General features: G+C 43.3%; 1 protein-coding gene across 1 annotated transcript; it reads right to left on the reverse strand.

Moving 5' to 3' along the window:
* Positions 1-11912: 11912 nt before the first annotated feature.
* Positions 11913-43411, reverse strand: MMRN2 (multimerin 2). The gene is made up of 7 exons (XM_044298725.1): positions 42855-43411; positions 33508-33630; positions 32486-32592; positions 24750-24824; positions 21933-22088; positions 18379-20274; positions 11913-15150 (listed from the first exon to the last, which is right to left on the reverse strand). The coding sequence occupies exons 1-7, from the start codon at positions 43136-43138 to the stop codon at positions 14771-14773; spliced, it is 3021 nt and encodes a 1006-aa protein (XP_044154660.1). The 5' UTR covers positions 43139-43411; the 3' UTR covers positions 11913-14770.
* Between the last annotated feature and the right edge of the window lie 28678 nt (positions 43412-72089).

Raw genomic sequence — 72089 nt, forward strand, 5'->3', positions numbered from 1 at the left:
TAAATACTTACTAGAAGGGCACAAATAGACTGTTATGAGGTAGTCACAACAGCTATACAGGCTCCTGCTGGTATATATCCTGACCAACAAACAGGCGCTTGGCTGCAGCCTGGGTTCCTGCCTGCGCCCAAAAATACAGGTGCTGGAGCTGAAGTCAGACATAGGTTGAGAAAAGTCGAACTTATAAATCCACTGACTTCATTGTCTCCGCATTTCAGGGGTGAATAACCCCCTTAATCAGGACAGTTGCCACGCAGTTCTGGTCCTTTCTCTTTATGCTTTTTATACTGGGGTCCCTCCTCAAACACTGGAGCATAAAGGCCCCCATTTGCACGAAAATTGGAAGCGGTGGAGCGCCCTGGCTCCTGCTCATCGCCCAGGAGAATGTCGTCCTCGGTCTCCTCCCCCCATCCACGGACAACACCAGGGGTCCCCGAAAAGTTTAAAGCCTACTCTTCTTGCTCCTCCTCCTCCCCCCAGGCACCATCCTCCTCTGACTCCTCTTTAGACTCCTGGTGTCTTGTCTCAGATGGAGTAGCCCCCCCCTGGGAATTCATTCAGCATTGCGACTTCCTCATCTTCCAGCTCCGGCTCCTTTATGGCTTGCTCAATGACACAACGCAATGCACGCTCCAGAAAGAAGGCATAAGGTACAATTTCGCTGATGGCGCCCTGGCTACGACTGACCAGTTTGGTGATTTCAGATGTCTGCATGCCTCGCGCATGAGCAGCCACTGGCGTGGTGAAAAGAAACCAAGCTCCCCAGAACCTGTCCTGCTGCAGAGTTCGTACAGGTAGTTGTTAATGACACGTTGCTGCTGGAGCAGCCTATCAAGCATATACAAGATGGAGTTCCAGCGCGTCGGGCTGTCACAAATCAGACGTCTGACGGGCAGGTGTTGTCACCGCTGAACGTCATCAAGGCGAGCCATGGCCGTGTAATATCTTCTAAAATGGCCAAAGATTTTCCTGGCCTGCCACAAGACGTCCTGGACCCCAGGGCAGGGCTGGCCTTAGGTGTTCAGGCGCCCTGTGCGAGCTTATCTTGTGCCCCCCCCCCCCCCGTTCACGTAAACATACACAAAGAGGAAAACAATCTTTGTAACAAACAGTTTTTTTTTTTATTACAGATAATTTAAGTGCAAAAGCAAACTAGTCTCCTGCCCCCCTTAACCATACTCTGTCACCTTTGCCCAGTCCCCTGCCCCCTTAATCATACCCAGTGTCACCCAGAGCCAGTCCCCTGCCCCCCTTAATTATACCCAGTGTTACCCTTACCCAGTCCCCTGCCCCCTCAATTAATATATACCCTGTCCCCCTTAAATTAAGGGTGACCGACACTGGGTATGATTAAGGGGGCAGGGGACTGGATAAGGGTGACACTGGGTATGATTAAGGGGCAGGGGACTGGCTTTGGTTGACACTGGGTATGATTAAGGGGGGCAGGGGACTGGGTAAAGGTGACAGGGTATGGTTAAGGGGGGCAGGGGACTGGCTATGGGTGACACTGGGTATTATTAAAGGGGCAGGGTCTAATTGAGGGGGCAGTGGACTGGGTAAGGGTGACACTGGGTATGATTAAGGGGGCAGGGGACTCGGTAAATGTGACAGGGTATGATTAAGGGAGCAGGGGACTGGCTCTGGGTGACACTGGGTATGATTAAGGGGGGCAGGGGACTGGGCAAAGTTGACAGGGTATGATTAAGGGGGGCAGGGGACTGGCTATGGGTGACACTGGGTATGATTAAGGGCCAGTTCCCTGCCCCCTTTAATCATACCCTGTCACCTTTACCCAGTCCCCTGCCCTTCTTAATCATACCCAGTGTCACCCTTACTCAGTCCGCTGCACACTCAATTAGACCCTGCCCCCCTTAATCATACCCAGTGTCACCCATAGCCAGTCCCCTGCCCCCCTAATCATACCCTGTCACCTCTACCCAGTCCCCTGCCCCCCTTAATCATACCCAGTGTCACCCTTATCCAGTCCCCTGCCCCCTTAATCATACCCAGTGTCTGTCACCCTTATCTAGTCCCCTGCCCCCTTAATCATATCCAGTGTCTGTCACCCTTATCCAGTCCACTGCCCCCCTTAATTAGACCCTGCCCCCATTTAATGAAAGATATTTGGTAAATAAGAAAATAAAAAACAATAAGAACAGGTACTCACTATTTGAAGTCTTCTGCTCCCTTCCTGTCTGCAGAGCACCGGCCGCCGCCCTCACACATTGAGCGGATTCTTTCATGGCTCTCTGTGAAGGCACAGCACTTGGATGCTGTGCCTGCGCCCCTAAGCTCCTCCTCCACGTTCTGGCACCTGACCTGGCAGCTGCAGCTGCTCAGCTCGCTAGGCTCGCCTCAAACAATCTCGAGGCGGCCTGCTGTAAGAGACCGACTGCGAGCTGTGTCGGCCGCCGGGCGCCCCTGTTGCCATGGTGCCCTGTGCGGCCGCACAGCTTGCACACTCCAAAGGCTGGCCCTGCCCCAGGGTATTTGTCAACGAATCGCTGCACAACTAAGTTCAGGACGTGTGTCATGCACGGCCCGTTTGTCATTTTGCCCTGTTTCAGCACGCTCAGCAGATTGACACTGTTGTCGCACACCACTTTACCAACTGTCAAATTGAGCGGGGTTAGCCACTGATCGGCCTGTGACCACAGAGCTAAAAGCAGTGCAGGACCAGTGTGGCTCTTGGCTTCAATGCACAACAGCCGCAGCACAGCATGGCAACTTATCACCTGGCAAGTCGAATAGGTTCTGGGGAGCTTGGTGGATGCAGCGGAAGAGTCGGTAGCAGTGGAAAAGGAGTAGTCAGCCGAGGAGGAGACGGAGGATGGAGCAGGAGGAGGAGAAGAAGAGGCAGGCCTGCATGCAATCTGTGGCGGTAATACCAAATTCACATAGGTGCCACGGGTTGCATGCTTGACCACCATCAGAAGGCTCACCCAGTGGGCAGTAAAAGTTATGTACCACATGTCTGTGGTCAGATGTATTTTGGGACCGACACTGTGTGCCAGAGATACATTCACTCGCCGCTGAATGTCGCCATATAGCTCCGGGATGCCCTTCTGGGAGAAATATTTCCTTCCGAGGACCTTCCATTGCAGTGTGCCAATGGCCACAAATTTTCTTAAGGCCTCCGAGTCCACCAGTTTATATGGCAGTAGTTGGCGAACTAGCAGTTCTGACAAGCCAGCAGTCAGCCGTTGGGCAAGAGGGTTATCGGGCATCATCAACTTTTTACGTTTGAACATTTGGGCCATGGAAGTCTGCCTTTTGCCAGATGAACGAGACAACGGCATGGTGGAAGGTGGAGTGGAGGACAAATAGGAGCAGAGAGGAGAAGGAGAATAGGCAGGACATTAAGCGCCGGGAGTGTGGCTTTGTGGGTTCTGACGGTGTTGCTCCCACTAGGCTCGGTGATGGGGGCCAGGTGCCTTCTTAAGGTGGTCATCCCTAGGTGAGTGTTGGTCTTACCGCGGCTTATGCATTGACAGCACAGGCTGCATATGGCAACACTACTGTCAGCAGCTGACATGTTAAAAAAAGCCCACACTGCGGAGCCATGTGCCAACATCCTGGGAGCGCTAGATGTGACCGTGCACAGCTCTTTCCAGATACATTTGCAGTCTGCTTTTTGCCTCCTGTGCACTGCGAGTTCTGCCTGCTTCTCCTCCTTCTACCCCATATCTGCTGCTCTGTCTGTGGACTCTGTTCTTTGGTCTCGCCTCTGTCTGGTTCCTCCTTGTCCTGGCTAAAGCGTCCACTTTCTGCCAACGTGCCTGCAAACCAGAATTGACTGGCAGGCAGCGGTGGGCGAACAGGACTGGTGCAAGGATTTTTATCACCCTAAGAGAACATTAATTTTGCCACCCCCCTTGACTCAGCCCATTGACCACGCCCTTTGACCCGCCCCTTTTTTGTCGGCCTATTTAATGACTGTTGCATGCAACATTTTACTTGACCAGCTAATTTTAGATATTCTTGGTGGTCATCTGTGCCATTTTGGCCTTAAAACATTACATGACTACCTACACTACATTACATTATTGACAAATGCCATTTACTGAAGTGAGACAACCCCTTTAACCCCTTTAAGCATAAATGTCTGGTATGAAATGTATCAAATCTTACAGGATAGGTGATAAATATCAGATTGCTGGGGTCTGACTGCTGGAACACCCACTGATCATGAAAAAAGAGACATTCAATTACATTACCGCCAATCTATGTACACAAGGGTCTTAAAAGGGTTGTCTCACTTCAGTAAGTGGCATTTATCATACAAAGTTAAAACGAGCAACTTACTAATATACTGTTATTATCCATATTGCTTTCTTTGCTGGCTGGGTTCATTTTTTCATCACATTATACACTGCTTGTTTCCACGGTTACAGACCACCATGCAATCAAGCAGTGGTGGTCATGCTTGCACGCTATAGGCAAAAGTGTCAGCCTCTCTGGTGGCCGGGACCATGGGAGCACACATAGGCTAGGGCTTTATCCTATAGTGTGCAAGCAAAACCACCACTGATGGATTACAGGGTGGTCTGTAACCATGGAAATGAGCAGTGTATAATATGATGGAAAAATGAATCCAGCCAGCAAAGGAAGCAATATGGATAATAACAATATATTAGTAAGTGGCTTGTATTAACTGTCTCTACATGATAAATCTGACTTAATCAAGTGAGACAAGCCCTTTAAGATCACGTTCCCTTGATCATAGGGGTCCCAACAGTCAGACCCCCACCAATCAGACACTTATCGCCTGTCGTGTCATTTAGCTGTTTCACCTTTTCACATTCCCTATCCTTAAAGGTTTTCTTTGGGTGTAAAAAAAATAAATAAATAATAGTCTGGCCCAAAATATGTGTCAAACTATAATAGAGATTCTCGTCTGTTAAAGGACCTGTGTCCACTTTTCTAGTTATCCTCTATCCACAGGATCGGGCATAACTAAGTGATCCATGGGGTTTGACCGCTGGAGCCCCCACTGATCCCCCTTCTTGATTAAGTGGCAGGTTGAGCATATGCCCTGCTTCTCTATCCATTCTCTATAGGGTCGCTGTAGATGGCAGATTACAGCCTGGCTATTTCGAGTAGTCCCAAAGAGAATAAATGGAGCAGCAGGGCGTATGTGTGGCCTGCCACACCATCAAAAAGGGGGAACTGGACCGTTCCTGGGATCAGTGGGGGTCGCAGAATCGGACCCCACTAATAATATAGTTATGCCCTATGGTGTGGAGAGGATAACATGAAAACCTGCACAACCCCTTTAAATCCTCCACCACCAGTATCTCTTTACATGGCAGCAGTGATGCCTGTAAATACGGAATATCATCACTACCGCCATGTAAACCATACGTGTCAATACTGGAGAATATCATGCACTGTGCAGAATTTTTCGGGGCATAAGTCCAACCCCCTTTGCAAGGCCCGCAGCCTATCAGAGGCCGGTCTAGGCGCAACGTCATCGCGCTGCCTGAGCCGTACAACGCGGGACACAGGCCGGAAGAGGCCTGCATCGCATCGCTGTGTGATGGAGGTGATTATAAGTGTTTTTTTGTTTTTTTTTTATACCGGACTATCTGTTACTGCCACATGGGGGGTTTAGGAGGCACTTGATACTGGCACATGGGGGTGGGGGGGTTTGGCACTTGACACTGGCACATGGGGGTGGGGGGGTTTGGCACTTGATACTGGCACATGGGGGGTTTTGGCACTTGATACTGGCACATGGGGGGTTGGCACTTAATACTGGCACATGGGAGGGTTTGGCACTTGATATTGGCACTGGGGGGGTTTGGCACTTGATACTGGCACATGGTGTGGTTGGCACTTGATACTGGCACATGAGGGGGCATGGAGAGGCACTTGTTACTGGCACATTGAGGGGGAAGAGAGGCACTTGTTACTGGCACATGGGGGGGGGGTGGAAGAGAGGCACTTCTTACTGGCACATTGGGGGGGGTGGAAGAGAGACACTTGTTACTGGCACATGGGGGGTGGAAGAGAAGCACTTGATACTCGCACATTATTATGGGACACTATGGGGCTTCTACTGAGGCCACAAAGAAGGGGAATTTTATATTGGGGGGGGGGGGGGCTCTGTGTGGTACTAGTATTATCTGTTTCTGCAGTATAGTATTGGGGAGCACAGTGGCACAGTATTGGGGGTAGTAGGATGATTTGTCCAGAAGATGGGAGGATGATGGAAAAGTAGTCAACTAAGATTTTTGTTGTTGTTGTCAAACTGCAGAGATGGAATATGGCTACAAAATGGTGCTCTGGTCTGAAGGTCTGAAAGGAGAAGACGAGGACAGAGAACATCTACATCAAAGGAGACGTCACTGGATGTAAGAGGTATGGGGCGCTGTATTTCTGTAGTGATGGGGGGGACATTAAAGTCAGCAAGTGTCACGTGGGGGGGGGGGGGGGGCCTTATTGTTTTTCGCCCCAGGGCCCCATTTCACCTAGAACCGGCCCTATCCAGGTCTTTGTCTTCTGTTTTAACTTATTCAAAAGGGGCATTATATTCAACATAATATAATCATCAGGATTCTTATAGCAGGTTTGCATGGGCCAAATGTCGGGCAAATTATTGAGGATGAATGTTCAAACGAACTCTGGTTCCTAACAATCTGCTCATCTAAAGGTGCAGCTAGGGCGGCCAGATGTCCAGTTTTAGGCCAGACAGCCTGGTTTTCAGGCTCCTTGTCCTCCAGCACTGTGCTGTCTGAGCGTGAGCTGCAGCGACTGACTGAGGCTTCTCTCACCCCCAGTCACTAGAGCTGCAGACATGGTTTCCTGTGGCTGACTGAGAGGGAGAGAAGCGCCCCCGGCTTCCCTCAGCTCACCTTCCCCTCAGAAATTTCTTCCCTTTCCTCCCCCGTTTTTCCACGGGCGGTGATGGGGTGTGACTTCATGGGGACGTAGCTTCATGGAGGTGGGGTGTTTCAGGGTGTGGCCAGTGAAGTTTGGCTTTCTTGGGTGAAGCCAGTGGCCACCCTAGCTGCAGCCGATCACTGTCATTCATGCAGGCGAGTAAATTATCGTTTCTGGGCAGCAGATCGTGTTGCCTAAACAGGGATCTGCTGCCAAGAAACAATGCAGCTGTAGGAGGATGAGTGATCCCAGTAGCGACCCCTTGTTCTCATACTCTTGAGGTGATCACTGGACGAGCAGTCAGTTGTCAGGAAGTGTTCGGCTGCTCCTCGGCAGTGTAAACCCACTATAACTGTGCTTTAGAATAAGTTACTGTATTATGGTGGGATTAGACGGGGCAAGAAGCAGCCAATTATCGTGAAAGAAGCGTTCCTTTCCGACAACTAGCTGCTTGTTCATTGGGGCTGAAGTGCTGCATTTACATACAGTGATCACCTCCACAGTATGAGAACATGCGATCGCACCATCGTCATACAGGTGCATTGTTTCTGGGCCCAGAAATGATAATTTACTTACCTGCCAAAACTTCTGTTTCACCAGATGAACAAGCGTTCCACATGGGGGTTTTACATGTGCCAATAGTTGGGCAGATTATCGGTAACAAACGTTACTCTGAATTCTCGTTCCCAACAATATAGAGGTGCAACTGATCACACAATGAACAAGCTTTTCTGGTCTTAATGACCAGAGAGGGTCAATGCTTTACATTACAAAAAACAGAGGCCAGATGGCATGAACAGGTTGAGTGCTTCCAGAGCACCTATATATGTATACTTTATTTCTAAATGATGCACAGCTCCAGATTCCAAATACATACGCTATTTCCAAAGCAGAACATACATTGTATACATCTATCTACAAGTACAGATTTTAAGGTCACATAATAATAGAGAGAACAATATGAAATAATTAAACTGTACTTTGTTCAACTGCTATCTACATGCAATAAATAAGTGGGGAGGAAGGGAAAACTAGACAATACAGAAACTGACATTAAAAAAATTATTGACATAAAAGGTACAGGATAGAGACATGTACAAACATCACCTAATATGCATGGTAACAGGGAAAATGTTGTTTGTAACAACTAGAATAGTTTGAGATATATATACCGGTATATATCTGTGATTGATATATATATATATATATATATATATATATATATCAATCAGTGCAACTGAATAGATTGTCATTTCGTTCAATAAACAGAGTTGGATATTTTATGTCATTCATATTCTGTGTGTAGATATGCTTGAGATCAGACTGGCACCAAAATAAAGATATCTGTTAGCATTTGTGTATGGTTTTACTTATCCTTTGATAGTCAATGCACTAATATGTGTGTACAGTATTATATATAAGATTAAACATTTTGTAATTAATATTATATAACAGAGGTACTCAACTTGCAGTTTCCAGCTGTCCGGACCCCTGCAGGACACTGTTACAGTTGATTACAACCGTGAAGCAGGGAGCTGTCAGCTCCCTGCTTCAGCATCCCACCATCATTGGAGGTTCATTGGTGGCAGGCCCCATGCAGTGATGTCATTGCACCAACCATGCCAAGCCACAGGCAACAAATCACAAAGGGGGCACTGAAGAGGGTATCACTGTGAGTGGCACACAAGGGGGCATCAGTGTGTGGGGTCACTTATAGGAACATTCTACTGTGTGGGGAGCACTTAGTGGACATCACTTTCTGTGGGAGGAACTGAAAGGGGTTCTCCGGGAATTAGGAAAATGAAAATATGTAAAAATTACTTTATTACAAATATATTCCTAAATACCTTTCATTAGTAATAATGGTTCATTTTTTCTAGGGAGCAATGATTAGGAGAAACAAAATGGCTTTCCTATTAGTGCACACAAAGCCTGTCCTAATCACCTAGGACACGTTACTTCACAGCACTGAGGTAAAGAGCTGCCTCTTATCCTCCTCTCCTACTTGTCAGGGATTATGATCTTGAATACAGATGAGAAGATCTTTAGCTGAATCTCTGTGGGAATCACTGGCGGATCAGGGGGGGGGGGGACAACGGGTCAATTGCTCCCCCTCGAGAATATTGTGAGAGAGTAGGCGCTGCTCCGTTCGCTCGCTGTGGCCCCGTTACCTTCTCTCGCGCTGTTTGGTAATTGCTACTATCGGAACACCAGGGAGGAGTCTGCCCTGTTTCTCCCTGGGGCAGAAAAAAACTCCCAGGCTGTAAGCTCTGTGCTGCGATTGGACAGCCCTACAGCCAGGGAGAAGGAACGCCCAGGGAGAAACAGGGCAGACTCCTCCCTAGTGTTCCGATACTAGCAATTACCATACAGCGCAGGAGAAGATAACGGGGCCACAGCGAGCGAACGGAGTGGCGCCCAGGGATAATAGTAAGTGCAGTGAGATTCCTGGGTGCCGCACTACATATACAGATAGTTATCTTACAATGTTTGGACCCATGAAAGGTCCTCTTTAATACATTTTTCAGGGTCCCTTCACATACACTGGCACATCGGCACCGGCGACATTGGTGGCCCGCTCTGTCCCTTCCCCCCCCTCCACGTGCATCTTACTGCCAGCCAACCAGAATCAACCCAGCACAAGCCGGCGCCGTTTTAATTAGGCCCGCCCACCAAGTTCCGGGCCCGGAAACTGGAAGTCCGGAACAGAGGAGCGCTGCATGGGAGTCGGGACAGGGACGGGACCTCACCTTGAGGGTTGCGGACAACTGTGGCAGTACCAGTGACAGTCTGACAGACTGTGCCCCTCCCAAGACCAGCCTCTGGATCCACCACTGGTGGGAATGGAGTTCATGAGGAGACATGAAGTAACATAGAAACATAGAATGTGTCGGCAGATAAGAACCATTTGGCCCATCTAGTCTGCCCAATATACTAAATACTATGGATAGCCCCTGGCCCTATCTTATATGAAGGATGGCCTTATGCCTATCCCATGCATGCTTAAACTCCTCCACTGTATTTGCAGCTGCCACTTCTGCAGAAAGGTTATTCCATGCATCCACTACTCTCTCAGTAAAGTAATACTTCCTGATATTACTTCAAACCTTTGTCCCTCTAATTTAAAACTATGTCCTCTTGTAGCAGTTTTTCTTCTTTTAAATATTCTCTCCTCTTTTACCTTGTTGATTCCCTTTAAGTACAGAGAGGAGGGACAGGAAAGACTGTGGTAATGGAGACTGCATATACAGTCATGTGAAAAAATTAGGACACCCTTTGAAAGCATGTGGTTTTTTGTAACATTTTTAATAAAAGGTTATTTCATCTCCGTTTCAACAATACAGAGAGATTAAAGTAATCCAACTAAACAAAGAAAACTGAAGAAAAGTCTTTTCAAGATCTTCTGTAAATGTCATTCTACAAAAATGCCTATTCTAACTGAGGAAAAAGATAGGACACCCTCACATGTATTCCCTCTTAAATTGGCTCAGATCTCACACAGGTATATCACACCAGGTGCACATAATTAGTAGATCGTTACTCTGCATGTTGAATGAGGCTTGCCCTATTTAAACCTCAGACATTTAGTTTGGTGTGCTCCTGACTGTTGAAGTGAGAGTGAGCACCATGGTGAGAGCAAAAGAGCTGTCAGAGGACTTCAGAAAAAAGATTGTAGCAGCCTATGAGTCTGGGAAGGGATTTAAAAAGATCTCAAAAGATTTTGAAATCAGCCATTCCACTGTCCGGAAGATAGTCTACAAGTGGAGGGCTTTCAAAACAACTGCCAACATGCCCAGGACTGGTCGCCCCAGCAAGTTCACCCCAAGAGCAGACCGCAAGATGCTAAAAGAGGTCTCCAAAAACCCTAAAGTGTCATCTCGAGAACTACAGCAGGCTCTGGCTACTGTTGATGTAGAAGTACATGCCTCTACAATCAGAAAGAGACTGTACAAGTTTAACTTGCATGGGAGGTGTGCAAGGAGGAAACCTTTGCTTTCCAAGAGAAACATCGAGGCCAGACTGACATTTGCCAGAGATAAAGTTGACAAAGACCAGGACTTCTGGAATAATGTTCTTTGGACAGATGAGTCCAAAATTGAATTATTTGGACACAACAGCAGAGGACATGTTTGGCGTAAACCAAACACAGCATTCCAAGAAAAGAACCTCATACCAACTGTGAAGCATGGAGGTGGAAGTGTCATGGTTTGGGGCTGCTTTGCTGCAGCAGGACCTGGTCAGCTCACCATCATAGAATCCACGATGAATTCTACTGTGTATCAGAAGGTGCTTGAAGAACATGTGAGACCATCAGTTAGAAAATTAAAGCTGAAGCGGAACTGGACCATGCAACATGACAATGACCCAAAACATACTAGTAAATCAACCAAAGATTGGCTGAAAAAGAAGAAATGGAGAGTCCTGGAATGGCCAAGTCAAAGTCCAGATTTGAATCCCATTGAGATGCTGTGGGGTGACTTGAAAAGGGCTGTACGTGCAAGAAACCCCTCAAACATCTCACAGCTGAAAAAGTTCTGCATTGAGGAGTGGGGTAAAATTTCCTCAGACCGATGTCGAAGACTGGTAGATGGCTACAAGAACCGTCTCACTGCAGTTATTTCAGCCAAAGGAGGTAACACTCGCTATTAGGGGCAAGGGTGTCCTATCTTTTTCCTCAGTTAGAATAAACATTTTTGTAGAATGACATTTACAGAAGATCTTGAAAAGACTTTTCTTCAGTTTTCTTTGTTTAGTTGGATTACTTTAATCTCTCTGTATTGTTGAAACGGAGATGAAATAACCTTTTATTAAAAATGTTACAAAAAAACACATGCTTTCAAAGGGTGTCCTAATTTTTTCACATGACTGTAAGTGCTGCTGCTCATCAGCCACATCCCCTCCTCCTCTCTGTACTTCATGTCTCCTCATTAACTTCATTCCTACAGAGATTCAGATAAAGATCTAATCAGTTGTATTCAGGATCATAATACCTGTCAAGCAGAGCAGAGAGGAGGATGAGGCAGCTCTTTACCTCAGTGCTATGAAGTAACTTGTCCTTCTGTGTAAGGTATTTGGGAATATATTTATAATGAAGTAATATTTAAATATTTTCATTTTCTCAATTCCCGGAGAACCCTTTTAAGGGCCTCAATCTGAGGCACTTAAGGGATCATAATCCTGCTGTGAGGAGGGGCACTTAGGAACATCCTGCTGTCAGGGTGCTGCTTAGTGGCATCATATTGCCATGGGGACCTAAAGTGACATCATACTGTGTGGGGAGGCACTAAGGGGCATTATATTCTGTTGGGGCATTAAAGGGGTTTCATACTGTCTGAGGGACACTAAGCCCATTATTACCATCTAGGGGGCACTAAGGCAACATTCTTATTGTGTTGGGGCATTAGGCGGATAGGATGGGATTAGAGGAATAGCTTATTGTTAGAAAAAAACTACTTGCTGTGGAGGGCTACACCCCACTGGTGTTGTCTCTTCTTAGGGCGCATGCACACAAACGTGGTATGGTTCCACATGTGGACCCATTCACTTCAATGGGGCCACAAAAGATCGTTACTCCATCGTTACTCCATTACATGGCCTTGCAAACATTATAGATCATGTCCTATGCTAGTTCATTTTGCAGACAAGATTAGGGATTTCTAAAATGGGCCGCCTGTTCCATTCGGCAAATTGCGGAAGGCACACGGGTGGCATCCATGTTCGTGCGCATGAGCCCTTACAGTTTTTTGCCACTCTGACCCTCACCCAATGGCACACCCAGGTATGTGGACTTTTATAAAAAGTACCCCAGGTATATAAAGTGCACAATTCACAAATAATAGCATTAGTGGCACATTAAAGACTATGTGCATGTTTACAGCCATGTTTTATTACTCAAATGCCTTTATAATCAGTCAACTTTGCATTTTGTCTTGATCAAAAATTAAGGGGCACATTTATTAAGACCGATATTTTAGATGCCGGTTTTAATAACCCCTATACCTGGTGGTGGATCTACTGCAGTTATAAAGAGGCGCCGGCCTCTTCATAACTTCGGTGGATCCACTGCCGGTCTAACTGTAAGCCAGCTTCCTAGCTGTCTTACATTTAGACCATTTTCTACTCCTAAAACAGGCATAGAAAATGGTAAATTAGACAGGCCTGCCTTCCACTTTTTTACCCTGCGTAGGCAGGGAGAAGCCTCAGATTGTGACACAAAGGATCTTTACACCGCAATATGTGCCAGAAATATGCCTAATTTAGCATTTCTATTTGATAAATGACCCCCTAACTTTCTATTTTGTGTCTGCAACTCCTATGCAGACCTATGTGTCACCATAGTTACATAATACAAACAGGAAATGTTTGATGACTCTTTTTAGAACCAATTGAAGTCAATGGGGCTATTCACATGGCTATTTTTAATGGCCGGCAAATAGCCTAAAAATATAGGACATGTTCTATTTATTTTCCGCTTTCACTGTTCAGCAGACCCCATTGAAATCAATGGTACCATTTTTAATGGACGTTTAGACAGGAGTGCACCCAAAATGGATACACTTGGTCTTTCAGGGATTAAATAAAAATAATAAAAAAATTATAATACCTCATCCACTTGGATGCAGAGACACTTGCTCTTCACTAGATGCAAAAGGACCTGACATCCCTTTCCTGCTGCATCCAGTGAAGAGAGAGTTTCCTTGCGCCTGAAAGTGGATGAGTTTTTTTGGGGGGTTTGAACACAAGCAGAATGGGGGTCGATGGGGTGAATACTGAGTAACACTAATGGGGGCATTCATAGCCAGAAAGTGGCTCCAAAAATGGTGACAAAATGACCATGAAAAACATGTGTCTGTTCTTCATGGTCATTTTTTTGTGTCATGTGTATGTAACCTTACTGTCTATAAATAAACACCATTAATAAGAAAGAGCATCGGGATTGGAAATATTTTCAAGCTTTAGGTGAAACGTGTGTGAGGGGGCTGGGTCTTCCTGGTTGGTAATCTATTATTTTATGTTTTTTGTCTGCACCTTTTACTTGTTTTAAGCACTATGGCAGGCTGCTTTACTAGCATTCCTATAGACATTGAAGGTACTTGCACTTATTGAGCTTCTAATGTGATTTCCTTGGGATTATGTGCAATTAATACAATTACTTACATTGAATTTGTGATTCCTACCAGGGTTGTTCCCTGAATTGTTTGTTACTTCCATTTATGCTCCTGTATCACGCTTATTATTTTATTGGATGTTACTTTATTTTAACTGCTAAATAAAGCTTTAAAATATTTGCAATCCCGATGGTCTTTGTTATTCTTGGCGTTCATAAATAATGGGCATTATTGCATGGGTGTTGACCGTATGTTATATTGCTCCAATATGTATATGTCTATACATAAGAAAGATAAAGAGGAAATATGACCTTTGCTGATATGTCTGTTTTAGTAACCAATGAGGTGTGTCCCCGCACACTCTAAAACTCCTTGATCAGTAGACAAGGGGAAGGGTAATACCTACATGTTCTTTTTTTTAAAAACTTTTCCAGTAGGAATAACAGAGAAATGGCATAACACAGAGTTCTAAGAAAAGATGCTCCAGCATCGGTATTTCATCAAGAATACAAATAATTTCTAAAAACATATCATGAATGTCCGGAGAACTGAAAGGTCTTAAGGAGGAAGAATGCTGAAAGATTTGGAAATCATATGAACTGGCATTAACATGGATAGTCGAACCTTGAAAATTGTTAGCGCTAACAAAGGAATGTTCAATCATTGCCAGTCATGGAAACAGGATCGCTAAAAGAAAGCAAACTGTATTCTGTTTTCAAATTCAGTGATTATATAGTGGACGTCAGAGATTTCTTGTAATGTCTACTGATATAAGCTCACGTTTTGAATACCAGATAACCAGACAGAGAAGTTTTCTTTGTGTTCTTTTTGATTGACCCCTGAAATAGTTCAAACCAAACCTTCTCATTTTTCTTAAGCTCTACAACTGCAAACTGGTGCTTAAGGCCTTCTGCTGGCTCAGTGTTGCTGTTTTCAAGGGAAATACTGTGTCGTCCGTTAAAAACCAAATATCCAAGTCCGTTACCAACGCCAAAATCCACACTTATTGAAAAGGCATAGACTCCAGTGTATGGAGCTGTGAAGTGGCCATCTGAGGAAAATGCATCTCCATAATTAAGATCAATATCATTAAATCGGATCATTTTTGCTCCTTCAGCACCAGTGGTAAAAATTGCACTGAATGCAACAAGAGGATCTAAAAGAAAACACAAACCATGGACAGTTAATTTACAGACAACATTGAAAATGAAATGGACAATATATTACGTTAGGAATTTAAATACACATGGTTTGTTTGAGGACATGGTGATTTTCAGTTTTTTACTTCTGGCTTTACTAGACTTTTTTATTTTTACATTCACATAGCCGTATGAGTTTTTTTTTTCCGGTACTATTTTAATTGTACATGTGTTTTGGTATGATGTTTATTTTTTTATTGTTTATTTTTCTTATGGTGATTTTTTTAATAACTTTCTTTTATACTTTTTAAAAGTTCCCTAGGGAACTTGAACTTGGCATCATCAGATGGCTTTGGGCATAGACTCTAGTGCAGTATGAGAAACTTGCTATGTCTATGACAAATTCACTATGTTCATTTGGAGCCTCTCACAGAACCTCTGTGGAGGGCTTCAGATCTGTCATAGGAGCCTACCACAGGGAAGCAACATCTCCCCCAATTGCTGTTAGGGAGAGTCATTCCAGTCCTGGACACACAGGTCTCCCACTTGTTTTTGGCAGATGCCGTGGTTACATTTGACCACGGCATCTGAAGGATAAAAATTCAGTGATTGGCATTATTGCTGATCGAAAACATTAACCCTGGCTGTCTGTTGTGTGAATCAGCAGGCACCCAGTGGCTATGATGCTCACTCCTGCTGGAGTCATCCTTAAAGAGATGACATCCACCATACATGTACGGTAAATGTCATCAAGGGGTTAAAGGAGAAATCAAACCAAAGAACAACTAAGTAGTAAAGAGGCAGTCCATATGGTCAATATAGAGCTCCTGGAGGTGGCCCATTCCAGGGTCATCAGATGTCCATTTAAATGTGATGTGAGAACTTGTACTGGTATGTGCTCTCCACTGCTGCTACCATGCAGTTCTGGATAATATACGCAATGGCATCTGTTATGGTCATCATACAGATTTTTTTTAAATCTTTCCCAATAACTGGGTTCAAGAAGACATTGCACTTTTCCAGGTGTAGTCTCAAAATAAAAAGTAAAGCTATTTTACTGTATATGGGCTCTTACTAATTGAACTCATTGCTTGCTGTAAAAACAGGATGTTGAAACAGGTCCAATGCTGATTGAATTCAGTAGATAGACATGCATAATTTACCTTGCAGGAGTAGTTATTGATATTCAGTATACACACTCCTACAGGAATCAGAGATTGACAATAAAGCTCCACAATTTAGAAAGAATTTATAAGAGGCCTGCCTAAATTAAAATTTATTCACATTATTGAAAATGTTCCTTATGGCTAAATTTGCAGGGCATTTTATTATGCTAATTCAACCAACTAGATCATCAGATTACAAAGTCCTTAAAGTTTATTTTTTGGGGAATATTAAGTTTTAAGTGACATGTCACTGCTGTATCTAGTCATCAGCTGCAGCAGCACACCTGGCCATGTACATGCCCTGGCCGGAAAAAAAACAAGTCAGGCACTGGAAGATGGAGGACCAGGAGCCAGCATGCAGGACTGGAGCAGTAGAGAGCAGATTAATTAACCTTTGGTGAGGCGAAACAGGACTGCGGCCGTCTCTGAAAATGTAATAATCCTGGAAAACCTCATTAAATGGCTTCACCCATTAATGTTGGCTAAACCGTCTGATTTTGGGTAGACCAGCCAACAATCTAATGTGTATGAGGGCCTCCCAATTTCTACTCTGACAAATCATGCTCGGGGAAAAAAAGGATTGGGTTTGTTGAATTTCAACAGTCAATCCTTTTGTTCTCAGGGGATATAAGCCACTGCCCTGTTGTTATACCAGGGGTGTCAATAAGCCAACAAGACTATACTTCCTTCCTACTTCCTATAAGTTGTAGGAAATGAAACATTAAATTGTCACATATGATCAATTGTTTTTAAAGTAATAACTCTGCAGGTAAAATTGGTGGTCCAGATATTGCCTAAAGAGAACCTGCTACCACAAAATGCAACAAAACCTGAAAGGACCATGTTGTAGAGCAGGAGAAGCTGAGCGGATATATATGTACAAATTGAGCGAGGATTGACTAATGGTTTGCATTGTGCCTCATTTCATGAAGAGTGCCAACTTTAAAATAATATATTTTTTACAGGCATTGTTTACTTCTGCTGGACACTATGAACAGCAGAAAAACAACACCTACTCTCTTTGGGTTGTCTGTGAAATTGCGGATGGTTGGTTAGCCTGGCCACAGAAATTAAAACTGCTGTGACTTTCAGACTACCCCTTTCTTCCAGTGTCAACATTGGAGAAAATGGTAATCTAAGGCCTCTTTTAGACGGGCATCCTGGATTTGCTCCGGATGCGTCCCGGGTGCATTGCGGGAAACCTGTGCGAGTGAGCATGCAATTTCAGTCAGTTTTGAATGTGATTGCGTTGTGTTGTTCTGTTTTTTCCACACGAGTGCAATGCATTTAGCACGTGAGTTGATAAAAAACTGAATGTGGTAGCTAGACCCAGAGTTCTTTACTGAAGTTCAGGTTTGGGTTTGGTGTTGTGTTGATGTTATTATTTATAAGGGAATAAGTGAAAATATTAACATTCTTAATACAGAATGCTTACTAAAATGTTGCTTGAGGCGTTTAAAAAAAACAACTCACCTCATCCACTTTAACGCGCAGCTGGCATTGTCTTCTTTCTTCTTCTTTGAGGACCTGCAAAATGACTTTTGACATAATCTTGCTATTTTCTATCTTCATTCAGCAGGACCTGCGCTGACATCGTGGTGAGCGCGAATACGTCATCATAGGTCCTTTTGCAGGTCCTCAAAGAAGAGGAAAGAAGACGATGCCGACTGCGCTATCAAGCACTTGCTTGCGGATGCTAAGCGATTTTCACAAAGCCCCATTCATTTCCATGGGGCCTGCATTGCGTGAAAAACGCACAATATAGAACATGCTGCGATTTTCACGTGACGCACGAGTGATGCGGGAAAATCACCGCTCATCTGCTCAGCCCCATTGAAGTAAATGGGTCCAGATTCAGTGCGGGTGCAATGCGTTCACATCACGCATTGCACCCGTGTGGAATTCCTGCCTGTGTGAATGGGGCCTAAGACTGTGCTAATACCTGTAATAGGAAGTCTTAGTGGATGGAGTAGGTGGCATTGAACTCACCAGTACCTGCTGCCCATTTCAGTCTGATACAACGGCCTGGAAGAATGTCCCTATAACAGTATAAAGAAAGTATTGGAAAGTGGAACGTACCTTGATGGGGTGATCCTGTTTCATCAGATTGCCAGTGTTCTTCACTGTGTTTTTTATTTTGTTTTTTATTTTGTGTTTCTAATCCTTTTTGTCTTTTTTTCATTTTTTTATCAATGAATGACTTGAGCTTTTCAATATCCAGAGGTACATCTGAAGAAATTAATGCTTCATAATTTCCAAATACCTTATGGAATAACTGGATGTGTTCATTATAAAGCTCTCTTAAATTTTCAATGTCCAACTTTATAGAAATAATTGAAGTGTTAAATGGTTTTAAAGCATCTCTAATTGTATCATTTTTAGAATGTGTTGAATTAGATAATGAAGACTGTAGCTCGTTAACTTTGGCATAGAGATACTGAAGATCCCTTTTCAAGATCATAATATCATTGTGTTCAAATTCATTAGCATCATGATCTCTAGATGCTTCATGATTTGGCTCCATGTGCTCTAAACTGCCACTCCGTAAGGATCTATCAAGTGTTCTTCCTTCATTATGTTGCTCAACATTGAAAATGGCAGGGGAATCAGGAGAATTTTGATTTCCATAATGCATCTCCAAGAATTGCAAACGTTCACTCAATGAATCAGTATTGAGCAGCTGCTTTTCCAGCACATGCAAAGTGTTGTTCAGCACTTCATGCATTTTTATGACTGTCATATACACAGCTTCTGGATTATCTTCAGACAGAAGTTCAAGAGCTTCTTCTCCAAGCAGAGCTTCCAACACTCTCTCATGTCTTGTTGCATCTTCAAGAAGAGAGCTGAAAGAACTGTCTAGATGTTTAATATGCTTGTGGATCTGACCATTGTCCATCCTAATATGTCTGACATCTTCTGTAAGGTTTTTTATTTGAATTTGCAACTGGGAAGTGATGAGCATTAACTTTCGTCCTTGTTCTTGTTGGGCAGCAAGAGATTGACGGTTAAACTGAAGGGCCTGTGCTAAATCTTCTACAGAATGCTGCAGATATGTCTTTGAACTTCCCTCCTTCTGTTTAACATCTTCTATTCCATATAAAACATCTCTAAATTGATTTGAGAAGTTCCGTTGTATTTCCTCAAGAGCAATTATGTCCAAATTCATTTTGTGGCAGTCACAATTATCAAATAACTCATCACTACTGTTTTGTATACTGTTAACAGTATAATTAAGTTCCATTATCTGCCTCTGAATTAGATCTTTGATTTCTTCCACGATGAGGCTTTTTTCCATGAACTGCATCTGGACTTTTTCTGAATTCTGTTTAAATTCGGTACGGAGTTCCTTTAACCATTTCTCCAGAATATTAATATTTTCAAAAGCTGCCTCTGATTCAGTCAATAAATCTTTAATCTGGGTCTCATGTTCTATAAGGGTTTCATTTACTTGGTAATTTGCAGTAGAAGATAGTTCTACATGTCTTGGGGAACAAAGTAGTGTGATATTTTGAGCCAAATCTAATAGATCATCTTGATGTTGTTCTTGCCCTCTGCGAAGTTCTCCAATGCTAAAGTTTAAGTAGGAATACTGTGACTGTTGAAACTTCAGATTCCGTTTCAACTTTACATCTGCATCAGCTTTTATCATGGTCAAATTATGATGGATCACAGTTTGTTGTGTATGGAAGTTGTTATCTATCTGCTGTTTCAGTTGTTCAAGTTTATCAAAATTTTCTTGAATTTTGGACTCAAATTTAGTCCCTAGCTCATAGAGGTCTTTCTTTGGTACAGAATTCTCCAAGAATATATCCAATGTTCTTCTGTTAATCTCAACACTTTCAGAAAGGTTCTTAACCATACCATTAAGATTTTGAAGACTTTTGTTAAAACTGTTCCATATGGGACTAAAATGAGCTTTGAGGAAATTTTCTATATGTGGTAATACTATTTCCCGGACGACACGGTCATCTATTTCTGCAACAAAAGTATGCACATTTTAAAAATATAATTAAGAGTTAACCCAGACTTTAAATCCAAACACATAGGGGTTCATTTATTAAGAAGCTCTTTAGCTGGTGGTGGATCGCTAAAGAGGTGCCGACCTCTTCATAACTTCGGTCGATCCTCTGCCTTTTCTAAATGTAAGACAGCTTCTAGAGATGAGAGAAGTTTTGGAAAATTTGATTCGGCTTCTTCGCCGAATTTTACAAAAAAATTTGCTTAGTGGCGAATTACTTCGTCTCGAAGGGTATTTTTTTTGTAAGTAGCGGGTGCAATGACAGAGAGCTGCGATAGCACAGCTCCCATCATTGTACCCCTCATATGCCGAGTTTATACATGATCATGGCATCTGAGAGTAATAATACAGTGTAAAATTAACAGAAAAAATATATGAAATCATACTTACTGCCTCCATTGGCTCACAATGGGCCGGCCGTCGCCGTCTTACTTGAAGTGGTCACCACACACAGGATTTCGGCTGAGATCTTCAATCAAGATAGTGGCGGACGGCCCGTCACGAGCAGATGGCGGAGGTAAGTATAATTATATATTTTTTTAATACTATTTCTGGTTAAATTGATTTGCTACCACGAAGCACGAGGAAATTTGGCTTTGCGGCAAATTGGATTAAATTTGCTCATCTCTAACAGCTTCCTAGCTGGCTTACATTTAGACCTGCTGGCCCATCCTCTTCCCTGCCCACACCACACCCACTTATCTAGACCTGGCATGAGCAGGGAGAAGTCGCAGACTGCGGCGCAACTAACCATAGTTCCGCAACTTGTGCCTAAAATACGCCTAATTTCAAGAGGGGCCTGGGTGGATTTCTGGAGTGTAATAATATTACATGTTGTAGTTACTAGAGATGGGTAGTTGATTGGAGTCAGGAATTTTTTCCCCCTAAAGTGAGGAAATTTGGCTTCTACCTCACATTTTTTTGCCTTTCTCTGGATCAGCTTGCAAGATAACAGGCTGAACTAGATGGACAAATGTCTTTTTCGCATACTTATAAACTATGTTACTATGTATAAATGATGACCATAGTATATACAATAATGATCAAGCTGTGCTTCACATACAATGTATAAAAACTGTTCTTAATTCATACTGATGGAAGTTTTTGATGGAGAATTACCCCAAACATGCATGCCCCCGATAGAGCGCAAATTTCCTAAAAAAAAATTCAGGTCCAATTAGGTAGAATCAGTCACCAGATTCCATTTGTTCTGAATACATTTGGTCCTAATCTAAAGTGCTCCAATTGTCTTTAGAAGTTGTATATAACACTTCTAGAGCATTATCTATAAGTCTTCTAGAGCATTATCTAACCCCTTTCAAGCTCTTAACACCATGGTGGCATCAAACAGACTATTTAATAACACACTGAATTGTCAGATTTTTTTTAAGCTAAAAAAACGGTCTAAAAATAATCCTTTTTGTGGTAGATGCCTTCGTATTTTAACTTTAAAATTGCAACTGCCACTTTTTGCGATTAATGTGGGACAAAAATGTATATTTGTTGGAAGATACTTTTTTTTGTAATTTAGTAACATATTCAGTTAGTTTTTAATAATTGTGCTCGTCTCTAGCCCCTACCCCAACATCTAAATAAATGTGCCACACCAGCATACCTGACTGATTCTGACTGATGCCAAGTGCAATAGTTGAATTATTCCCCAGTGCGTTTTCAAGATCCTGAAGATGACTTGCAGCCTCATGAATATCATTTTGAATATCTTCCAGTAGGTTTTCTTGGCTTTCAACAGCTTTAATTATTTCAGTCACCTCTGCAGAACAGCACAAGAAATTAAAATATAATTTTTAACGTTTTGAAATGTATAAATAAACTATAGATTATAGGGGTTGTCCACGTTTGACAATATCTTATATCTAGAAGTAGTCCCTGAACACAAAAAATCCAAATAATGGTGTCCTGCAGCTGGCTGGAATCCACATTGATCAGCTGTAATCTGCAAGGGAACAAGTAAATAAATGCACAACCACCACAGGAGATGTTAAAGGCTATATACACACCTTTGGAGGCAATTTTTGCTTATGATGGCATTTTACTCATTTTGCGCTAAAAATCTTATTTTCAATTGGCCTTAGGAAGAAACTGCAAAATTGGTATAATCAGATGATTATACCAATAAAGGAATTGACAAGAAGCACCTGTTGTGAAACTGCTGTTTCTTCCTAAGATTCTACAGTCGATCCAGGCGAGGGAGGTTACTTTTTGCGTGTGTCTTGAGCTTCATCCGGCAAAAAACCTCCCTGGTGAAGTGAGTCTTTATTTTGAGTCTTATGATTTATTCAATATATATCCAATTTATTCAATATATATCCAATTATGGTTCTGTATATCCCACTCCTCAGGGATGTTGATTTTATGTTTTATGACCCCATGATATATTCTCTTATACCATGCTGACAGCATTTGTTAGGTATATGGATAGACTAAAATAATTAACTGCTAGTCATTAGTTATACTCTACATCATTTCTATCATTACCTTTAACTGCTCTAAATCACTAATAGAGGTTTGGCATCGTTTCTGTGGTTATACTCCCGTTTTATATTCTTCTTACTTTCACTTTGTGCCGGTAATCTAATAAACTTTATCTCTAAACTACTAAGAGGACATAACCACTTATTTAAGTCACATTCTTATCAGTAAGATGAGAACTGAGCTCTAGTGAGTGTTTATAATGTCAGAGAGCAGAGATAAGGAGCTATTCAGATCCCCAACTGACAGAAAAGAGAGAAAATCTACAGGCTGCTTCTAGAGCATCTCAGGAATGTACAGAAAAAAGGTCTCCATATTTTTAATAATAAAGACTAATTGAAAAAAAAAAGTTTTTAGCTGAAAATGAGTACAATGCAATAATAAACAAAAAGGTGTACATAGCTTTTAACCATTGTATTATCCCCTGAAATGAATGGATACTATGTGTAATGTATCGACAAGCTGAGTCCTTCCAAACTCTTGTAAATGTTTTCTACTCCAGCTACTGTAATTGTCAGAGGTCCCAAAGGAGGGACTTTGCTCTATTATTCTAGAATGGCATGACAGCCAATTTTTTAAATAAGACCACCCTTTAAATATTATAATAGTATTTTAAACAGAAGTTGGATAATTGCATGTTGTACATTTCCAAAATAAAATTCTGAGCAACATATCTGAATGAACAATGGAAGCCTGGCTTTCACACAGTGGTAGGCTATGTCATCAACACTACACATTTGATGTGTACAACTGGCTTATGTGTATTGCTGTGGCTGTGGAACAGTTATTCACCAGGCATTCTTTTCTTCAGTCATCAACCTACAAATATAACTTGCTAAGATATAATCTATATGGCCACCTTTAGGGTAAACTGCAGAGATGCCATTTTACATTATCAGTAACATTTTAAAGGGGTTGTTCCTTTGAAAATTTGCAATTTTTCTAATCAGCATCTGGATCTGAATACTTTTATAATTGAATGTAATAAACAATTTAATATAATGCATATGTATGCACACTATTTTGACTTTGCATGTATTGTATACCTGCTTTGGATATGGTAAACTTTGTGGTTTAATTTAATAAGATGTAGTGTAGCCACTGAGTTATTCACTAAAATCTATCCGTGTAGCACCATCTGCTGTTTGTTCTTTTTCTTATTTCTCCATTCACCTCAGTAACATTGAGGTGGTCACACATGGTCAATTCAATCCTTCAACTGTCACTAGCCTTGTTAGAAGTGGGGACAGTTACAGGGAGAGAGCTGCAGTAGAAAGGACACACCTCCTGACCAGTGATAGGGAGAGAGCTGTAGCAGAAAAGACATGCCCCTTCAGCTCTTACCAGAATAGAGCTGCAGCAGAAAGAACATTCCTCCTGAGCTGTGACAGGGAGACAGCTTCAGCAGAAAAGACATACCCCCTGAGCTCTTACCAGAAGAGAGATGCAGCAGAAAAGACATGCCCCCTGAGCTCTTACCAAAAGAGAGCTGTAGTGGAATAGACAAACCCTCTGAGCTGCCAGTTTGAAGAAAATATCAATTGGAGCAATGAATTGGGAGAGCTCTAGATCCATATGAGGACTGGTTCTATCTTTGCTATAAAGAGATTCTTATGATCTATATGATGCCTGATTTTAATTTTTATGATGCTGATTTCCACAGTCGATTTCTTCTTTTGCAATACACAGGGTGAAATCTATGGCAAACTCTGACAAATTCACATGTATCTCATTGTGTGAATGTACCACTTGTGGTACAGACTAAATTACACTTTGTGGTTTTCAATGTGTTCTCATTTTTTCTTTTACATAAAATCAAAATATACATTTCCCAAATACATTATTTTAGTACATTCATATATAATGTTTTATTATCCTCATTTTACAATTGTACATTTACTTTAAAACCTGTATCTATTATATGAAGGAAAAACTCACTTACCTGCGCTCAGTAGAGATTCCTCAGTTTTCTCAGAACTGGATATATGATCCAAAGGAATGTGAATAGCATTGGGATCTGTAAATGTGAAGTACATTTTTTTTAATAAAGCTTAATTAATACTAGTATCTTTTTTATTAATCAAATTATATTACATTGGGTTGCTTGTAATATATTGTATAGGCACTGTATATATATATTATAAAATATTGGCATTCAGACATCAGTCTGATAGACCAGGGTATACTTATAGAAGGGACCCTATAGTAAATATTAATGTTACCACTTTGGGTAGGAACAATGGGTGCTTATTTGCCCCTACAGACCTTCCTACAGTTCTTGGGTTGATCCCACATTTGGAATTCTGTTTGTCTTATGAAGAGGATAGTTTTGCACATATTCTGATCCTCCATTAAAATGATGTGCCTATCCAGGGCTTTGACCAATGATGACCTATCATTTACACTTTTATAAATTTGTACAAAAAGGAATAGAAAAATAACAAAAAATTAATTCTCAAACCGCAATTCCTCCTGGAGCTCAGCAAGTCTATGGTGAGGTAGGTTCAGGTTCACACTTTGTCCCAAATGTTGTATAAAAGACCGCACAGCTCCTAAATCCTCAGTGGAAATGTCAGTATTCAAAGGCACACGGACAGCATCCTCCGATACAATCGATCACTAGATTGAAATCCGGACTTCAGCTCCAGTCGAAGCTTTTGCCTCCTAGATATTATGCAAGCCAACTCGACGTAGTGAAGTACCGCAGATGTTCTAATAATCAAGTTTTTTTTATTATACTCACAATGTTAAAACAGGTAAATTCATATAAAACCAATTCAAATTAATCTGGTTTCTCCGCCTACCCGACCCGGGTTTCGCTGTTCTAAAATTCATATTGTTAAAACAGGTAGCGAAGCGAAGAGCGAAACCTGGGTCGGGCAGGCGGAGAAACCAGATTCATTATAATTGGTTTTATATGAATTTACCTGTTTTAACATTGTGAGAATAATAAAAAAGCAATAAAAAAGCGTGATTATTAGAACATCTGCGGTACTTCACTACGTCGAGTTGGCTTGCATAATATCTAGGAGGCAAAAGCTTAGACTGGAGCTGAAGTCCGGATTTCAATCTAGTGATCGATTGTATCGGAGGATGCTGTCCGTGTGCCTTTGAATACTGACATTTCCACTGAGGATTTAGGAGCTGCGCGGTCTTTTAGATCATTTACACTGCACAATGTTGTGGAGCATTAGTGTCAACAGATCATATTCAATATGAGGTTTGGGACATTTAATTGAATCCCACCGATTTCAGTACCACTTCAGTCTGAAAACACTCAGATCTACTGTACCTCTTTGGCTTAGATGTTACCTCCTCCCAAGTCTCAACATGTACAAAACCAACTTCATCAACTTCTCCCCATGTTGCTCAGCGTCATGCCTATCAATCACAGTTAACAGCTTTATGTTTTCTCCAGTCTCACAAGCCTGCTCCGTCAATATAACACTTGATTCCGCAATAAATTGTAACCAGCTCATCACTATCGTATGCAGAGCGACCTCATGCGCGGCACCCTGGAGGTTGGGTCACACATAAAACAACTAGCAGAGATCCCAGTAAAATCTCTTTTTTCTTTATTTAGCCATGTGGGTGGTATCCCCCAGCAAACTGTTCAAAGACCATCCAATGGATTTAACCCCCCCACCCCAAGCTGCACTGACACACAACAAAATCACAACATGTGGCAAGTTGCATACAAATCATCATACTAAATGTATCGACTGTAGCCACATAAAATTATCCAATGGGTAAATAACAAAGTCTACAATTGTATATAAAGTAATCAGGGCCGGCCTTAGGTGTTCAGGCGCCCTGTGCGAGCTAACCTTGTGGCGCCCCCCCCCCCCAAAAAAAATAAAAATAAAAATGCTTGTTGCTGGCATCATGGCATAGGCTGGCTGACTATCCAACCAAGTAGTTACCAGCCCTCACACCCCAAAGGCCGGTGTAATGTTATACTTCCCTAGTTCGTGAGATTTCCCTACCCTCGTCACTTCCGGTCGCACCGGACATGACGTGAGGAGGTGTGCAGCATCGCGCAGGCGCACAACGACAGGTTAGGGAAATTTCACAGCAGCGCATGCGCCAGGAGCCTCGCCGGCGGTTAGGGTAGGGAAAAACTATGGGCCAATGCGCAGTGATCGGATGGATGTTTTCAGCTGAACACCGGCCGACACTGCGCATGCACCGGGAGCCTCACCAGCGGTTAGGGAAGGGAAAAATTTACGTACGGGCCAGTGCTTTTTCCCTACCCTAACCGCTGGTGAGGCCCCCAGCGCATGTCGGCCGGTGTCCAGCTGAGAAAATTAGTTTCCAATGTAGTATTAATAACTAAACAATTAAATAATAAACATATTGCATTGTCTACTTACCACCAGGACAATAAGATGATCTGGACTCTGGCTGCAGTCTGGCTCTGGGGACTCCATTGTCACTCTCATTATTTCCCCCCCCCCCGCCATCACTCTCATTATTCTCCCCCCCCATCACTCTCATTATTCTCCCCCCCATCACTCTCATTATTCTCCCCCCCATCACTCTCATTATCTCATTATTCTCCCCCCCATCACTCTCATTATTCTCCCCCCCATCACTCTCATTATTCTCCCCCCCATCACTCTCATTATTCTCCCCCCATCACTCTCATTATTCTCCCCCCCATCACTCTCATTATTCTCCCCCCCATCACTCTCATTATTCTCCCCCCCCCCATCACTCTCATTATTCTCCCCCCCATCACTCTCATTATTCTCCCCCCCATCACTCTCATTATTTCCCCCCCCGCCATCACTCTCATTATTTCCCCCATCACTCTCATTATTCTCCCCCCCATCACTCTCATTATTCTCTCTCCCCCATCACTCTCATTATTCTCTCCCCCCCATCACTCTCATTATTCTCTCCCCCCATCACTCTCATTATTCTCTCCCCCATCACTCTCATTATTCTCTCTCCCCCATCACTCTCATTATTCTCTCCCCCCATCACTCTCATTATTCTCTCCCCCCCATCACTCTCATTATTCTCTCCCCCCATCACTCTCATTATTCTCTCCCCCCATCACTCTCATTATTCTCTCCCCCCATCACTCTCATTATTCTCTCCCCCCATCACTCTCATTATTCTCTCCCCCCCATCACTCTCATTATTCTCTCCCCCCCATCACTCTCATTATTCTCCCCCCCCTCACTCTCATTATTCTCCCCCCCTCACTCTCATTATTCCCCCCCCATCACTCTCATTATTCTCCCCCCCCCTCACTCTCATTATTCTCCCCCCCCTCACTCTCATTATTCCCCCCCCCATCACTCTCATTATTTCTCCCCCCCCATCACTCTCATTATTTCTCCCCCCCCATCACTCTCATTATTTCTCCCCCCCCCCATCACTCTCATTATTTCTCCCCCCCCCCCCATCACTCTCATTATTTCTCCCCCCCCCCCATCACTCTCATTATTTCCTCCCCCCTCCCACTCTCTTTTCCACCTCTAGTGTAGCGTGGCCGAGCTCTGTTCGATCCGCAGTACAGGAGCATTTGTTTCCTGTACCCGGCCGGACTGACAGGAAGTGCACACTAAGTGAGCACTTCCTGTCAGTCCGGCCGGGTACAGGAAACAAAAGCTCCTGTACCGCGGATCGAACAGAGCTCGGCCACGCTACACTAACAGCACACAGCAGGCGCAGGCAGGCGCTCAGCCTCAGCCACTCAGGCGGCGCAGAATGAGGGGCGCCGCCAGCCGCCCGAAGTTTTTTTTTTTTAAACCGCAACGTGCGCCCCCTGCTGAATACAGGGGAGGGGGAGATGGAGGGGGCGGGGGCCCGCCCGCCCCGTGGGAAAACATAAGTGCCGCCTCGCCTGCCCATATTACATTGCGGGCTGTCGGCCGCCCGGCGCCCCTGTTGCTATGGCGCCCTGTGCGGCCGCACAGCCCGCACACCCCAAAGGCCGGCCCTGAAAGTAATCATGTTCACTAATAAGAATTAATATGATCACGATGAAGCTTTATACCCTGTGGTTGCCTAGTCTCTAGCATTAACATTCAGAAAGTCTACCTCCTGTTAAATGGTTGTCCTGGAAAAGATAATGATGGACCTTATCTTCAGGATAGGTCATCATTATTGCATCAGCGGAGATCCAAGTCCTGACACCCATGTGGATCAGCTGTTTCAGGGAGCCACTGTATTCACTCTGGTAAGCAAAACAAGGTCCCGGCAGCTTTCTAAGGACAGTGCTGTACATTGTATAGTGGCAGGGCTTGGTATTGCAGCTCAGCCCCATTGACTTGAATAGGGATAGGTACTAATGTACAGTGATATCCCTGGCCTAGGAAGAGGCTGCAGAGCACAAGGCCTCTTCTAAAAGCTGATTGGTGGGGGTCGTGGGTGTTGCATCCCCGTTAATCTGATACCGTTGGGCCTCTTTCACACGACCGTATTAGCTTTTTAATTTTTTTGCTGTTCGTTTTTCATGGATCCGTTGTTCCATTTTATGTTTCTATTGTGTTTTCGTTTCTGTTCTGTTTTTATGTTCCGTTTTTACGTATGGCATATACAGTATGCATGATTACATAGAAAAATTGGGCTGGGCATAACATTTTCAATAGATGGTTCCGCAAAAACGGAACGGATACGGAAGACATACGTGTGCATATTTTGGCGGACCCATTGACTTGAATGGAGCCACGGAACTTGATTTGCGGGCAATAATAGGATATGTTCTATCTTTCAACAGAACGGAAAAATTTAAATACGGAAAACGGAATGCATACGGAGTACATTGTGTTTTTTTGCAAAAAACGGCCCGTAAACGGAAAAAAAAAATGTCGTGTGAAAGAGGCCTAAGTCATAAATATTTTTTCCTGGATAACCCATTTCAATATCATCCTCCTGATATCTCCTCCTCTGACTAGTTTACACATTCTCTCAATTCTTATAAAAGAAAACCCCTAGACACCTCCTGCATGCAAATCCTTGAAATGCCATTATAGCAGTTAACACGGACGTGATCACTTTTTATGCATCGGTAGACTTTGTTATGCACACATTGTATAATGTTATGCTGCTACACTAGATACATTTACAGTGATATGATGATTTGCTTGTAAGTTACCATGTATCGTGATTTCCCTCATATTTTGAGCTTGTGGGTGTAGCCTGTGGATTTATTTAAATCCAGCAGATGGTGTTTGAACAGTCGCTGGGGGTTAAACACCCATTATTCAGTGTCTATATATATCCAATAATTGTATTTGTAAATGTCATGTGATTGTGTCATATGTGTTTTAAAGAGGACCTATAACCTTTGCCAACATGTCTGTTTTAGCAACTACTTGTATTCCTCATGTAATAACAGTTCTGGAACATCTATTAAGACTCTATGTTGGTATCATTCATTTATTATTCCATCTGGTAACTATGAATAAATTGCTAGCAGTTTGCAATGAAGGTCCAGATGGGTGTTACCAGCTAGGGGTGTGTCCCAGCCCAGCCTGCCACTAGAAGCACTGATTGTATAATGTCAGACTGTGCACGGACATACCCCCAACTAGTAACACCCATCTTTACCTTTATTGTGGAATGAATTATATAACATAGAGTCATACGAATAGATTCTCCAGAAGGATGTGTTGCAGGTCCACTTTAAAAAGGGCATGCTAACTCACTCACATGACTGTGAGTAAGCACTGATTTATATGCAGAAATGTTCAAATAAAGCTATGTATCAGGGGTTGTTTCAACAACAACTGAATAAAGAAGTCATACAGTGTTACTGAGATCTCCACTCACTGCTGGACTTGTCTGTTTGCTTTATGACATTGGATTCTGCATTGTCCTTCTAACATATCACATCCAAGCACATCTATGCTCTTACCACTTCCTGCAGCCTTCCACTCATAAACATTTCTCAAATCCGCTCATTCCTCAAGCTTGAGTCAACAACATGGCTTGTGCATTTCCTCAACATGTAGTCTACAGAAACATCCTCCTCTATGGCCTCCCATCCAACACTCTTGTGAGCCTCCAATCCATCCTCAGTGCACCCTCCAACTTTGCCCAGATACCCCCTCGTCTCTGGTTCCATCTCCCCATCTCCCCTCTGCCAACCCCTTCAGTGACTCCTCATTGCCCAGCAAATTCAGTTCAAAATATTAATGGCAACATACAAGGTCATCCACAACCTCTCTCCTCTATTCAGATGCACACTAATCTCCTGATATATTCCAACATCTGATCCCCAATCCTCACAAGTTAAATTTCTGCGTGGTCCTCTTTTCTGATTCTCACCTAATCTACTCCAAAACTTCTTCTTTGCATCCCTCATACTATGGAACTTGCGACCCAGCAATTCAAGCCTTCTCCCAGCATCCAAACTTTCAAAAACAAGCTGAAAAGTTACCTCTTCAGGAAAGTCTACAACATTCAATAACCTTGCTGCCACTACAATATATATATATATATATATATATATATATATGTATAGCTTGTATACTCCCTTACTGTCTCCTTCCACCATTCCACCATTCCTTGTGTAAGCCCTCTTCAGCAGGGTCTTCTCCCCCTTGTACAAGTTTGTTTTTTTACATCTACATCCCTTCCGTTTGTCCGCAAATTTTGTAGGTTGTGTTTCCGTTTGTCTTCAGTTTTTTTTTGCGGTCCGCAAAAAAAACCTGAAGGCTGTAATTCTTGAAATTTAATATATACAGGTTTCCCAGCAACCATCCTAAAAAAAAAAAAAAAAAAGGATGCGGATGACATATGGATGGCTTCCGTTGGTCATCCGCATTTTTTTGCGGACCCATTGACTTCAATCGGTCCGCAAAACATTTATTGCGGACAAGAATAGGACATGCAATACTTTTTGCGGACGGGAAACACGGACAGCGGACATGGACAAGAAATGGATGAGTCCACCGCATTTTTAACGGATCCATAGAAATGAATGGGAAACCATCCGATCCGCAAAAAAAAACAGAACGGAGGCCGCAAATAACCACTGCCGTGTGCATGTAGCCTAAAGGGGATTCTCTTACCAGTGACCTCCCTATCCAGCTGTTTGCACAGACACAAAGTTATGGTTCATCTGATTAAAACACTGTTTCTCTTTTGTTGATCCGAGGCTCCGCTCCTGAGTTATCATACCTTTTCTTAATATGCAAATTAGACCTTTGGTGCAATGCGGGTGTCACTATTGCTCTTGTTGCACCCAAGCTCCTTTCTGTTACCAGTCCCTCCCTTGTTGCTTTGATTTACAGGGCTTGGAAGTGACAAAGCAGAGAGGGAGAAGCTGGCCACAGAAAGGAGCGGAGCCTTGGTGCAACAAGAGAAAAAATGACACCCTCATTGCACCAAAGGCTTAATTTACATAATACCGTAATAAAATGTATCAGACCTCAGGAACGGAGTATTGGATCAACAAAAGAGAAATGTTTTAAACCACAGCTATGTGTCTATACAAACAGTTGGATAGGGAGGTCACTGGTGGTGAATTCCCTCTAAGTTAGTTTATGCTTATGGTACCTGTTTTTGTATTATATTATGCATGGATATCCCTTTTCATACATACAGCTCCCTGGAATCAATGGTGCTTTAAAATAGAAAGTAGTAATAATACTAATAAAGTCAGCTCGGATATAACTTATTCATAGGACCAGCACCTTCAGTCTGTTCTCCTCTTACCAGCATATTCACAAGTGGAACCAGTATATCCAGTACAACATTTCCATTCCAAACTGGTCACAAATTTCCTTTTAAGTTCATAAATTGGTTTTTGTGCTATCCGGTACCTGAAGGAAAAAAAGGGCACATAATACATTCATGGTCTGCAATATTTCTTTCATATCAAAACTGCATTTGAAAATGGTATAAATGCTAAAGATATGAATATCCCTTTAATAAACTGTCATATGGACGCATTTATGGTACAGCCGAGCAGGACGTAATGTGAAACAGCACAATCTGAGTGAAATACACGTGGTTTCCCTCAGATTTTGCTGGGAATTTGCCATGGATTTCACCCTGTGCAATGCAAAAGGTGAAGTCTATGATGGAAATCTCAGCATGTGAGAATCGTCAGCACACTGTATATTTAAAATGGACTGCAGGTTAATTTAAGATTCCTGCTGATTTACCACTCGGTATTTCACAATAGCAAATCCATGGACGTACCCTTAAAGGGGCTATCCGATTTCTGAAACATCCCCCATGTGCTGGGCCCCTCATAGGTAATATACATACCTGGTCCCCACACCATCACTGCTTCTTCTCCCTGTACATGGATAAAAACATCCGGTATCGGGGGTGAGCAGCCAATGGCAGGCGGGGACGGGAACGAGCCTCCCTAGCATCGCGGGTGACGTTGGGGAGGCTCCCCCCGTCTGCCATTGGCTGCTCCCCCCCAACACCGGATGTTTTCATCCGTGTACAGGGAGAAGCAGCAGTGACGGTGCGGCAACTAGGAGCGGCACGGGGTGCGGGGCAAGTATATTGCCTCTGAGGGGCCCAGCACATGGGGGAGCTGTTTCAGAAATCGGATAACCCCTTTAATCTGGAAGTGCCAAATTCAGTAACTGTACATAGTAAAGGTACATCATCCAACAGCCCCAGTAAAAGCGCTGCTAATGATCCCCATCAAATTCATATTAACAAAATGGACAATATAGAGTAACACAGAGCAACAAAATGATACTCTGCATACTTACATGGTTTTCTGACAGTCAGCTGTTCCATGGGGACACGGCTGCTGGGACCTTATAACGTACTTCTCAGTTTTACAGACATCCACATAGGTCACAATTCGTTTGCGCACAACAGGACACCATTTCCTAAAGATACAAACGTCATCAGCGGATGTGTAATATTTTGTGTTATCTTCATGCGACCTTGGTCATGTATGAGCATTTGGAGATTGACATTTTATCTGTGCCAGTTTATTTGATTATTCAGCAAATACGAACTATTTATGAAGAAGGCAGAGAACAGCTATATCCCGAATGACTGCTGCCCCAAACGAGCTGCTGACATGTTCCTTACACGCTTATTTTCTAATGAGATTGTCCCTACTCAGAAAACACGCATTGCAGGGGCATAACTAGAGTCCAGTGGGTCACCAGGCAAATTTTTGACTCCTACCCGACCTTTTGCCACATGCCCAAAGCAGCATATACCTTACAAGAGGGTTGCCCGCTACCATATGTCATGCATAGGGTCAAGGGAAGGGCACCCTTATATATGAGATGTACCATACAGAGGATGAGCAGGCTCAAACAAAGTAATCCTGCACCAGGACATCTTGATAAAAGATTATACTTTATTCCCAAGCCATAAAATGCAGCACATGGAGCAACACTGTTGTTCCAACACCTAGAAATAATCTAAGCAAAAAACTAAAAAAACTGCTACATTTATTAGGCCAATTTTACAAAGGGCATCTGGGTTTCATTTAGATGGCCATTTTAATATAAACCATAGTTATGTACAAATTGCCATTCACATTGCATTTTTCTATTGATGCCAACAGAAGGGGAAAGGCAAATACTCAATGCTAAAACATAGTTTTTTTTTTTAAAACTGCATTTTCTAATAGGAAACCGTTTTAGATGAAAATGGCAGGTTTGGCAGATAATTCTCTAATGTGTATGGGGGCCTTCAGGCGCTTTCAGCACAATCCCTGATTGGGTTCCAAGATCTAACTCTGAATTGCATAATCTTTCAACCTAGGTTATAGAAGGTGCAGATTTTTTTTTGGAAAAGGTAAAAACCGTAAAGCCTTGGATAGGAAAGCTCATTTCATAAATCCTTGTACTTCATCAAACGCCCACTCACAGTCAGGCAGGAATTGTAAATGCCTGGTCAAGGAACAATGTAAGGAAATGGGGACTTTTCAGAGGTCACTGTATGTTTATGATTACATCCATGTCTTCACTGTTCCCAGCAGCTCACCAGCATAAGACATGGATTCAGTGACACAAGAACTTGATTTAAACTGGGATCTCTGCCAATTCCCATACAAAAAAGCACGTCACAACCACATTTCTGCATTGAATTATTTTCTTTAGTAGAAAGTGTGATTTTAGGGGTTTTATGACACATTATAAACGGAAATATCACATGCTGTAAACACTAGGAATGTATGGTATAAAAGGTTTAATATGGACGCATTAAAAATATTTTCCCATAACAGTCTATGCTCAATAGTGGGGGAACTGCACTGAGTTAGGGCTCTTCTCTAGCACATGCACACAAAGTCATCATGCAGCTAAGTTGATGAGATTTTCCAAATCTTGTCTCCATGGTACAGACATTTTTAGTGTAGAAATTGACCAGCAGTGCGGATATTTAAATCCACAGGATGCCAATAGTTTGCTCAGATTTTCAGTACAGATTTCACCCTTTGCATTACAAAGGAAACACAATGAAATTGGCGTGGAAAATCCACATAGCCAACACTGCCCTGCGCATGTACCTTTGGTGCATTTAACAGTCTGGGATTAGAAATTAAGGGGAACATGTATTAAAGGGACACTGACAGGCCTTCTGAGCATAATTAGCTCTTTATATGCCCCCCTAGGTCTTATAATAAGTTTCCAATTCATATAAGTATTATCCCTGTGCGCATTGTAAAACGTTAAAAATAATCTTTATAATCACCTGTCCTTTCTGCCCAAGGGGCGTTCTTTGTGCCGCATTTGTGTCCAGCCGCGTCTCAACTGCCGGATCCTTAGACACGCCCATCTCATTAGTATTCACTTCGCTGGGCGGTATTTTCCTGTCCCCGACATTCGGAGATCCTGCTCATGCGCCCGGCACCCTCGCTCGCCGGGATCACATTGTGCCAAGTGAATACTAATGAGATGGGCGTGTCTAAGGATCCGGCAGTTGGGACGCGGCTGGGCACAAATGCGGCACAAAGAACGCCCCTTGGGCAGAAAGGACAGGTGATTATAAAGATTATTGTTAACGTTTTACAATGCACACAGGGATAATACTTATATAAATTGGAAACTTATTATAAGGCCTAGGGGGGCATGTAAAGAGCTAATTATGCTCAGAAGGCCTGTCAGTGTCACTTTAAGACCGTCATTTTCCATGCCAGTCTCAAGGCCCTCTGCACTGCTGGAGAAAGCTCCAAAGTTATATTTGTGGTCGGGGCTATGTGTGAAAGAACCTACCCCCTAATGTAGGCCCCAACAGAACTAGCGGCTTGAGTTGTGCCATAACCGCTTCCGTCGAGAGTACACCTGAAAGAGGGCATACCCTGCAGGAGAGTGAAAGGAAAAGGGCGGGCTGGGAGGGGAACACTGCTGCCGTCCGTCCCCTCTGGAGAAAGGTGCGTGCCAGATATAGGGCAGGGCGCCCCTCCCACAAATACAGGCCAATTAATCAGCCTTAATACAGAGACATAGGCCTCCACATAAGTTTGGTGCTTTGTCCTGCAGGCCATGCAACAGACTTAACTGTATGCCAACCCTCTTGCTGGTGTAGATTTAGGCCATTTCAACACCATAATCCATGGAAAATGATGAATGAACCAGGATTGCTGGCCCACCAACTTCCCCATCTGTGCCACGACCCCTTTTCTTGCCACATCGGAAAAGTGGCATGAAAAAGAAAAAAAAAATCTATTTTTTCTGCATAAATGGCCTGTAACCAAATTTAGGACTTGTTTACACCACAAAAATAATGTAAGTTTCCCCATAAGTGTTTGCTTGTTTGAGAAGAAACATCTCTGCTGCAAGTCAGCTCCAAAATGCACAATTGACAATTTCCCAAGTGTCATGATGTCTATAGTCAATGCTATTTCTCCTGATCCGCTAAATAATAAGATATATACTGGAATTTTCATATACACAACAAGTTAGAATGGCAGATTCCCACCATTTTAGACATCATAACTACCTATTGTTCCCTGTAGATGACATAAGGCCATTGTCATTAAGACTTTTATCTCACCGAAAATTATACTCATTTTCTATCAGTAACATGGCAACCACAAGTTGTGTTAGGGTCCTTTAGCATGGTTATGGGGGGCCAAACTGAGGGATGATGCCTGTCGATATAACAAGTCAATTAACACTAGTTTAAAGGGTATTTATACAGGTAAATGAAAATTACATGGGGTCCAAACATTTATTGTTGGTAGTGCTGTGATACTGACAAAACATCTGGGGTGTTTAGATGGACCAGAGATTGACCAAGAAAACATTTCTGTGAATGTTCATTCTCAAACCTCTGCCTGTGTAGAAGAACCTTTAGAATATTCAGATACACTAGATTGATTTGGGGTGGGGAGCAACTTTAGATTAAGGGGCACAGAGCTTTTACAGTAGCATTCGGAGATTCTTCCCTAAAATGGAGAGTCCATTGGATTGGAGGTAGAGTAGAAGCTCATAGTACCTCTGCTTGCTTTCTACAGGCAAAACAGAGGCCTAATAGAATATATATATATATAATCCTCTTTAGTGCTCGTACCCTACATTATTGTTAATGTAAGCCTTGAACTGACCGTTTTAGATAATTTTATCTCTTACAATGTCTGAGTAATTTAAATACATTTCAGATTAAATACAGCCCAATAGCGGCCATTTATGTTACCAGATTAGTATTTTTTTCCAGTGAGAGGATGAACACATACAGAGGACACAGTTGTTCTGGCTTACAAAGAATAGAAGAATTTTATTTTTGATTTTCTGCTTGGAAATGGCATCTGGAAAGATTCACTTGTAGATGATGGCAGCGGTGAGAGAAGGTTAGGGGATGGAGATTGCTTTGAGACAGTTTAGTCATGCATGGTTTTCAAGTCATAAGATGATAATATGATTCATAATAAAGTGCCTTCAGCAATTTCCATAACTTTAGAAACAAAATCTGTAAAGCAAATGAATCCATCTGAAAAATCAGCCTGTAATATCTGATTACTCAATGGTACACATTGCACAATATGTATGAATTGTTGGTTGACTGGAAGCTTGTGTATTTAAGTTATATTCTGTCAGAAAAAACCCTCCAGATACGTGTAAGACCTGTGATATGAAAACACGTACGTCCATTGTATGTGTCAGTAACTTGTTTTCTACTTAATGAGATTTTTCAACTCTATCTGCGTCTGACATTTTGTGCTCTTTCTACTGCATTCCATTCTCTTAATACAAATATCCAACATAGAGAGAAATGAACTTCTGTCTGCCTGTAGCCACCACTAGGGGGAGCTTAGTAGCTTGCGGCTTACTATTTTAATGTTAGGTCAATATATACACACACAATAATATACATTAGGCTCTAGAGATGAGCAGAGAAATTCTCAAAGAGAAAGAGAGTTAGACTCTCCTACAGTATACTGAATGGAGACATCTGAGATGCTAGTGGCCAGACCAGAGAAAAGAAGGCAGCAATGGAGAAAAGTAGAGTACTGGGTGTGTTGATTATACATGTGTTATGTATAGTCAAATTTCACATTTGAATTGGAGGGTTACTTTCAAGCTACTTTCTATGCAAGGGATATCTTTTCTTCATTAGAAAAACGGAGAGCTCAGATTACTATGTATTATAATATTAACCGGGATGGAATTGTCTTTCTATAGCATAGTGATATATGATATATGGCACCTGTTCACAGTGGGAAAATGTATCTGAAAACACTGCATATCATGGGATATACATGTGATGACTGCATCCTTTCCAAATCTAAAGGCCCAAATACAGAGTACTGTTAGCCTAACCAGCCATTTTTGGTGGGGCGGCTGACAATCTATTTTTCCTTGTGGGAGAGAGGGATAGGGCAAGCTGAATGCTTGATCCTTTAGTTCTCCTGAGAGTCTGGCAGCAGCTTTCTCCTCTCTCGGCAGATGAGTGTTCAGCCTATGATCTGCTGAAAGTATATAGGAACCTTAAAGGGAGTTTGTCGGCTGGATTAAGGATTATTATTTGCAGTATTACATGAGTAGTACTGCTGATAAGGAGTCTGGATTGTTACCTTCTATTTTCATACTGCCCTATGACTGTTGAGCTGTGTGCACATAACGGAGAGGACCTCCTGAGTGCAAGCTCAGTTGTCCGGACAATGGATTTCAGAGGAGCTTTACCAGCACATAGTGGGGAATAGGGGGACAGTAGAAAAGTAAATAGTAGCTGTCTGGTCTCCATATCTGCAGTATTACTCATGTAGCACTGTAGATGGTAGGTTCTACAACGAAATCATTATTATACGTATAGAAATGAAGTCCCGCATGAAGCTGTCACGGGCATTCATTACTGTTATATTAGCTAATATAGGCCACTTTCAGTTAAGCGTTGTTTGTGTTTCCATCATGGATCTGCAAAAAATGCTTCTGTTACCATAATATAACCACATGCATCCGTCATGAACGGATCCGGTTGTATTATGTCTTCTATAGCCATGACGGATCCGTCATGAATACCAGTGAAAGTCAATGGGGGACAGATCCGTTTTCAATTGTGAGCCAGGACGGATTACATTGTGAGCCAGGACGGATCCGTCTTGCTCAGCACTACATTGCGGACAGAAAAATGCTGCTTGCACCGTTATTCTGTCCACGATGGGAGTGGAACCAAACAGAACGGAATACATTTTGGTGCAGTTCAGTTTTGTCCCCATTGACAATAAATGGGGACAAAACTGAAGCGTTTTCTTCCACTATTGAGATCCTATGATGGATTTCAATAGCGGAATTGAGAACGCTAATGTGAAAGTAGAAGTCTGATGAACACAAATATGAGCTGTTCCAGATGTCAAGCACTTTCTTAAAATAACGGTCTTCTGATTTTCTTTCTCTTGTCGCAGATGGCACAAACATTTATTGCAAATAAGGGCAGCAGCATGGCATAACCTTCCGGATAGTAAAAAGTAATTAGCTGATGTCATGGAAGGTTAAACTAGGAACAAATGTATACTGCAGGAAAGTCTTCATCATATCTTCAAGCCTTTTCCTGCTAAAGCAATATATTGCAACCATGTAGAGAAGCCTGCATTGTTCTCACTTCCCGTAACTTTTTCTGACAAGGGCATGAACACCACATGGTTAGATCAGATTCCAGATTTAGCACAGAACATACCAAACCCAAAATAATAATATAAAATTCAATCAAATGAAACATACACATGTAACAACAGAAAAAACAGATGTGGTATAAAGAGGGCGTCCAACTGGGTGATGGCTTTTCTAATTATGGTCCAATATAGCTAATTACAATTTTTTTCCCTATACAGTGTAAGAGCTCTATCAGACTAGCGATATAAAACTCATCCGTTTTCTAGGGGGAAGACTTTTTTTTAAGCCCTAGTAGCTGCATGTAGTCTTTAAAAAGTTAAATGGCACATGGTTGAAAGTGGTGAAGGAGAGATTCCTGAAAGTTCAAGTTAAGCCTCGTTTACTCCGGCCAGAATAGTATTGGAACTTTTTTGACAACAGTGGGAACCCACCTTCATTGGATACAAGGTATTTTGTATCTTAGCTTGTGTTTTTTTTTTTTCTTTTAAAAATAAAGGGTGTACATGCTTCCATCCATTTCTCATTGTGTCCAACAATATATAAAGGGGTTTGTCATAAATAATATTCAACATTTTTCAAACCAGCACCTGGATCTGAATACTTTTATAATTACATGCAATAAAAAATGTTGTATAGCTGCTGAGTCATTTATTATAATGTATATGTATAGCGCCACCTGCTGGTTGGGTCTTTCCTTATTTCTCCATCCACCTCACTGAGGTGGTTGCACATGCTCAGTTTAAAACTTCAACTGCCACCAGCCATATCTTCTGTTAGAAGCTGTGGCAGTTACAGGGAAAGAACTGCAACGGAAAGGACATGTCCCATTGAATGCCAGCCTGAAATAAATCTAGCAGAACAATTGGAGAAATGAATGGGAAGATTTCTGGTTCCATATAATGTTAAGGTCTGGTTCTAGTTTTGCTAGAAAAAGATTGTCATGTATTCTATGATTTTCATTTTCATTTTTAAACTAATTATGGTATAACCCCTTTAAACAGCAGGGATAATGCCTTGTAGGGTTGACCCTGCTGATCAAAGTGATACCAGTCTTGTGAAAAACTCTTCCCAAACAAGAATTTTTTAATTTTTTTTATGCAAATAAAGGCCCCAGTGCCCCGAGGGATGGGGCTCCTTAATTTTACAGTGTTGGTGCACTGAAGCCTTCATTTGCATAAAGTTTAAATGTTTTTTTTTCCCTCAGGAATGTAACAACTAATTTTCACAAGAAAGGTACTATTTTGATCAGCAGGATTAACTCTACCAGGCATTATGCCTGTGTTAACAGGGTTGATCCTATTGACACGTGCTCTTTAAAAGGCATTTTTTTATGAGAGAATGTCTGATTGGTTGATTGGTGTGGGCCCCATTCCCGGTTCTAGAAGTAATAGGAACATCCAAGGCTTGGCTATTTCTGTCACTCAAACAGATGGAGAGTAGTAGACATGTATGGCTATCTCTCCCTTCAGTCTTCCAATTGTCTTGATAAGTGGAGGTCTCAGAGGCTCATCAGACTTTGATTCACATCATATGAATATGCCAAAATAATAGGCACTGAAAAGTAAAATTTTCTGAAGAATTAAACATTAACATGATGCAGATTATTGCACAACATTTTAGACCATAAAACCCTATAACTTAATGTTGCGAATATTTTTTCTTAGAACTAAAGCAAGATTCAAATGATTGGATATTTGTACTGAGGTTTGCTCATTGCCATCCATCTAACCTTGACCCAAGAATAATGCATTGATTTGTAGCTGTATTGAATGGGCCGCTAGATTTCTTTGTTAATTGAAATACATACTGGGTAGTATTGATGAAAGAGAAGCTTGCTATGACTGGCAGCGGGGGGCACCAACTCTTTTACAGGTATCAAGCTACCATAGCAACAGGAATGCTTCCCTGTATCCACAGAAACTTGTTGCGTAGAGCTAAATGCAAATGGTTTAAAGAATATGATAAAAAGTTCCAAAATCAAATTGCGGTAATCTTGGTCTCTTGTAATTCACAATACTGCTTTTTTGGCATAAAACATTAAAACATATTAATATACTGTAAATGTTTCAGAACCAGCAAACTACCGCATTTCTAAGTGGCATCTGGCATTTTTAACTGATGGTGCAGTTTTCTATTCTCGTATATGCATCTAGTATAACGTATAACATCTTGCATGCAGATAAGGTGTGAATAGTGATTGGCATCCGCTGGCAAGTAATGACAGGCGGCAACTGACATGCTATAAGTAATATTTGGAACCTTGTCTTATATAATCACATACCAAATGTAGTAAGAAAGCAAACTATGCATTTATGTTATATAATTATATAGTCTGTAGTAGAATCTACCTAAAACATCGTAGACGACTAATTAGTTATGGAGTTGTCCTCTTTCAAAACTTTACAAATTTGTTCATATGGCAAAGGATTCCACCATTAACTGCCTTAAACTGCCTTTTGATACAAGGTGGCTCAACCTGCTATTGGTACATAATGTACTTCCATGTGCTACTACTTGTTCTGTCACATGATGTAGTACAGAGATATTCTACCCAGAACATATGCTTTATTGAAGTACCATATAACTAAACATATAGGTACATGAACCTTTATGACGATATCAATCTTCATTTCCCTTCCTCCAAAAAACTGAAGAAAGTAACAGAAACCCTTATCTATGGTTTTCCATTAAATTGGTGTTAAATTTGACTAGCATTACAGTTCCTGTAGTTACACAGTTTTTTCTTGCTCCTAATTGGCAAATTTGCCTAGATTTGGAGTGATATAGGATAGTGTGATGTGTCACATCATGACTATGATTGCCAGGTTTGCCATTATAGTAATGGAGTACTGAGAAACAAATACAATTAATAAATGTCACAATCAACATTGATTTGTGATTTTTTCCTCCCCTAAATGGATTTTCAATAATATGTTGTATAAAATATAATTTAATAATGGAATATAGCTCTTCATTTAATCCAGCAATTAAATACAGTAATTATCTGTTTACAAATCATATTTATTTTGAGTTTTACTTACCCTGTTTTTGGTTTAGGATGTTCTATTTCTGGGGACTGTGTCCCCTTGGTATCTGATGAAATAGGCTTTGGTTTCTGTTCATGCTTAGGATGTATATTATTTCCATTTTTTATTGATTCTTCTTGACCGGGCAATCCATGATCAAAGGTTGATATTCCATGAACCTCAAATATAGAGCCTACAGCAGAAGATCCAGCAGAGTAGATATGTGTCCTTACCAAAGTACAAGAAGCCAAAATCATCAGTCCAAGACAGCATATTGTAACATAAAGTTTCTCTGCCATACCTCTCTGTCTTCTACTCAGAAATCTACTTGAACTTCTAAGTGCTAGAACTGAATGACTTTGTGAAGCCCCTTTGAACTATCTTGAAGTTTAAAACTAGGGGTGGGGGGACGTTTTAACAAAGAACGGAAAAAACGCACAATCCCTCCCAGCTACTGTGGAAATGTGAAAGGTCAGCAGACAATGTGAGGGCCTGTTCCTGTGTGGTGAGCACAAAACTTATAGAAGAGAGCCTGGAGAACGAAAAGTGAGGACTATTTTTTCAAGGAAGCTGTGCTGCATGTTGGCAGCCTTCAGTGAGCTACTGCTCTCAGGAACACAGTCTTATCAGTGCCCCTATGCTTGCTCTGTGTAAAACTGGGCTGTTAGTAGGAGGAAAGGGATGTTAGTTCAAGACAGAGAAAATATTGTAAAGTTTACATTAGGTTTCTGCAAAACCAGAACATATATATTGACATTCATGCTTAACATTATACAAAAATAAGATATGTATATAAAACTCTACTCTAAAATGTATGTATACATAATACTGGTAAGTTCTCACATCTAGCAATTAATACTGAATATGTGTAGTAAGAGGTTGAAAGGACAAATAGACTGAATCTAAGAACATTTTTTGCTAATGGATTATTGTTTAGATTACAATTTTGATTTTCTGTTCTGGTAATACAGATAGGGATGAGCAAACCCGTGGAAGTTCCAGTTCGCCAGGTTCAGCTGAACTTCAGGTTAAAGTTCGGGTTTGGGACCCGAACTTGACCCCAAACCCGAACCCCATTAAAGTCAATGGGGAACCAAACTTTACTTTATTATTTTCCGTTATAACATGGTATATCGGAAGATTGTAGCATTCTTAAAACAGAATGCTAAATAAAATGGCCATGGAGGGGTTAAAAATAATTTAAAAAACTCACCTCATCCACTCGATCGCGCAGCCTTGATCGCGCAGGCCTTTTTTCTTTTGGACCTGCAAAAGGACCTGCGATTACATTACCGCTCTCACCAGGTCCTTTCGCAGGTCCTGAAGAAAAAAGACCTGCGCGATCAAGGCTGCGTGATCAAGTGGATGAGGTGAGTTTTTTTAACCCTTCCATGGCCATTTTATTTAACATTCTGTCTTAAGAATGCTATTATTTTCCGAACACTGAACCTGAAACGTCAGTGAAAAAGTCTGGGTTCGGATCTGGGTACCCGAACTTGCAAAGTTCGAGTACAGTAGTTTGGGTTCGCTCAATCCTAAATACAGATACAGGAGTGTGTGGAATTCACTATGATTGACTTGCAGACTAGCAGACTTGGGCTCATAGACATTTGACAAAATACAGGATGCAGTCAAATTAATTTTGTTCATGGGTAATACATACATTAACTAGTGTTGATCATGAATATTCTAATCATGAATTTTTATAGCGAATATCAGCACTTTGAGAATTTGCGAAGATCTAGAATATAGTGCTATATCTTTGTAAACTCCCCAGCAGCCATTTCTGCTGTTTTTTTTTTGCAGTTCTGAGAGAGAGAGAGAGAGAGAGAGAGATAGAGCAGTGTCATTGCTGTACTTTGTGCTTTGCTGAGTCATCTGGATCCTTATTCAATTACATTACATATTGTAGTTAGCTCATATATATAATACAGATAGTGGGAGATAGTCAGTGTAGGTTATATCCTGATATAGTGTAGCTGAAAGGTTCCAGTGCAGGGTGTTAGGTAGTGTGATAGGAATTACTGTACTGTGCATCTACTCTAGTCTTAGGAAAATTCTAACATCTTTAAAAATGTAGCAAAAGTAAGCCATGCCTGTATTGCGCGTGCAATACGCACATATTACATTGCCGATTTTCGCAATCAAGAAAATAATGACTGGAGATAATGAATTCTAGAATTTGCTAATTTATAGGCCAAAATATTAATATTAGGCCAAAAATTATTGAAATATCGCAAAAACTAATATTGCCTATGCTGCTCATCACTAGCATTAACAGAACTAATGTAAATTGAAGAGTAGAGTATAGTTAGAGAACCAGGTGTAGTAAATAACTAATGATAACAAAACTTAGAAGTAATGCCTATAAGGATGTAGACTTTGTGAGATGATTATATGGCACTTACTAGTATAGCCTTTGTTGAAATTCTGCACCATTTTCTATATTTCATAAAGTATACTCTCTTGTTTACAAAGTATTTTGTGCTGTCCACACAGCTGCCCTGTCCATAAAATGGCTGCTGATTAAGGGTCATATGACCAGGCAAGTCACTTCCATGTGATGTGTCCTCCTTTCGAATAAACTGTACCTGCTCTAAACTCCCAACAGAACAAGTAGAGATGGAAGGTGACAGGTATGGGAAGCTCAAGACCTTCCCTGACAGATAATGTTGAGGGAGAAAAAGATTAGGTGTGTTGAATCTTTGACCCTTTAGTTCTCTCAGGAAATAAGCTGCCCCCAGAGTTGTCTGGCATTGGCTTTCAATCTGACAGCTATGGCCTAACTTTTGTTTGAAAGCTATCGAAGGTATATGGGCACCTTTAGGCAAATTTTACATGTGTGTTTGGTCAGAGAAACACACTTCGTGTGATGTCTGCATTTCTCAAAGTGAACACTGCTCCTCTGGCACAAATTTACAGCATCATAATGACTTATGATACTCTGAGTTCCTGCTCGACTTCAAGTCTATGGTATTATGTGAGTACAGTACAGGAGACCTGTTATTGGGCAGGAACTCACAACATCATGTCATTACTATGCTGTGAGTTTAAGTCAGAGGGACAGTGCTTGGCTCGGTAAATATGAATGTCACACATGAGTGTTTTCTGGAACAAACACTCTTATGAGAAATATGCCTTAGGCATGATACATAGGCTAAGCCATACCTCCCAACCATCGCAGGTAAGGCTGGACAGTCCCGGATTTCAGTGGCTGTCCGTGGGCCCTGTACTTGGGAGGTATGTAATGATGAAGCAAGAGCCGTCCGTTGGCTCTCTGCTTCATCATTCCTCCCCCCTGCTGGTGCTCCACACTGCAGGTATGGGTAGGAAGAGGGGCTGGGGATGGGCCAGGTGATTACCTGGAGCTCCTTGTGTCCTGATGTTGGTGTTTCTGCTGCTGGGGAACCAGGTAAGTATGTGGAGTGTGTTTTTTTTTACTGCCTGTGAAGTGGGAACAGCTGGGCATATTACTGCCTGTGAAGGGGCAAAGCTGGGCATTTTACTACCTGTGAAGGGGGCACAGATGTGTATATTACTGCCTGTGAAGGGGGCACAGCTGGGCATATTACTGCATGTGAAGGGGGCATAGCTGGGCATATAACTGCATGTAAAGGGGGCACAGCTGGGTATATTACTGCCTGTGAAGGGGGCATAGCTGGGCATAGTACTGCCTGTGAAGGGGGCACAGCTGGGCATATTACTGCCTGTGAAGGGGGCACAGCTGGGCATATTACTATCAGGGTGCACTTTACTGGGCATATTACTGTCAGGGAGAACTTTACCAAGCATATTACTTTCAAGGGGAAGTTTACTGGTCATAACTACTGTGAGGCGGCACTTTACTGGGCATATTACTATTAGGCAGCATTTTACTGGGTGTATTATTATGAGGTGCCATTTTACTGGGCATAACTACTGTGAGGGGGCACTTTACTGGGCATATTACTATTAGGGGGAATTTTACTGAGCGTATTATTATGAGGTGGCACTTTACTGGGCATATTACTGTCAGGGGGAACTTTACTGGTCATATTACTGTCAGGGGGAACTTTACTGGTCATATTACTGTCAGGGGACACATAACTGGACATAACTACTGTGAGGGGGCACCTATCTGGCCATAACTACTGTGAGGGGACACATATCGGAGAATAACTACTGTGAGGGGGCACATATCTGGGAATGGCTACTGTGAGGGGGCACATATCTGGTAAATAACTACTGTGCGGGGGCACATATCTGGGCATAACTACTGTGAGGGTGCATATATTGGAGCATAACTACTGTGAGGGGGCACATATCTAGTCATAACTACTGTGAAGGGGCACAATGCCAGCATAACTACTGTGTGGTGACATAAAGGAGGAATAATTACTATGTGGGGGCATTTAGGGGACTGGGTGGGATTAGGTGTTTAGTTTGTTTTGGGTGGAATTAGAGGCGTGGCCTAGTTCTGGAAAAATGTGCCTTTAAATTCCTCAGTAAAAGTGCTCTGTCTAAACCAGGAAGAAGTACAGCGGCATCTTAAAAAGATTAAAATGGACAAATTGACGGGACCAGATGGCATACACCCCTGTAATTAAGTAATGTCATAACCAGACCCTTATTTCTGATATTTAAGGACTCTATATTGACAGGGAGTGTTCCACAGGATTGACACTTAGCAAATGTGGTGATAATATTCAAATAGTGTCCAAAAACAGAACCCAGAGACTATAGGCCAGAAGGTTAACATTTGTCCTGGGTAAACTGTTTGAAGGTTTTCTAAGAGATGCTATCTTGGAGTACCTTTATGAAAATAAGCAAATAACGCCATATCAGCAGGGCTTCATGAGCAGTGATGATCAGCAGGGGCATTATTCAAATTCGCAATATTTTGCTAATATTTAGGTGAATAATCGTCATATATTAGCGAATTCAAGAATTCGTGATCTCCTGTCATTATTTTCTTGATTGCAAAAATCGGCAATCGGAAAATTTGTGATGCGAAAATTTGCGATCAACACTACTCTTGAAGTCAAAGATATTGCAGTCTTCTCATTGGCCCACAAGCAAAAAGCAGTGAGGGATCATGGGTATTTATGAAAATAAATCTAGAAAGATACAGTCCTTATCAAAAGCTTAAGATCACTTGAAAAATGGCAAAAAATCATATTTAGCATGGCTGGATCTTAACAAGGTTCCAAGTAGAGCTTCAACATGCAAAAAGAAGAAATGGGAGTGAGACAAAACATTTTTTGAGCATTCAATTTAATGAAAACAACGAATAAACTGAAACAGGCTGTTTTTCAGCTGATCAAAAGTTTAGGACCACACCTCCAAAAAAAAACTAACACCCCCAAAACAGAAATCCAACTTCCAAACGTGAACTCAGTAATGAGTAGCTCCGCCGTTATTGTTTATCACTTTCAAAATTCGTTTCGGCATGCTTGATGCAAGTGTTTCCATGAGGTGAGTGGGAACATTTCTCCAAGTGGTGAAGACGGCTGCACGAAGGCCATCTACTGTCTGGAACTGTTGTCCATTTTTGTAAACTTTCCTTGCCATCCATCCCCAAAGGTTCTCAATTGAATTTAGATTAGGGGAAACATGCAGGATGGGCCAAAAGAGTGATGTTATTCTCCTGGAAGAAGTCCCTTGTCCTGCGGGCATTGTGTACTGTAGTGTTGTCCTGTTGAAAAACCCAGTCGTTACCACACAGACGAGGGCCCTCAGTCATGAGGAATGCTCTCTGCTACATCTGGACATAGTCAGCGGCCGTTTGACGCCCCTGCACTTCCTGAAGCTCCATTGTTCCACTGAAGGAAAAAGCACCCCAGACCATTATGGTGCCCCCTCCACTGTGGCGTGTAGAAAACATCTCAGGTGGGATCTGCTTGTCATGCCAGTAACGTTGGAAACCATCAGGACCATCAAGGTTAAATTTTTTCTCATCAGAGAATAAAACTTTCTTCCACCTTTGAATGTCCCATGTTTGGTGTTCTCTTGCAAAGTCCAAACGAGCAGTTCTGTGGCGTTCAAGGAGACAAGGTCTTTGAAGAAGTTTTTTGTTTTTGAAGCCCTTCAGTCTCAGATGCTGTCTGATGGTTATGGGGCTGCAGTCAGCACCAGTAAGGGCCTTAATTTGGGTCGAGGATCGTCCAGTGTCTTGACGGACAGCTAATTGGATCCTCCGACTCAGCGCTGATGAAATTTTTTGGGGTCTTCCCCTTGACTTTTTTGGGTTCCATAACCCTCAGGATCATTTAAGAAATTCTTACTGCGTCCCACCTCAGCAGCGATGGCGCACTGTAAGAGACCCCCTGCTTATGCAGTTCAACAACCCGACTACGTTCAAAAAGGGAAAGTTTTTTTGTCTTTGACATCACAACGTGTGATTAATTGAATGCTCAAAAAATGTTTTGTCTCACTCTCATTTCTTCTTGTCACATGTTGAAGCTCTATTTGGAACCTTGTTAAGATCCAACAATGTAAAATAAGATTTTTTGCCATTTTTCAAGTGGTCTTAAATAGGGATGAGCGAACCCGAACTGTATAGTTCGGGTTCATACCGAATTTTGGGGTGTCCGTGACACGGACCCGAACCCGGACATTTTCGTAAAAGTCTGGGTTCGGGTTCGGTGTTTGGCGCTTTCTTGGCGCTTTTTTAAAGGCTGTAAAGCAGCCAATCATCAAGCGTCATACTACTTGCCCCAAGAGGCCATCACAGCCATGCCTACTATTGGCATGGCTGTGATTGGCCAGTGCAGCATGTGACCCAGCCTCTATTTAAGCTGGAGTAACGTAGCACCTCACGTCACTCAGCTCTGATCAGTGTAGGGATAGGATGCAGCTGCTGCTGTTAGGGCCAGATTAGGCAGTGATTTAGTCTTCAAAAACAATTACTGAAGTGATCGATGTACAGCGGGTGATCGGCGGCCAATAGTGTTTTTTTTTTTTTTGCTATATCCTACATCAGGTGCTTGGCTGTGCTTGCTATTTTATTGAGGGGTGAAATACAATTGCCAAAATAGCAGTACCCTAAATCTGGTGTTTCAGCTGTGGCTAGCCAATTGTAATACTGTCTGCTGTCTGGCAAAGGATATATTTTTGTTCTGGGTTGAAATACATTTCCCAACTTAGCAATTCCCTAAATCAGTGGTTTCTGCTGTATTAGGCCAAGTTTAAATCTATCCATAAAAGGGTATCGGATAGGGTCATCCTCAATAACTTCACACGCTACCGTGCATTTCCAAGTCTAATTCTGTCCGTAAAAGGGATAGCTGTCATCCAGGGCCTAAATACTAGGCCTACAATTTATATTCAGCTAAATCTGTGGTTATAGATGTGGCTGGTCAAGTTATTTAGTGTCCGTCAAAGCACAGTTTTTGTTCTGGGTTAAAATACAATTCCCAATTTAGCAATTCCCTAAATCAGTGGTTTCTGCTGTATCAGGCCAAATTTACATCTATCCATAAAAGGGTATATTACATTGAAGGTGCTGATAGGGTCATCCTATCAGTAGAGTATAGTTAGAGAACCAGGTGTAGTAAATAACTAATGATAACAAAACTTAGAAGTAATGCCTATAAGGATGTAGACTTTGTGAGATGATTATATGGCACTTACTAGTATAGCCTTTGTTGAAATTCTGGACCATTTTCTATATTTCATAAAGTATACTCTCTTGTTTACAAAGTATTTTGTGCTGTCCACACAGCTGCCCTGTCCATAAAATGGCTGCTGATTAAGGGTCATATGACCAGGCAAGTCACTTCCATGTGATGTGTCCTCCTTTCGAATAAACTGTACCTGCTCTAAACTCCCAACAGAACAAGTAGAGATGGAAGGTGACAGGTATGGGAAGCTCAAGACCTTCCCTGACAGATAATGTTGAGGGAGAAAAAGATTAGGTGTGTTGAATCTTTGACCCTTTAGTTCTCTCAGGAAATAAGCTGCCCCCAGAGTTGTCTGGCATTGGCTTTCAATCTGACAGCTATGGCCTAACTTTTGTTTGAAAGCTATCGAAGGTATATGGGCACCTTTAGGCAAATTTTACATGTGTGTTTGGTCAGAGAAACACACTTCGTGTGATGTCTGCATTTCTCAAAGTGAACACTGCTCCTCTGGCACAAATTTACAGCATCATAATGACTTATGATACTCTGAGTTCCTGCTCGACTTCAAGTCTATGGTATTATGTGAGTACAGTACAGGAGACCTGTTATTGGGCAGGAACTCACAACATCATGTCATTACTATGCTGTGAGTTTAAGTCAGAGGGACAGTGCTTGGCTCGGTAAATATGAATGTCACACATGAGTGTTTTCTGGAACAAACACTCTTATGAGAAATATGCCTTAGGCATGATACATAGGCTAAGCCATACCTCCCAACCATCGCAGGTAAGGCTGGACAGTCCCGGATTTCAGTGGCTGTCCGTGGGCCCTGTACTTGGGAGGTATGTAATGATGAAGCAAGAGCCGTCCGTTGGCTCTCTGCTTCATCATTCCTCCCCCCTGCTGGTGCTCCACACTGCAGGTATGGGTAGGAAGAGGGGCTGGGGAGGGGCCAGGTGATTACCTGGAGCTCCTTGTGTCCTGATGTTGGTGTTTCTGCTGCTGGGGAACCAGGTAAGTATGTGGAGTGTGTTTTTTTTTACTGCCTGTGAAGTGGGAACAGCTGGGCATATTACTGCCTGTGAAGGGGCAAAGCTGGGCATTTTACTACCTGTGAAGGGGGCACAGATGTGTATATTACTGCCTGTGAAGGGGGCACAGCTGGGCATATTACTGCATGTGAAGGGGGCATAGCTGGGCATATAACTGCATGTAAAGGGGGCACAGCTGGGTATATTACTGCCTGTGAAGGGGGCATAGCTGGGCATAGTACTGCCTGTGAAGGGGGCACAGCTGGGCATATTACTGCCTGTGAAGGGGGCACAGCTGGGCATATTACTATCAGGGTGCACTTTACTGGGCATATTACTGTCAGGGAGAACTTTACCAAGCATATTACTTTCAAGGGGAAGTTTACTGGTCATAACTACTGTGAGGCGGCACTTTACTGGGCATATTACTATTAGGCAGCATTTTACTGGGTGTATTATTATGAGGTGCCATTTTACTGGGCATAACTACTGTGAGGGGGCACTTTACTGGGCATATTACTATTAGGGGGAATTTTACTGAGCGTATTATTATGAGGTGGCACTTTACTGGGCATATTACTGTCAGGGGGAACTTTACTGGTCATATTACTGTCAGGGGGAACTTTACTGGTCATATTACTGTCAGGGGACACATAACTGGACATAACTACTGTGAGGGGGCACCTATCTGGCCATAACTACTGTGAGGGGACACATATCGGAGAATAACTACTGTGAGGGGGCACATATCTGGGAATGGCTACTGTGAGGGGGCACATATCTGGTAAATAACTACTGTGCGGGGGCACATATCTGGGCATAACTACTGTGAGGGTGCATATATTGGAGCATAACTACTGTGAGGGGGCACATATCTAGTCATAACTACTGTGAAGGGGCACAATGCCAGCATAACTACTGTGTGGTGACATAAAGGAGGAATAATTACTATGTGGGGGCATTTAGGGGACTGGGTGGGATTAGGTGTTTAGTTTGTTTTGGGTGGAATTAGAGGCGTGGCCTAGTTCTGGAAAAATGTGCCTTTAAATTCCTCAGTAAAAGTGCTCTGTCTAAACCAGGAAGAAGTACAGCGGCATCTTAAAAAGATTAAAATGGACAAATTGACGGGACCAGATGGCATACACCCCTGTAATTAAGTAATGTCATAACCAGACCCTTATTTCTGATATTTAAGGACTCTATATTGACAGGGAGTGTTCCACAGGATTGACACTTAGCAAATGTGGTGATAATATTCAAATAGTGTCCAAAAACAGAACCCAGAGACTATAGGCCAGAAGGTTAACATTTGTCCTGGGTAAACTGTTTGAAGGTTTTCTAAGAGATGCTATCTTGGAGTACCTTTATGAAAATAAGCAAATAACGCCATATCAGCAGGGCTTCATGAGCAGTGATGATCAGCAGGGGCATTATTCAAATTCGCAATATTTTGCTAATATTTAGGTGAATAATCGTCATATATTAGCGAATTCAAGAATTCGTGATCTCCTGTCATTATTTTCTTGATTGCAAAAATCGGCAATCGGAAAATTTGTGATGCGAAAATTTGCGATCAACACTACTCTTGAAGTCAAAGATATTGCAGTCTTCTCATTGGCCCACAAGCAAAAAGCAGTGAGGGATCATGGGTATTTATGAAAATAAATCTAGAAAGATACAGTCCTTATCAAAAGCTTAAGATCACTTGAAAAATGGCAAAAAATCATATTTAGCATGGCTGGATCTTAACAAGGTTCCAAGTAGAGCTTCAACATGCAAAAAGAAGAAATGGGAGTGAGACAAAACATTTTTTGAGCATTCAATTTAATGAAAACAACGAATAAACTGAAACAGGCTGTTTTTCAGCTGATCAAAAGTTTAGGACCACACCTCCAAAAAAAAACTAACACCCCCAAAACAGAAATCCAACTTCCAAACGTGAACTCAGTAATGAGTAGCTCCGCCGTTATTGTTTATCACTTTCAAAATTCGTTTCGGCATGCTTGATGCAAGTGTTTCCATGAGGTGAGTGGGAACATTTCTCCAAGTGGTGAAGACGGCTGCACGAAGGCCATCTACTGTCTGGAACTGTTGTCCATTTTTGTAAACTTTCCTTGCCATCCATCCCCAAAGGTTCTCAATTGAATTTAGATTAGGGGAAACATGCAGGATGGGCCAAAAGAGTGATGTTATTCTCCTGGAAGAAGTCCCTTGTCCTGCGGGCATTGTGTACTGTAGTGTTGTCCTGTTGAAAAACCCAGTCGTTACCACACAGACGAGGGCCCTCAGTCATGAGGAATGCTCTCTGCTACATCTGGACATAGTCAGCGGCCGTTTGACGCCCCTGCACTTCCTGAAGCTCCATTGTTCCACTGAAGGAAAAAGCACCCCAGACCATTATGGTGCCCCCTCCACTGTGGCGTGTAGAAAACATCTCAGGTGGGATCTGCTTGTCATGCCAGTAACGTTGGAAACCATCAGGACCATCAAGGTTAAATTTTTTCTCATCAGAGAATAAAACTTTCTTCCACCTTTGAATGTCCCATGTTTGGTGTTCTCTTGCAAAGTCCAAACGAGCAGTTCTGTGGCGTTCAAGGAGACAAGGTCTTTGAAGAAGTTTTTTGTTTTTGAAGCCCTTCAGTCTCAGATGCTGTCTGATGGTTATGGGGCTGCAGTCAGCACCAGTAAGGGCCTTAATTTGGGTCGAGGATCGTCCAGTGTCTTGACGGACAGCTAATTGGATCCTCCGACTCAGCGCTGATGAAATTTTTTGGGGTCTTCCCCTTGACTTTTTTGGGTTCCATAACCCTCAGGATCATTTAAGAAATTCTTACTGCGTCCCACCTCAGCAGCGATGGCGCACTGTAAGAGACCCCCTGCTTATGCAGTTCAACAACCCGACTACGTTCAAAAAGGGAAAGTTTTTTTGTCTTTGACATCACAACGTGTGATTAATTGAATGCTCAAAAAATGTTTTGTCTCACTCTCATTTCTTCTTGTCACATGTTGAAGCTCTATTTGGAACCTTGTTAAGATCCAACAATGTAAAATAAGATTTTTTGCCATTTTTCAAGTGGTCTTAAATAGGGATGAGCGAACCCGAACTGTATAGTTCGGGTTCATACCGAATTTTGGGGTGTCCGTGACACGGACCCGAACCCGGACATTTTCGTAAAAGTCTGGGTTCGGGTTCGGTGTTTGGCGCTTTCTTGGCGCTTTTTTAAAGGCTGTAAAGCAGCCAATCATCAAGCGTCATACTACTTGCCCCAAGAGGCCATCACAGCCATGCCTACTATTGGCATGGCTGTGATTGGCCAGTGCAGCATGTGACCCAGCCTCTATTTAAGCTGGAGTAACGTAGCACCTCACGTCACTCAGCTCTGATCAGTGTAGGGATAGGATGCAGCTGCTGCTGTTAGGGCCAGATTAGGCAGTGATTTAGTCTTCAAAAACAATTACTGAAGTGATCGATGTACAGCGGGTGATCGGCGGCCAATAGTGTTTTTTTTTTTTTTTGCTATATCCTACATCAGGTGCTTGGCTGTGCTTGCTATTTTATTGAGGGGTGAAATACAATTGCCAAAATAGCAGTACCCTAAATCTGGTGTTTCAGCTGTGGCTAGCCAATTGTAATACTGTCTGCTGTCTGGCAAAGGATATATTTTTGTTCTGGGTTGAAATACATTTCCCAACTTAGCAATTCCCTAAATCAGTGGTTTCTGCTGTATTAGGCCAAGTTTAAATCTATCCATAAAAGGGTATCGGATAGGGTCATCCTCAATAACTTCACACGCTACCGTGCATTTCCAAGTCTAATTCTGTCCGTAAAAGGGATAGCTGTCATCCAGGGCCTAAATACTAGGCCTACAATTTATATTCAGCTAAATCTGTGGTTATAGATGTGGCTGGTCAAGTTATTTAGTGTCCGTCAAAGCACAGTTTTTGTTCTGGGTTAAAATACAATTCCCAATTTAGCAATTCCCTAAATCAGTGGTTTCTGCTGTATCAGGCCAAATTTACATCTATCCATAAAAGGGTATATTACATTGAAGGTGCTGATAGGGTCATCCTATCAGTAGAGTATAGTTAGAGAACCAGGTGTAGTAAATAACTAATGATAACAAAACTTAGAAGTAATGCCTATAAGGATGTAGACTTTGTGAGATGATTATATGGCACTTACTAGTATCGCCTTTGTTGAAATTCTGGACCATTTTCTATATTTCATAAAGTATACTCTCTTGTTTACAAAGTATTTTGTGCTGTCCACACAGCTGCCCTGTCCATAAAATGGCTGCTGATTAAGGGTCATATGACCAGGCAAGTCACTTCCATGTGATGTGTCCTCCTTTCGAATAAACTGTACCTGCTCTAAACTCCCAACAGAACAAGTAGAGATGGAAGGTGACAGGTATGGGAAGCTCAAGACCTTCCCTGACAGATAATGTTGAGGGAGAAAAAGATTAGGTGTGTTGAATCTTTGACCCTTTAGTTCTCTCAGGAAATAAGCTGCCCCCAGAGTTGTCTGGCATTGGCTTTCAATCTGACAGCTATGGCCTAACTTTTGTTTGAAAGCTATCGAAGGTATATGGGCACCTTTAGGCAAATTTTACATGTGTGTTTGGTCAGAGAAACACACTTCGTGTGATGTCTGCATTTCTCAAAGTGAACACTGCTCCTCTGGCACAAATTTACAGCATCATAATGACTTATGATACTCTGAGTTCCTGCTCGACTTCAAGTCTATGGTATTATGTGAGTACAGTACAGGAGACCTGTTATTGGGCAGGAACTCACAACATCATGTCATTACTATGCTGTGAGTTTAAGTCAGAGGGACAGTGCTTGGCTCGGTAAATATGAATGTCACACATGAGTGTTTTCTGGAACAAACACTCTTATGAGAAATATGCCTTAGGCATGATACATAGGCTAAGCCATACCTCCCAACCATCGCAGGTAAGGCTGGACAGTCCCGGATTTCAGTGGCTGTCCGTGGGCCCTGTACTTGGGAGGTATGTAATGATGAAGCAAGAGCCGTCCGTTGGCTCTCTGCTTCATCATTCCTCCCCCCTGCTGGTGCTCCACACTGCAGGTATGGGTAGGAAGAGGGGCTGGGGATGGGCCAGGTGATTACCTGGAGCTCCTTGTGTCCTGATGTTGGTGTTTCTGCTGCTGGGGAACCAGGTAAGTATGTGGAGTGTGTTTTTTTTTACTGCCTGTGAAGTGGGAACAGCTGGGCATATTACTGCCTGTGAAGGGGCAAAGCTGGGCATTTTACTACCTGTGAAGGGGGCACAGATGTGTATATTACTGCCTGTGAAGGGGGCACAGCTGGGCATATTACTGCATGTGAAGGGGGCATAGCTGGGCATATAACTGCATGTAAAGGGGGCACAGCTGGGTATATTACTGCCTGTGAAGGGGGCATAGCTGGGCATAGTACTGCCTGTGAAGGGGGCACAGCTGGGCATATTACTGCCTGTGAAGGGGGCACAGCTGGGCATATTACTATCAGGGTGCACTTTACTGGGCATATTACTGTCAGGGAGAACTTTACCAAGCATATTACTTTCAAGGGGAAGTTTACTGGTCATAACTACTGTGAGGCGGCACTTTACTGGGCATATTACTATTAGGCAGCATTTTACTGGGTGTATTATTATGAGGTGCCATTTTACTGGGCATAACTACTGTGAGGGGGCACTTTACTGGGCATATTACTATTAGGGGGAATTTTACTGAGCGTATTATTATGAGGTGGCACTTTACTGGGCATATTACTGTCAGGGGGAACTTTACTGGTCATATTACTGTCAGGGGGAACTTTACTGGTCATATTACTGTCAGGGGACACATAACTGGACATAACTACTGTGAGGGGGCACCTATCTGGCCATAACTACTGTGAGGGGACACATATCGGAGAATAACTACTGTGAGGGGGCACATATCTGGGAATGGCTACTGTGAGGGGGCACATATCTGGTAAATAACTACTGTGCGGGGGCACATATCTGGGCATAACTACTGTGAGGGTGCATATATTGGAGCATAACTACTGTGAGGGGGCACATATCTAGTCATAACTACTGTGAAGGGGCACAATGCCAGCATAACTACTGTGTGGTGACATAAAGGAGGAATAATTACTATGTGGGGGCATTTAGGGGACTGGGTGGGATTAGGTGTTTAGTTTGTTTTGGGTGGAATTAGAGGCGTGGCCTAGTTCTGGAAAAATGTGCCTTTAAATTCCTCAGTAAAAGTGCTCTGTCTAAACCAGGAAGAAGTACAGCGGCATCTTAAAAAGATTAAAATGGACAAATTGACGGGACCAGATGGCATACACCCCTGTAATTAAGTAATGTCATAACCAGACCCTTATTTCTGATATTTAAGGACTCTATATTGACAGGGAGTGTTCCACAGGATTGACACTTAGCAAATGTGGTGATAATATTCAAATAGTGTCCAAAAACAGAACCCAGAGACTATAGGCCAGAAGGTTAACATTTGTCCTGGGTAAACTGTTTGAAGGTTTTCTAAGAGATGCTATCTTGGAGTACCTTTATGAAAATAAGCAAATAACGCCATATCAGCAGGGCTTCATGAGCAGTGATGATCAGCAGGGGCATTATTCAAATTCGCAATATTTTGCTAATATTTAGGTGAATAATCGTCATATATTAGCGAATTCAAGAATTCGTGATCTCCTGTCATTATTTTCTTGATTGCAAAAATCGGCAATCGGAAAATTTGTGATGCGAAAATTTGCGATCAACACTACTCTTGAAGTCAAAGATATTGCAGTCTTCTCATTGGCCCACAAGCAAAAAGCAGTGAGGGATCATGGGTATTTATGAAAATAAATCTAGAAAGATACAGTCCTTATCAAAAGCTTAAGATCACTTGAAAAATGGCAAAAAATCATATTTAGCATGGCTGGATCTTAACAAGGTTCCAAGTAGAGCTTCAACATGCAAAAAGAAGAAATGGGAGTGAGACAAAACATTTTTTGAGCATTCAATTTAATGAAAACAACGAATAAACTGAAACAGGCTGTTTTTCAGCTGATCAAAAGTTTAGGACCACACCTCCAAAAAAAAACTAACACCCCCAAAACAGAAATCCAACTTCCAAACGTGAACTCAGTAATGAGTAGCTCCGCCGTTATTGTTTATCACTTTCAAAATTCGTTTCGGCATGCTTGATGCAAGTGTTTCCATGAGGTGAGTGGGAACATTTCTCCAAGTGGTGAAGACGGCTGCACGAAGGCCATCTACTGTCTGGAACTGTTGTCCATTTTTGTAAACTTTCCTTGCCATCCATCCCCAAAGGTTCTCAATTGAATTTAGATTAGGGGAAACATGCAGGATGGGCCAAAAGAGTGATGTTATTCTCCTGGAAGAAGTCCCTTGTCCTGCGGGCATTGTGTACTGTAGTGTTGTCCTGTTGAAAAACCCAGTCGTTACCACACAGACGAGGGCCCTCAGTCATGAGGAATGCTCTCTGCTACATCTGGACATAGTCAGCGGCCGTTTGACGCCCCTGCACTTCCTGAAGCTCCATTGTTCCACTGAAGGAAAAAGCACCCCAGACCATTATGGTGCCCCCTCCACTGTGGCGTGTAGAAAACATCTCAGGTGGGATCTGCTTGTCATGCCAGTAACGTTGGAAACCATCAGGACCATCAAGGTTAAATTTTTTCTCATCAGAGAATAAAACTTTCTTCCACCTTTGAATGTCCCATGTTTGGTGTTCTCTTGCAAAGTCCAAACGAGCAGTTCTGTGGCGTTCAAGGAGACAAGGTCTTTGAAGAAGTTTTTTGTTTTTGAAGCCCTTCAGTCTCAGATGCTGTCTGATGGTTATGGGGCTGCAGTCAGCACCAGTAAGGGCCTTAATTTGGGTCGAGGATCGTCCAGTGTCTTGACGGACAGCTAATTGGATCCTCCGACTCAGCGCTGATGAAATTTTTTGGGGTCTTCCCCTTGACTTTTTTGGGTTCCATAACCCTCAGGATCATTTAAGAAATTCTTACTGCGTCCCACCTCAGCAGCGATGGCGCACTGTAAGAGACCCCCTGCTTATGCAGTTCAACAACCCGACTACGTTCAAAAAGGGAAAGTTTTTTTGTCTTTGACATCACAACGTGTGATTAATTGAATGCTCAAAAAATGTTTTGTCTCACTCTCATTTCTTCTTGTCACATGTTGAAGCTCTATTTGGAACCTTGTTAAGATCCAACAATGTAAAATAAGATTTTTTGCCATTTTTCAAGTGGTCTTAAATAGGGATGAGCGAACCCGAACTGTATAGTTCGGGTTCATACCGAATTTTGGGGTGTCCGTGACACGGACCCGAACCCGGACATTTTCGTAAAAGTCTGGGTTCGGGTTCGGTGTTTGGCGCTTTCTTGGCGCTTTTTTAAAGGCTGTAAAGCAGCCAATCATCAAGCGTCATACTACTTGCCCCAAGAGGCCATCACAGCCATGCCTACTATTGGCATGGCTGTGATTGGCCAGTGCAGCATGTGACCCAGCCTCTATTTAAGCTGGAGTAACGTAGCACCTCACGTCACTCAGCTCTGATCAGTGTAGGGATAGGATGCAGCTGCTGCTGTTAGGGCCAGATTAGGCAGTGATTTAGTCTTCAAAAACAATTACTGAAGTGATCGATGTACAGCGGGTGATCGGCGGCCAATAGTGTTTTTTTTTTTTTTTGCTATATCCTACATCAGGTGCTTGGCTGTGCTTGCTATTTTATTGAGGGGTGAAATACAATTGCCAAAATAGCAGTACCCTAAATCTGGTGTTTCAGCTGTGGCTAGCCAATTGTAATACTGTCTGCTGTCTGGCAAAGGATATATTTTTGTTCTGGGTTGAAATACATTTCCCAACTTAGCAATTCCCTAAATCAGTGGTTTCTGCTGTATTAGGCCAAGTTTAAATCTATCCATAAAAGGGTATCGGATAGGGTCATCCTCAATAACTTCACACGCTACCGTGCATTTCCAAGTCTAATTCTGTCCGTAAAAGGGATAGCTGTCATCCAGGGCCTAAATACTAGGCCTACAATTTATATTCAGCTAAATCTGTGGTTATAGATGTGGCTGGTCAAGTTATTTAGTGTCCGTCAAAGCACAGTTTTTGTTCTGGGTTAAAATACAATTCCCAATTTAGCAATTCCTTAAATCAGTGGTTTCTGCTGTATCAGGCCAAATTTACATCTATCCATAAAAGGGTATATTACATTGAAGGTGCTGATAGGGTCATCCTCAATAACTTCACACGCTACCGTGCATTTCCAAGTCTAATTCTGTCCGTAAAAGGGATAGCTGTCATCCAGGGCCTAAATACTAGGCCTACAATTTATATTCAGCTAAATCTGTGGTTATTTAGTGTCCGTCAAAGCACAGTTTTTGTTCTGGGTTGAAATACAATTTCCAACTTAGCAATTCCCACGTGGCCAGAGCTAGCCTTTTATGCCTTGGAGGTGCTGGCCTGCCCGGCGGCCAGCATTTTGTCTGAACGTGTATTTAGCACGGCAGGGGGCGTCATTACAGACAAACGCAGCCGTCTGTCTACAGCCAATGTGGACAAGCTGACGTTCATAAAAATGAACCAGGCATGGCTCCCACAGGACCTGTCCATCCCTTGTGCAGATTAGACATTTATAACTACCTCCCCTTAACCATATATTATTGTACTCCAGGGCACTTCCTCATTCAATCCTCTTTTTATTTTCATTTTACCATTAAATATGTCGGCACAACCCAAAGTTGAATGAACCTCTCCTCTGTCTGGGTGCCGGGGCCTAAAAATATCTGACAGTGGCCTGTTCCAGTGTTGGGTGACATGAAGCCTGATTCTCTGCTATGACATGAAGACTGAATCTCTGCTATGGGACCTCTCTCCTCTGTCTGGGTGCCGGGGCCTAAAAATATCTGACAATGGCCTGTTCCAGTAGTGCGTGACATGAAGCCTGATTCTCTGCTATGACATGAAGCCTGATTCTCTGCTATGGGACCTCTCTCCTCTGTCTGGGTGCTGGGGCCTAAAAATATCTGACAGTGGCCTGTTCCAGTGGTGGGTGACATGAAGCCTGATTCTCTGCTATGACATGAAGCCTGATTCTCTGTTATGACATGAAGCCTGATACTTTGCTATGGGACCTCTCTCTTCTGTCTGGGTGCCGGGGCCTAAATATCTGACAATGGCCTGTTCCAATGGTGGGTGACGTGAAGCCTGATTCTCTGCTATGACATGAAGCCTGATTCTCTGCAATGGGACCTCTCTCCTCTGTCTGGGTGCCGGGGCCTAAATATCTGACAATGGCCTGTTCCAGTGGTGGGTGACGTGAAGCCTGATTCTCTGCTATGACATGAAACCTGATTCTCTGCTATGACATGAAGCCTGATTCTCTGCTATGGGACCTCTCTCTTCTGTCTGGGTGCCGGGGCCTAAATATATGACAATGGCCTGTTCCAGTGGTGGGTGACGTGAAGCCTGATTCTCTGCTATGACATGAAGCCTGATTCTCTGCAATGGGACCTCTCTCCTCTGTCTGGGTGCCGGGGCCTAAATATCTGACAGTGGCCTGTTCCAGTGGTGGGTGACATGAAGCCTGATTCTCTGCTATGGGACCTCTCTCCAATTAATATTTTTTTTTGATTCGTTTCCATATCCACATTTGTTTGCAGGGGATTTACCTACATTTTGCTGCCTTTTGCAGCCCTCTAGCTCTTTCCTGGGCTGTTTTACAGCCTTTTTACCGAACATCCAGGTGTTCGCTCAACTCTAGTCTTAAACTTTTGATCAGGACTATATAGCACTATATTCTAGATATTCTCAAATTCTCGAAGTGGCAATATTCGCAATAAAAATTTGTGATTAGAATATTTGCGATCAACACTATTCATGAGGGATCGGTCATCAAACTAATTTAATCCGCTTCTATGAGGAGGTAAGTTCTAGACTTGACCATGGTAATTCAATGGATGTCGTATATATTTTGACTTCTCCAAAGCATTTGATACTGTACCACATAAAAGGTTAGTATATAAAATGAGAATGCTTGGACTGGGAGAAAATGTCTGTATGTCGGTAAGTAACTGGTTCAGTGACAGAAAACAGAGGGTGGTTATTAATGGTACACACTCAAAGTGGGTCACTGTCACTAGTGGGGTACCACAGGGGTGAGTATTGGGCCCTATTCTCTTCAATATTTTTATTAATTATCTTGTAGAAAGCTTGCACAGTAAAATATCTTTTTTTTTTAAAAAGATGACTAAACTGTGTAAAGTGATTAACACAGAAGAGGACAGTATACTGCTTACTGCTATGGATAGATTTGGATAGATTGGCGGTTTGGGCAGAAATGTGGCAGATGAGGTTTAACACTGACAAATGTAAGGTTATGCACATTGGAAGGAAAAACACATGTCACCAGTACATACTAAATGGTAAAGCACTGGGTAACACTGATATGGAAAAGGACTTAGGAATTTTAGTAAACAGCAAATTAAGCTGTAGAAAAAAGTGTCAGGCAGATGCTGCCAAGTCCAATAAGATAATGGGTTGCATCAAGAGGGGCATAGATGCCCGTGATGAGAAGAACATAGTCCTGCAGCTTTACAAATCACTAGTCAGACCACACATGGAGTACTGTGTACAGTTCTGGGCTCCTGTGAACAAGGCAGACATAGCATAGCTGGAGAGGGTTCAGAGAAGGGCAACTAAAGTAATAACTGGAATGGGTAGACTACAGTACCTAGAAAGATTATCAAAATTAGGGTTATTCACTATGTAAAAAGATGACTAAGGGGAGAGCTAATAACTGTATAAAATCATCAGGAGTCAGTACAGAGATCTCTCCCATCATCTATTTATCCCTAGGACAGTAACTGTAACGAGGGGACATCCTCTGCGTATAGAGGAAAGAAGGTTTGTACACAAACATAGAAGAGAATTATTTACAGTAAGAGCAGTGAGACTATCAAACTCTCTGTCTGAGGAGGTGCTTATGTCACTAACAGAGTTCAAAATGGGCCTGGATGTATTTCTGGAGTGTAATAATATTATAGGTTATAGTTACTAGAGATGGGTTGTGCATCAGACTTAGCGTCAACAGACGGTCAAATATAGAGTTGCGTTTATCTAGTTCACCTGCTGCGCCATTTATACTTAATCTGTTCTGTTATACATAGATTTACTGTGCATCAGACTCTGCATCAACAGGCGGTCTAATATGTAGGCACTTTTATCTTGTTCATCTGCTGAGCCATTTATACTTAGTTACATATGTAGTGTAAGAAGGAACAAGGAGCCGTCATTGAAGGAAGATACGTGTCACCGAGGTTCCTGGCCTCGGTGAGGTAAGAACCAGGTTTTTTCCTGAAGTGTGAGGTCTGTAGTGCAATCTGACACGTCAACTGTTAGAATGGCTGTAAAGCAAATCCGTCCCGTTCTTATTGGGAGCAGCCAAAGAGCAGGGTGGGTGGCTGTTCCCCACGGTTCCACGCCGGGTTTTGGCTGGAATATAAAAAACCCAGCCAGCATGTTCAGGTGGTGGATTATCCTCCATGACAGAGGAGCTGAGGAGTCTGTGGTTTGGAGACACTGAGGCATCTATTTGTGTAAGCCATAGGCTGGGGAAACAGGCCACTAAAGCCTGCTGCGGACTCTGGGTGAAAATCATCTGCTGACCAGGTGACGTCTTTTTGCACTGTGAACTTTGTGTGGTGTGAACAGCCACCAAAACTGAACACTTTCTTTTGGCTTGTTTTCTTGCTATGTGTGAATAAACACTGAACTTTGATTTGCAACCTTGTTTTTTGCCTCTGTACTGCGTCCGCTTACCCTGCCTACCAAAGCGAATCCCCACATTTGGTGGAGGATGCGGCAAACGCAGTGAGGCAGGCCTGACAAAATGGAGGCGGTCGTGAAGGCCCTCGTGGAGGCTAACTTGCAGCAGCGGGAGGCTAACAAGCAGCAACAAGAAACGAACCAGCTGCTATTGCAACATGTGATGGCGTTGCAGGCGTCAGGAGCGTCCCAGAATGTCCACGATGCCCGGAAAGCTGTCCGCGCGGCGATTCCGAAGATGACCCCATCGGATGACGTCGAGACCTATCTGGCGGTCTTCAAAAAAGTGGCCGTGAGGGAAAAGTTCCCCCGAGACCAGTGTGCTGAGGTCGTTGCTCCGTTCCTGGCGTCCGGTCCCCAGCAAGTATTGTTTGATCTCCCCGATGATCAGGCGGCCGACCACCCGACAGTAAAAGGTGAGATCCTGGCGAGACTCGGGGTGAATGTATTGGCCCGAGCCCAGAGGGTGCATCAGTGGGAATTTAACCCGGCTGAACCCGCTAGACCACAATATTATGATCTGCTGCACCGTTTGCAAAAATGCCTGTAGCCGGACATGTTGACTCCCACTGCTATGTTGGATCGGCTGTTGGCGGATGTGTTTTGGAGGGCTTTGCTGTACCCTCTCCAGCACTGGATCGGCCAGGTGTCTCTGAATAATGCCCTGGAGATGGTCGACCTGGTGGAGCGCTATGAGGCCACCAGAAATCTACAGGGGGGTTCTTTTGGGAAGGGGCCAGTCAAACCCCGGAAAACTCCACCCCAGACCCGGCGGCCGGTGCCAGCTAGACCCGCCCGGGATGTACCCCCTGCCGACCCAAACCCGGTGGTCTGCTGGCGTTGTCAGGAGCCTGGACACATAAGGGCTGACTGGTAGAGAGGTTTAACCAGACATTAAAAAATATGCTGAAAAGAGTGGTGTCTAAGGATGGGAGGGACTGGGACCTTCTTCTGCCCTATCTCATGTTCACAGTGCGAGAAGTGCCCCAGTCCTCTACCGGGTTCTCACCCTTCGAACTACTATACGGCAGACACCCTCGTGGTTTATTAGACGTCGCCAAAGAGGCGTGGGAACAACAAACCACACCGCACAAAAGTGTAGTTGAGTATGTCACCCAGATGCAGGGACGGATGGAAACAGTGTTACCTCTGGTTAGGGAGCATATGGAGGCAGCGCAGCGAGCCCAGAGTAGGGTCTATAATCGGCAGGCTCGGGTCCGAAACTTTAACCCGGGTGATCGGGTGTTGGTTCTGGTACCAACGGTAGATAGTAAGTTCCTAGCTAGGTGGCAGGGGCCCTACGAGGTACTAGAAAAAATTGGACCAGTAGATTACAAAGTACACCAGCCAGGGAGGTGAAAGCCAGAGCAGGTGTACCATGTGAATCTGCTCAAGCCGTGGAAGGAAAGGGAAACCTGTACGGAAGACAGCCCATGACCAGGGTTCCTAGGGGAAGCGGTTTTGGCCCCTCAGTCTGCAGCAGGGGAAGCGGCTGTCACAGTGAAAATTGCTGACAGCCTCTCCTCTAAACAGGCTCAGGAAGCCAGGGAGTTCATTAGTCGGAATACGGATGTGTTCTCAGACCTCCCTGGACGCACGTCCGTAATCCGGCATGACATTGTCACTGAGCCTCAGGCGAAAGTCCGGTTAAAACTGTACCGGTACCCGAGGCTAGGCGACAAGCCATCACGGAGGAAGTGCAGCTAATGCTCCAGCTGGGTGTCATGGAGGAGTCAAAAAGTGAGTGGGCCAGTCCGATAGTATTAATACCCAAGCCAGATGGGACATTGCGGTTTTGTAATGACTTCCGCACACTTAATGTGGTGTCCAAGTTTGACGCACATCCCATGCCCCGAGTGGATGAGCTTATTGAAAAGTTGGGCCAAGCCCGGTATTTTTCTGTGTTGGACCTCACCAAAGGGTACTGGCAGGTACCCTTGACGGAGGCTGCCAAAGAAAAAACGGCTTTCGTCACGCCAGAGGGGCTGTATCAGTACAAGGTGTTACCCTTTGGTCTACATGGCGCTCCCGCCACGTTTCAAAGGTTAATGGATATTGTACTCCGTCCACATCGTCGATACGCTTCAGCGTACCTGGACGATATCTTTGTCCATAGCACCGACTGGGAAAGTCACTTACCTAAAGTCCAGGCTGTAGTGGACTCCCTTAGGAAGGCTGGCTTAACCGCTAACCCAAAAAAGTGCTCGATAGGGTTAGAAGAGACCAAGTACCTGGGGTATGTCATTGGGCGCGGAGTGATCAAACCTCAGGTAAACAAAACTGAGGCAATTAGGAATTGGCCCCGACCTGTAAAGTCGTTCCTGGGTATGGTGGGGTACTATATGAGGTTTGTCCCCAATTTTGCTACAGTCGCCGCACCATTGACAGGCCTTTTGAAGGGACGCAAGTCAGTGACGGTCCACTGGAATGAGCAGGCGGAAAAGGCTTTCTCCGCTTTGAAGTCGGCCCTGTGTGGGTCCCCGGTTTTGGTGACGCCCGACTTCAAAAGGGAGTTTATAGTGCAGACCGATTCCTCCGAGGTAGGTCTCGGTGCTGTACTATCTCAAGATATTGACGGGGAGGAGCATCCTATTGTCTTCCTCAGCCGGAAGCTCACCCCAGCCGAGACTAGGTACAGTATAGTGGAGAAAGAGTGCCTGGCCATCAAGTGGGCACTCGAGTCTCTCCGCTACTACCTTTTGGGGAGAAGGTTCCGTCTGGTGACCCACCACTCCCCTTTGAAATGGATGAGCCAGGCCAAAGAGAGGAATGCTCGGGTCACCAGGTGGTTCTTATCTTTGCAAAATTTAAAGTTTTCCGTGGAACACAGGGCAGGCAGGTTACAGGGAAACGTGGAAGCCCTATCCCGCATACACTGTCTGGCAAGTGTTCACCCGCTCAGGGTTGAACAAAGGGGGGAGGTATGTAAGAAGGAACAAGGAGCCGTCATTGACGGAAGATACGTGTTACCGAGGTTCCTGGCCTCGATGAGGTAAGAACCGGGTTTTTTCCTGAAGTGTGAGGTCTGTAGTGCAATCTGACACTTCAACTGTTAGAATGGCTGTAAAGCAAATCCGGGCCGGGTCTTCTTGGGAGCAGCCAAAGAGCAGGGTGGGTGGCTGTTCCCCACGGTTCCAGGCCAGGTTTTGGCTGGAATATAAAAAAAAAACAGCCAGCATGTTCAGGTGGTGGATTATCCTCCATGACAGAGGAGCTGAGGAGTCTGTGGTTTGGAGACACTGAGGCATCTATTTGTGTGAGCCATAGGCTGGGGAAACAGGCCACTAAAGCCTGCTGCGGACTCTGGGTGAAAATCATCTGCTGACAAGGTGACGTCTTTTTGCACTGTGAACTTTGTGTGGTGTGAACAGGCACCAAAACTGAACACTTTCTTTTGGCTTGTTTTCTTGCTATGTGTGAATAAACACTGAACTTTGATTTACAACCTTGTTTTTTGCCTCTGTACTGCGTCCGCTTACCCTGCCTACCAAAGCGAATCCCCACAGTAGTTACACTACTGATTCAGTTACTGTACACTATGGCCAACAGACAGTTGCCTAGGCCCTCAAAAGGAACGGGGAATGGCAAAAATTTTGCTGTAGCAGCAGAAGAAACGGGTGGTTGTAGCAGCATTCGCAACAACAGGCCAAAGCTGCCACTGTCATCCAGCGGTTGTGTTTTGACCAACAATCCAACTGAACTGGAATGGTTGACTCACTCTTCAACATCATCTTAAGTGACATCAGACACACACTGCCAGAAATCGGTGGGTTCCTGTGTGCCCTCATCTGTCCTGCAACTGCCTCTTTCTTTAGCTAACCCTTTTTCTTGGGAAGTAATGTATGCTTCTGGCTCTGCTCTGCTTTACAGTGAGGACAGTCAGCAGCTACATACCAGCAATGACTTAGAGGGGAGGTCTGTTTCGTCCTCCCTTAGGCATACGACTGCGAGCCGTCAGTGATGTGGCGATGAGACTGGTGATGAGATCAGACAGTAGTGGATGATGATGATGAAGCTGACCGCACATGGGAGCTGGGTGAAGGGGGGGCATCATCATCAGAGGGTCAGGGTGCTAATGCTGGCACCATGGATCTGGGTCAACACATTGAGTGTCAACATAAAGTGCCCTGGGAAAAAAGTGTCACTAATGTAGTGGTACAGCCTGACACAGCAATGGCCACCTCTTCTCCTGCAGTCAGATCTCCTCAACCTCAGCAGAAAGAATCTGTTGTTCCTTTCCTTCATCTGTTGCTCCTGATGCTCCTCCTCTTACTACTCCTCGTTACGTGTTTTACCAGCAATCATTCACCGAGGCGATGGCAAAGAGACAAAAGTATGAGTGCACTCATCCAACAGCGCAGAAGCTGAACATGCATCTGGCCAAGTTGCTGGTACTACAGTCCCTCTCTTTCCATATTGTGGACTCTGAACATTTCAGAGAGTTGATGGCTTGTACTTACCCAAGGAGATTTCCAAGCCGTCATTACTTCTCTAAAAAAGCTGTATCAGCCCTGCACATGTACTTTGAGCAGAATGTGGGCCAGTCCTTGAGCCTGTCGACGTCTGGTACAGTTCATGCCAGCCCTGATTTTACAGCCCATTGGGTAAGTGTGGTTCGGGTCCATGCACACCAGCAACTTGGCCAAGTGATGGCAATGCCACCTCCACATTGTTTTTGTGGGATTTCTGCGCCAATGTCCTCCTTTGTCTCCTCATCATCCACCTTGTCCTCAGCCTCCACTGTAGGCACAGTTCAGAGTGGTCCTCCAGCATACCACCTATGCAAAGCATGGTGTTGTCTCACAGTTCTGCACCTGATCAGCCTGGGTGAACAGAGTCAAACCGGGGCGTGGGGGGGGGACTGCTCTTTATCATCAACTAAAAAATTGAATCCTATCTGTCTCCTCACCAGCTGGAGATAGGAACCATGGTCACTGATAATGGGAAGAACAGTCTGTCTCTGCTACGTCAGGGATGGTTTACCCTTGCATGGCGCACACCTTCAATCTGGTTGTCACCCGGTTCCTAAAGTCTTTCACCCAACTGCAAGACATCTTTAAAATGTCAAGGAAACTGTGCATGCACTTCAGCCACACTCTGACTGTGCAAAACACACCCTCCTTGACCTGAAAAGGCTGAATGTTGTTCCCCTACATTGCTTCATATGTGATGTTTCCACACATTGGAACTCCACGCTCCATATGTTGGACCGACTGTATGGGCAGAGGAAACTCGTTACCGATTTCTTGATGATGCAGGCAGACAGGACAAGTGCGCAGTGTAACTTCGACGTTAGACAGTGGCAGCTCATGAGTGACACCTGCTGTTTGTTCAGGCACTTTGAGGGAGCCACTTTATTTGTCAGTCGCCACAGGATGAATGATATCATTCCACTCCTTCATGTTCTGGAGGGGACGCTGATAAATCTGACTGGCGAGGGGATAGAAGACTTGACACCTTCATCTCACGACCATCTGAGCCCTGTGGTGGCTGAACTGGCACATGAGGAGGATGAGGACATAAATGCCCAGGAATTCTATACATAACTAAGTGGTTTATCTTCCCAAGTGACAGGAGAGGAGCAGGATAAGCTGGAAGAGTATAAAGAGCTAGAGTGCAATGACAAAGAAGACACAGATTACCCTGACAGACTGCGGCAGCATGCAGTGGAAATAGAGGCAGGAAGTCCCTCAATGTCCCTTGTGCAAATGGCCAGATGCATGCTGAGTTGCTTTCGTAGTGACAGCTGCATTATCACTAGTGATGGCTTTGCGGATCACCCGGCGGTCGGTTTGCGGTGAACTTTGCAACTTATGGCAATATTCGCGCCCGTCATATTCTTTTACATTGTGAAGAACTTTGACCCAGGACACATCCATCAGGTGGTACAGGACAGCCAATTGGAAAGTTTCAGCACATGGACATACCCCCTACCTAATAAATAGACCCGATCTGGCCGCCATTTTACATTCAGTCTTTTGTCAGTGTAGGGAAAGGTTGCTGTGTGGAGCAGGGACAGACTGTTAGGGGCAAAAAACGCTATCAAATAGATCCACAAAAGTCCTTTTAAGGACTGGTATAGGTGTACTATTGATAGGTGTGCAGTACAGAGGGGTGTAATACACTTATAATATACTTTCTAACATAGAAAGAATATTATAGTGGATTTGTATTGTGCAGCAATGGTGAGCGGTTCTGCAGCGATACTGCAGCTACACAGGGTGACAAACGCAATTAGAAAAATAATTATAACTACAGTATAACATTTCCACATCCCAAATATCTGTGACATGGACTATCATTTTTTCTTACCCGCTGTTGACAGCCGCGCCATTACCTGTGGTACCTATCCTGTATAACGTTTCTACATCCAAATATCAGTGACATTGACTGTAATTTCTTCTTAGCTGCTGGTGACAGCAGCACCATTACCTGTGGTACCTCTCCTGTATAACATTTCCGCATCCCAAATATCAGTGACATTGACTATAATTTTTTCTTAGACGCTGGTGAAAGCAGCACTATTACCTGTGGTACCTCTCCTGTATAATGTTTTTGCATCCCAAATATCTGTGACACTGACTGTAATTTATTCGCACATATACTTAAAAAAAAATGCGCTACTGTACGTGTGACATACTTAAAGCATATATACCATTTAATATGATGAAGGCGAGCAGTAAGGGACGGGGAAGTGGCCATGCTGCTGATGGAGCACACAGAGGCCGAGGCCCTGGGTGCGGTGAAACTGTGCCTGCTGGCAGAGCGCAAGAAAGAGACTCATCCACGATACCTAGCTTCATGTCCCAGTTTGCAGGGCGGCGCAGGACACCACTCTCGAAGTCAGACCAGCGCGAGCAGGTGGTTGGTTGGATTGCAGCAGATAATGCATCCAGTTGGCTAAGTACCACCCTGTCTTCCACAAAGTCCAGTCTCAGTAGCCAAGAGTCTGATTAACAGAATCCTCTCCCTGATCCACCACCTACATTAGTGGCTGCAACCCCCCTTCTCCTCCTCCACCTCTGAATTGTCATATTGCAGCACCAGTCAGCCATGAGTCAGTAGCTGAAAGCAGTGTAGAACTGCACTGGGGAAGTTGCAACAGGCCGGGCTCAAACTTATTTGCTTAGGTGATAAACAACACACTGTGGCAGGGTATAAGGGACCAGACTGAGCTGTGGCTCTTGCCACTCAACCTACAACCAGGTATGCTTGTGTCTGATAATGGCAGAAACTTGGTGGCAGCTTTGGAGCTCGACAAGCTCACGCACATACCCTGCCTAGCCCACGTGTTAAACTTAGTGGTTTAGTGGTTTCTCAAAACCTACCCCAATTTGCCTGAGCTACTAGTGAAGGTGCGCTGCGTGTGTGCCCATTTCCGAAAGTCATCTACAGCTGCCGCAGGTCTGGCAGCACTGCAGCAGCGCTTGCAATTGCCAGCTCACCAACTGTTGTGCGACGCGAGCAACCACTGGAACTCCGCGTTCCACATGTTGGCCATGCTTTGTGAGCAGCAGAGGGCAGTAGTGGAATTCCAGCTGCAACATGGACGTCGCCTTTCCAGTCAGCTTCCGCTCTTCACAAGCGACGAGTAGGCATGGATCTCTGACCTCTATGAGGTTTTACGCAACTTTGAGGAATCAACACAGATGCTGAGCAGTGATGCCGCTATTATCAGCGTAACCATCCCACTTCTGTGTCTACTGAAAGCTCGCTGCTCACAATGAAGGCAGGCGCTTTGCATGTGGAAGAGGT

Source organism: Bufo gargarizans, chromosome 6 (genome assembly GCF_014858855.1).
Source record: "Bufo gargarizans isolate SCDJY-AF-19 chromosome 6, ASM1485885v1, whole genome shotgun sequence".
NCBI classification, from domain to species: Eukaryota; Metazoa; Chordata; class Amphibia; order Anura; family Bufonidae; genus Bufo; species Bufo gargarizans.

Excerpts from the sequence above, each read along its gene's own strand:
- MMRN2 (XM_044298725.1), bottom strand. The coding sequence starts at position 43,138 with ATGGCAGAGAAACTTTATGTTACAATATGCTGTCTTGGACTGATGATT. Across the intron at positions 24,825-32,485 it reads TTCCACTTGTGAATATGCTG|ATCCCAATGCTATTCACATT; the intron begins GTAAGAGGAGAA and ends TCACATTTACAG. Across the intron at positions 20,275-21,932 it reads CATCAGTCAGAATCAGTCAG|AAATAGATGACCGTGTCGTC; the intron begins GTATGCTGGTGT and ends CTTTTGTTGCAG.